We start from the raw sequence: 52,609 nt of genomic DNA on the forward strand, positions 1-52,609 counted from the left end.
ATTACACTTCCGTGTCGTGGGCAGGTAAATGCAGTATGAGTGCGGTAAAACACCTCTGAAAACCTGAAACCTCTCAAAACATTTACAAGAACGTGGTGCAGAATTTAGCTGAGTGGTGCTTGACTTCTGGGTAACTGTCTACGACGAAAAATTCAAGCATAGCTAATATACTGTTGATCAAAAAGCGGGTACGCCTACTTCTGGACCACCCTGTACTTAAAGAAATAACGACGTTTAGTTGCACAACATTGCAGATTACTGCATACACGTGTGTCGGGTGACAAAGAGCTCCTTTTTCAAAGCAAAATAAATGTGCTTATGGATGAAAATGGATCCGATGTATTTGCATCGGAAAAGGGTTTCTTGTAACTTCGAAAGACGTATATGCAGAAATCTGCAATTTTGTACAGTTAAACGTTGTTATTTTCTATTTTATTTTTCAAGCACTATAAGGTATTTATTCTACTTTACTCTGTACTTTATCATTTTATACTTTATGTTTATTAACTTTTGATTTCATAACATTTTAAAACCCTTTTTTCAGGAAGATAAATAAGACAATACCTTTGTGCTGAAAAGTAAAGTTAGAAATAGCAACGTCAAAAAACAAAAATTGCAGATTGCTGCAGATACGTGTTTCTGCGCTACAAGGAGCGCGTCCTTTTGTCGGATGTCTTTTTATCCATAAGCTCATTTTTTTTGCATTGAAAAAAGCGTTCCTTGTAATGCCGAAACACGTGTCTGCAGTAATCTGCAATTTGTGCTTTGTGACATTGTTATTTTTTACTTTACCTTATACAGGTATTTTGCATAGAATGATATATTTTAGCCAAAATGACCAATTATATCAGCAGCACTTGTTTGATGAACGTTTCAATAAGGCATATTCAATTTTTTGATACATATTCCACACGAAACGAATCAAGCTCTTGTAATTTCCTACACCCTTTTGTTTTCCCATCTCCTCTAAGTGTTTCGTCTCACGTAATAAGAATAAATCGGTTCTCTCGCAGGAACGAGACACCATCTAATAACCAGGAAACGAAGAATTTTCGAACTCTAATACCGTGGAATATCGTTTCCGATGACTAGAAACGCATTTGGCATCAATAAAAAATTACAGACGAACACAAAACCGAAACATCCTGTTACCGCCTTGAACCGGCCGCTATTTGTGCCCGTTTTGCTTGCTGATTTCCATGGTCATGGTCCGGTGATCACGGAGTCCAACTGGTTGCAGCGCTCTTTTCGGGTTTCAAGGGGGTAGCACAAACGGGAATATCTCGTCTGGGATCAGTCAGTTTCCTCGGAGTGACCGCGATAGTTGTTCCGAAGTTCTAAGTTCTGAGCAAGATTTTTTCGATTCAAATTTTCGTCATTATGCGCAGGAGCTCCATGTTTCTGGTGAGTTTCAGGTATTGTTTTTTTTGCTATGTGAGTGATAGTTTAGTTTTGTTCAATGTTTCTCTTAAGCTATCTGAGTGATTGTTTAGTTTTGTTTAATGTTTTTCTTAAGCTATCTGAGTGATTGTTTAGTATGTTCAATGTTGCTTTTAGCTACCTGAGTGAGTGTTCAGTATTGTTTAATGTTTTTCGTAAGCTATCTAAATAATTGCTTAGTACTGTTCAAAGTTTTTTTAGCTATCTGAATTGATTGTTTAGTATCGTTCAATGTTTTTTTAAAGCTATCTGCAGGGGCGTGCATAGAAATTTCGGGGCCCATCACAAATGACTTTTCCGCCCCCCCCCGCCATATTGTTTACCCATATATTTCACACATAGTTTTAAAAATATTAGGCCCCCTTCAGTCTCCGGGGCGGACCAAAAGGTGTCTCTCTCCCCCATCCTGTGCACGCCATTGGCTATGTGAGTAATTGTTCAGTATTGTTCAATGTTTTTTTTTTAAGCTTTCTGAGTGATTGTTTAATATTGTTCAATGTTTTTTTAGCTACCTGAGAGATTGTTTAGTATAGTTCTTTTCTTTTTTTTTTTTTTTTAAATCTGACTGAGTGATTGCTTAGTATTGTTCAATGTTTCTTTTAGATATCTGAGCGATTGTTTAGTATTGTTAAATGGTTTTTAAGCTATCAGAGTGATTGTTTAATATCGTTGAATGTTTTTTAACCAATCTGAGTGATTGTTTACTATTATACAATGTTTTTTTTAGCTATCTGAGTCTGAGTGATTGCTTAGCAATGTTCAGACAAGTTTAGTCTGTCTCGGGTGTCAACAAATATGAACAAAAAGACACGGACACATTGTTAAAAAATGCACGTACTATTTCTCTACAAGTGAGATTTAAATTTTAATGGAACTTATAAAAAAGACGAAGTAAAATTATTTTAATAAAACATTGGTAAATGCGAAAATTTTTTTTGTAAAAATTATCAAATTTAAAATTACAAAATTTATATTTTTAAATATTAAAATACTTCCGTTTAAGTTTTTCGTTTTCTTTTCTTTTTTTGCATACCCTTTTCTTTTGCGGGATCAATTTAAATTACAAATATAAGTGTAAAATATATGGCTAGAATAAAAATAATTCCTATAATAAATAATAAATTAAACTTTAACAAGTTTCAAAAATCCATTACGGACTACATACCGTAAACGCGGGTTACTTTGGCCCACATTTTGTAACTTTTCTCATCTTATTCTCACACAAGAATTTTATAGCTATTCATATTTCCAAGCTGTGGACACCTGTTTTACACAGCTAGAGTTCTCTTAATTTAATTTTTAAACACTGATCACTTTGTTTCAAAGTATTACTATTCCTTTTAATTGTTTTAAATTTGGGCCAATGTTACCCTTACGTTTATGTTACTTTGTCCCAAAGTAGTTCTTCCGATTTAAAACCATTGTAGAACTAACTTGAGATAAAGAAAGACGTGTGTTCACAGGAAGAACTGTTTATTTGAAAGAAAAATACATTTTTTTTGTTTTGTTGACAAGTTTGAGTCATACATTTTTGTTTGAACGAAAGTTAAATTTTTTAAAAAATGTGTGTGCCTACCTAGTTATTATCTCAGACATTACCACCTGGGAAACAGTCAACGTTTCACCAGTTTTGGAAGTTGAATAATTTTGGTAAGGTAACACCATTCTTAAAACAAAGGATCCTTTTCGTCACTTCCAAAACTTTTTGTTGCGTTCCATGCTCTGAACATTAGCTCCTTCCTCTCAAGCATGAACAGTTATCCCTGGAAACACGAGTTCATTCCATTCGACAATAACAAAATTTAGTAAACTTTCCAACAAATTTAACATTTAATAAAATTTGTAAAACTTAGATGCAAGTTTGCAACTTCCAGCAATTTTTAGTTCCTCTTCATCTTCCATAATAAATGCAATATGTAACTGAGCCCTGAGGATTTGAGTCTATAATCGCTCTCTTAATCCGTTGCTGAAAATTCCTAGGTTTTTCTAGTGTTTTTCCAGTTAGGAGTTTTACTTTTTGCTTTTCTTCTCTTTTCAAAATCTCTCTGACGGGTTTTCTTCAAGTTTTTATGCTAGGCCGAAGTAGGTCGCAAGTTTTAGGCTAGGAGATATGCGGTTATTGTAAAATTATTTAATAAAAACCTTAACAGAAATGAGAAGTACAACTATGTTACTACAAAAAATATCGAATAGTATTCATAAATACGTACCTAACAAACTCTTAGCTGTTACAGAACTGCTTTTATACATGTAAAAGTCTGAGAAGTTATAAAGACACATGTTAGCACGAGGAACAAAAACCAGCAGTGTTGCTCCTTGTGGAGAACTATCAAACTACTTGGTATACATTACTGAGTCCTTGAAGCTGCTCTCTAACGGATTCTGTCAAAATAAGTTTCAAAATTGCTTCCTGAAGGTTTACAGAGAACGTTGTAGCTTTTTTTTTTTTTAATTTGGTCCAAAGAAGGACCCTAGCCAAAGTAGCCAGCATTTTCGGTACATTCAGATTGCAAAAAAAAAAAAAAGGCCCCTTTTTCCATTGACATTGTGTATTAAAAAACATAGTTTTAAATATAAAACAAGAGTTCACAAAGTGTGGTGCCGCGGCACCCTGGGATGCCGCAGGGAGAGGAGATGGTTTCACTAAGTGTTTATAGTACCAAAACATACATTTACGTACGTAACACATAAACTGCAGTGCCGTGAGAGAATTCTAATTCTTCAAAGGGTGCCGTGGTTCAGAAAGCCCTGCTATAACAGTCAAGTAATATTGTTGCCGTACTTAATAAAGTGCAGATTGCGAAAGGTTGAGATGTCTCCTAAAGTCTTGATGTAAAGATCTGCCAATTCTGGAGCCTGATGGCTGTGGAGGATTTCAATTGGTGGTGCTTCAAGTATGAGGAGGAAGCGAATAATGGCCTGGCAAAAAAAAAAAAAAAAGAACATGATATGGGGTTAATTGTAAATGGGGATAGTGCTTGCTTGCATGTAGGTTCTTTTAAAATCGATTTCCCTTTCTGTGATAAATGCAATACAAATTAGTTAGCTATTTTATGTTTTGCATTCTGAGAGAATTTCTATGTGTTAAAAGATGTTTAAAAAGTGTTTTTCTTTTCGGTATAGTAGTTGCTTGAAGGCATAACATTGCTTTTAAGCCGTCGGAGAGGAATTTTTATGTATATTTTTTATCGCATGAATATAAATATTGAAATTGCTTTTCAGTTTCCTAGTTTGTAAACGAAAAAAACGGTCAACAATGAATGCTACCGACTGGAGTTTAGGGTTAATCCCACTGGAGTTAGGGTTACAATTTCAACTATCAAAATATCACCAAACAGGCAATTACTTCATTCAAATGTAGAAGGAATTTTCACCCGTTATACATTCACGGGCGATTTTCTAGTTAGTAATAATGCGATACATACCATTCATTCATATTAAGTCTCTGGCTAGATTTCAAAAAAAGTAAGCATTAACAAATTCATTTTCGCAAAAGATTTTCAGCTGTTTCCTCCAAAAACACGTTTTGAATCTTAGAAGGGTCATTTACCTCCTCAGTTGAACGGAAGCTGCAAAACTCGCTCGTGAGACGAAAAAAAGTAATTTTCTCAGCTTAACTATCTGACTATTACTGAAGGTTTCTCATTAAAATAGCATCAGAAATAGGTATTTCCTGGTCAAGACCTTCATTACATCAGGTTTCCAACCATCAGATTGCATTGTTGTGTTTTCGTGGCATTGAAATAAACAAGCAATTTCTAAAATTTAATCTTATCTAACCTCTTAGTGTGGTACATGTTCCCGTCTGGCATTTTTTTCTTTTTTCATACTGAATTAAAAAATGTTCAACAGTTTGCTTTTAATGCTCACATGAAGATTTTTTTTTCATGAATTTTCGGAAATAGTTTTCCTGTTATCAAGGCATACGTTGCATAAAACAAGCCATACGCTGTTCAAATTTAAATATGTGTGTTACACAGCACACATCGAAATGGTTATAATTTTTAATTAAATATTTTTATTTGAATTGGAAATCTTCTGATATCTGTTATTCACAATTGATGTCATTCGTATATTTATTTTACTTCATAATCTCAAATGCATTAACATCAATTTGAACTAAACTATTCACCAAAAACGATTAGTTCAGATCCAATTCCTCTGCACCCCATTAGAAAGAATGTTTTCAAAGTTGGAAAACGTTGATAACATATTCATTGATAAAAATCTTTTTGAGGTACATTACTGAGTATTTTCATTAAATAAATAAATAAATAATTTAATTAAATATTACTGCATTTTAAGTTTGAGAAATACAAATCACAGTTTGAAAAAACGTTTTAGCAGTTATCGATGCAATTGGCCACGGCGTCGCTCACTTATTTTTCTTCATGCGAAGATTGATGCACCATGTCAATGCACTGGTCAAATGGTGTGAAATCACTTTTCTGATTTACCGCATATTTACATATTTTATACCACCGAGCATTTCAGCATTTTCCCATACTTTTCTTGTCGGTATTATGATTCTAGTTGAAACTGAAATATAAGTAAACGAAAAATATATGTTATACTTTTTTTGCTGTTGATGAAGTAAAAAACTAGTTGATTGTCTAATAATGTTGTTAAAATACTGTTCATTTGTCATAGAATAACTTTTCATCTTCGAAAGTGCACCATATTTTGGCAGTAAACTATAATATAAAACGATCCGGTAGAGCCTCCGTAGATCTCTGAAGGACGTGGTTTCGATCCCCCCCTCGCCCCCTCCCGGTGCTCTGGGTGTTCTTTCTGGGGTCTTAAAGACAGATCTATTTTATTTATCCGGATCAGAAGATGAGCAACCCCCTGGTCCAGCTCCCCCCCCCAAAGGTATTGATTCATTTGGAGGACATTGTGACCACGACATATACAACTTGTGCCAGTCACCATTAACAAACTTCGGGAAATTTGGCAGGCTGGCCATCGAACCCGGGACGCTTTACCAATCAGCTCACCATTGCGTCTCTGAAGAATCTCGGGTTCCTGCACTTGTTTTGGTAGAAATTTAGCGCTGACTAAAAATATAGATATATGTATTTACGCGTTTTCACCAAATCATTTCTAATCTGGAATTTTATTTTGAATGCGATTCTATATGTTCAACATCAATTCTTTCCCTTACCTTAAGCTTAGTTCGTTTACGTATTTTTTTATAGTAGGTTTTTATACTCTATTTTCTAATTTGGCTTTAATTTTTAGTGATTTATTTGGTCATTCGATCCTTACTCATTTATGAATATTTAATGAATATTTTCACGAAATTGTAGTTGATTTCCAGATGGTTAAATTAGTTGCAATAGATAAAACCTTAATGTCTTCAGAATTTATTCATAAAAAAAAACCTTGTAAAAATGTAGTGACACTTTTTAACTTAGAAATAAATATATAAATAAATAAATGAATAGAATCGGAATAAAAAAGTGAAAAATGGTCTGGCTTTTTAATTCTGTTTCTATGAAACTCATGGAATGTTAACATTGTCTAAATTTCTCCACTTCCTGACATTCTTTTGAGCAGACAAGTTCGAAAAATAAATAAACAAGTGAAATAAAATAAATAAAAAATATCAAATCAAATGACGACCAATTGTCGTTTGCACAGTTTAGTTTCTCAACATCCGCTGACTCGGGTGTTCAGAAGCAGGTCATTTCATTGTCGAACATTTGGACATGGTCCGAAAAGCACGGAAAAAGCTGTAGGAACGCAGGAGAAAAAGAGACGCCAATTCAAAGCAAATTTCATATGTACGATAAAGAGAGAGAGAAAAAAATGCTATGGAAAATAATACAAACACGATGCAGTAGCTAGAAAGGTTTTTGCACTTAAACTTCGCTTCTTTTCTGTGAGATATACTTGATCTGTTTAAGTTCTTAATAACGCTTGACAAAATGAAATTAATATAACCCATATTTAACATTACATCTACGAATATATAATAAAGGCAAAAACAAAATAACGATTTAAATTAATTCGAGTTACGTTCTGTTATGTGTTTTTTTTTTGTGTTTTTTTTTGGAATGTATAACAACTTGATAATTTGAAATGCATAAATTCACGAAGAATGAGGGGGAGGCCGAAATTTGTTCATCAGTTTTGAATTTAAAGACAGATGAGTCCCAACGTAGAATGTATGATGCGAAAGGAGCCTATTTTGTTTTTTAGCGATTAAATTTTTTTATTGCACCGAAATTGCTGTCAACTGATTTTTCTGAATCATAATTTTAAAGAAACGAATATCTTACACTCTTTTCTCGAAAACGCCAATGAGTTAGGAATTGAGGCGGGTACGAAGAGGGCTCTATCAATCAGCGGCGTAGCAAAAGGGAGTGGATTGCCCCCTCCCCTCATGAAGCTACAAAATTATATTTCTGAACACACATGCAAGGGCCTAAAATTACGTTTTCAGTCTTTATTTTGGAAACATTTCATGTGACAACCCCCCTTCCCATGAAACATTTTTCTGCTATGAGTATCAAGCTAGAGAGCGGTATAGGCTTTATATTACTTAGCGAACATATTAATTGAAAACCAAAACAATTGCTCTTTTCCGGCTTTGCTTTCGGAAGGCTTTACTTGAGCTAACGCAGACGAAACTATATCAGCGTGACGAGTTTAAATTCATGAAAATTGAGCTTGAGAAAAATAGTTTCCTGTCTCTGGTAATAAATTATGGTCTACATGTTTCGCATATAGAAATACCGTTTTTCTTTTTCTCATTCTGGCTGTTTTTTCGGTTGGATATTCTTTGTACTTGTGTTTTTCCCATCGTTTTAGAGCATCTTGCAGGAAAGCTGCTTTCGTAAAGAACTATCTGAAAAGTTACACCGTGCTTGTTTATTGAACGGGAGCTGGAAAAAACCCTCATTCAATTTTTTTATGAGGACTGGTCAACGTCTCACAACCAGCGTCGGATTTAGACTTAACGGGGCCCTAAGCTAATTGATGTATGGGGCCCCTTTTGTAGTTTCTCTTGGTGGTGTAAGAGGCATTTTATTAATCCCCCCTTTACTATATTTGTTTCTTTTCTCTGATACATTCAGCAATACTTTTAGTTTTTTAATCGTGTTTTAATGTGTTTTCTCTGATGTTCTCTTTTTATGTTGACCTTAAGAGGGAGAATGGTATCAAGAGACCCAAGACTTCTTTTAAGTAGAAGTTAGAATATCCCCAATTATAGGGGGCTCGGGAGTTTCTCCCCCGGAGAAAATTTTGAAAAATAGATATAAAATTCTACATTTTGAAACCTTATATGATGTAGTTGGAACTTCAAAAATATCAAGACAGAAATAAGCAAACAAAAACTAAAAGTTATATACTCTATCGCAAATTAAGATAATACACAGTAAAAATTGTTTTTTGATTCGACAAATCAATGAAAGCAGTTGACAGAAAGAAAAAGCGCTGGAAGAGAAAAGACAATGCATTGTTATTTGCTCACATTGGCTTTCGGTACAATTAGTTTTTTATCACCCCTACAACACACCGACAAATACAACAATGAATTAAATATAAAATGATCAATAGTAAAAAATGTTTTAAAAGAAATGGTGTACAGCTTTAGAAAATAGGTAACAAGAGAGTAACATACTACCCATTTGAAAAATTCATAATTTATGCACATGATAAGAAATAAAATTGGAGCCTACTTTGCTTAGGATTTTCAAAGACTTATCTAATTATTTTCAAGGACTCTAGAACAGTTAAAATTATTTAACACATTTCATTTGAGGCAGTGAGAAGCAAAGGGATGTAAGTGGCAAAATTTGGAAGAAGTGGTTAAAAATTTGGAGATAACCAGTACACATGGTAGGTGAACCTCTCCTCTGTCTTCGGGCAAGAGATGGTACTAGCCCTGGTAGTTGCTGCTGTACATGTACAGGATGATTTTAAAAAAAAATTCAATGAAAGCCTACCTAGGATGTTATCTTTAAACGCGTTTTACTCAAAACTTGAAAATGTTCACTTACATCCCTTTGCTTCTCACTGTTTCATTTGTACTTTCCAATCTCTGATATTTGAGCACTTGATTGTAAAATGAAATTTATTTTTTCAAGTACTTTCCTTTTGTTTTTGGAACGAATCATGCTAATTTCTGAGATTTGGGGGCCTAACAAAGCGTGGGCCCTAAGCTATAGCTTGCTTTGCTTGTACGTAAATCCAGACCTGGTCACAACCACTATCTCATTTCCTCGTTTCTCAAAGCAGCAGCAATTGCGCGAATTCTGGACCAGCTTTTAAGCATTTGGTTCACAACCACAGGGTTCCTAAGGGTGCACAAGGTTCAGATGTCCTATTCTGCTATTGCAGCATACAAAAAGGTGAAGTAGCTCACTTTCTAACCCCTATAAAATAGTCTAAACGGTGTTTTCTGGTTTTCTCTTGTACCAGGCGCAAGTGCTGGGAGTCACCCTCAGAAGTTCTCTCCAAAAATATCTTTCCCTCATGATTCTCAAAGAAAGAAAAATAACGAAATTAACTTTGACTGGTATAGTATAGCTTATTTAGAGTCATCAGCCATCAAATGTTTCAAAATGCAGAACAGACAAAATAGCTTGGAACTCGATCGAGTCAAATACCGTGGAGTTATAAGATGATTATTGTCTTGGTTTTATAAATATTTACGAATCTGAAACTCTTTTCTTCCCTACCTAGTTGAATTTTTAATAGGGTATAATTTTTTTGCCAAACCTTTATGCACTGTCTTTTTCTTCTTTTCCACTGGGTCATTAATTTGATTATTGTTTCATAATCAAGTTCGTACTCAAAATTCAAGTTTGCAACTCAAACTCTAGAGGTTTTATAAATATCTACAAATCTGAAACTCTTTTTTCCCCACGTAGTTAAACTTCTAACAGGGTGTAATTTTTCTTCCAAAACGTTTTGTGCTGTCATTTTCTTCTTCTTTTTTTGAGTATTAGTCATTGAGGTCGCCTCTACTCCGTCTTGCATCAGAGAAGGCTCCGGAGCACGGTTTTGTTTGCCTTACGGGTTCGAAAGGCTTGTTCCAAACATTTGCACCACGAGGCTGGGAGAGGTGACCACTGCGTCCTTTCATAACCGTTCGCGGTCACAGTTGTTAAATCACCTGCCGTGTAATGGTGAATAACACATTGTTTGAGAAGGAGGTTTAAATGGTATTTCACGATCATACGAAGCGGAAATTAAAAAAACATCAAGCCAGAACGTAAACAATCAGAGAACGAAATGATAGAGTTTAATTGTTTGTCTGCTGTTGTTGACTCTTCTGCACGTAATACATTTAAAGCGATGTATATTAACTGTTGGAGCGCATCGATAATTAATGAGGCGAGTTAATGTAATCGATTAATTTTCGATTCAATGATCAGTGGCAGCCTTTCCCTCTATGCGAGTCTAACTTGGTGTTCATAACGTTTTTAGAAATTTCTTACCATAATTTTTAGGAAAAATTCCCGTTGTATTTATGTGTTTTAATTAATGTTTTCTTCCAGTCTCTCGAGGCTCTGGCAACCCTACCTTCCATGGATAGTGCATTTCTTTTGCACATCATGGACAAGACAACAACAACAACAACAACAATTGTTTGAGCATTAAACCAGATAATACAACATAAAAATAAGAATATAATACAGCATTAGTCTTTAGTCTAATCTTCTTGCAACCCTCGGATTGCACGAGTGAAAATAAGATGCAATAAAAAAAACTATAATGCTCCTCCACTCGTTGAGTAGTGTTTATTTCCTAAAATTTTTAAAGAATGACAATGGAACAACAGGCAACACATAAAAAGGTTAAATTCAGATAACGTATCAAAAATTAGTTTGAATTTTGAGATCTTGAATTCTCATATTATGTTTTTCGCAATTACGAGTTGAGATACAACCCGACTCGTTGGGTTTCTCGTTTCTATTAATGGCTTTTATCGCAACCATAATTTGAGTTCAAGACTTCGAAATTCAAATCAATGCCAAGGGATGGGTGCTGGATGTTATGTGCTGGATGCTGTGGGCTGGATACTGGATGCTGTGGGCTGGATACTGGATGTTGTGTGCTGGATACAGTTTTCGTGTAAAAAGGATTGTGTTAATTCGAGAAGTTCGTTCATAAATAGTTCGATTCCGGGGCACATGAGAGCCTGCATGCACTACAAACATAGAAAAACAAAAATCAAAGGACGCGGACGTCATTCAACGGTCAAGTGAAAACAATAAGCAATTCGTGATTGCTCAAAAAGGCTTTACACATCAAATATATCTCTAAGATTAATAAAATTTACAGCCTGTTAAGTAAGGTTTAAAAATAATTTTTTGCAAACATTTTGGATAAAAAGTACACCACTTATCTTTAATGGTACCTTTGTATAAGGTACCAATAACACATTGAACTGTTTTAAATACAGGGTGTCGGAAAAGTCCGTGGCACATTTTAAAAATTCATTGAAAAGCAACAAATTGTCGTCTGAATATGCGGTTTGAGCCAAAATGGAAAAGGGGGGGGGGGGATGTGCCTCACGAGACGCTCGGCAGAAGTGATAACTTTCATGGGATTAAATTATTATCATTACTTAATGCTATGAAAGTAGCAGTTGGCTTATGATAACTATAATAAGCAACAAAATTTTTGCATTATATGTTATCTAAAAATCTTGCTAAGACTGCATCAAGTACAGTTCCGTGACTTGTAGTGGCTTCTTCTGGCTTATTAATCATTTGTAATGGTAATTTGGATTGCTCTAAATGAAAAATAATTTTATTCTTGGATTACCATTCAGACTACTTTTAAACATAAGTTTTGATGTCGGCGCAAAAACAATAGATTAAATGACGCGTCGTTTCTAAATATTTCGTTTATCAGAAAAAATACACAAACTTACGAAACATTTTAAATTTTACTCTGTGATGAACAAATTAAATGTTTATTTATTATTTTTGTTTTCTCGACCGTCCCCTACCCTCGCGTTGCGGAGTCTGCGGGGATGTACCGTATTACCCCGCATTAGCCGACATATCGGAAAAAAGCGAGGTTGACCAGCGTGCCGGATAATTCAAGGTTTATTTTGAAACCACACAAAAAGTAGATTTTCCCATCTGTTTCAACCGCAAAGCAAACTTTACAAGGAAAAAATAATAATAAATTCCCAAGGTAATCTCTTTTTCAAAAAAGAACCAATAAATTTCAGGTCGTCGAGATGAAAAAAATTCGTGGTAGTTTGATGATGCGTTATCTTACTATAGTTAATAAATATTTGTACAAAATTAAACTGTTTATCAATACTAATAAACTGATCTGCTCTGCCTGGCTAAGCACAAAAATGGAATCTGCAGCTGAGCTCAAAATGAGAAATCTGAAATCACTTTTTAAATTTTTATGCCTCCATGTATTTTATTTAGATGCCACTTTTTCAAGAATTTTATTTTAATATTTCCCATTCACAAATATTCATAAAACAATATATTTAGGTAGTATAGGGGAAAGTGGGGCTGAAAGGGACAGGGGCTGAAAGGGACATTATATATTTCTTAAAACCTGATGTAAATAGAAGTTTTCATTTACTGCTAACAGAGGGAGCCAGATGTTTATAGTTGGTAGACCAAGTCAATTTGTCAACATAACAATTATTTTTATCTGCAAATACTGAAGTTAATTTTCCTCATCAAAAAGTAAGTTATACTTCTATTTATATTTTGTTTCAGAACTAAAGTGTATTTAGTTATAGAAATAATCTTTGTGTGTTAATTAAAAGTACATTAAATACCTAAAAATCTCTGATAAGCGATTTTCACAGGACAGAAAGTTAGGCTTAGCAGCCATGTGGTGTATGTAATGTATGAATTTGGGGCTGAAAGGGACACTATCATCGGGGCTGAAAGGGACATGTCCCTTTCAGCCCCAGAAAAAATTTGCTTATGTTTAAAATTTTCTTTTTTTTTTAATTATTTCAATAATTAATATATTGCATTAAAATTTTAATAATAAATTATGAAAAAATGCTTTGTTAATGTATAATTTAAATAACTTTAAACTGCAGGTATATTTTATTAATTTAATAAAATCAAACTAAGACATACAAATTTTACAACTTTTTTTTTCAGTTGCAAATATGGTACGTAACTACAAAAGGAAGACAGATAGAGTCAGAAAGACTGGATCTGAGATGGAAGCAGCTGTAAATGAAGTTCTAGTTCATGGACAATCAGTTAGATCAGTTTCTAAACAATATGGGATTGCTAAATCATATTTAGCACGAAAAATCAAAATGTATAAAGAGATGGGAGAAGTTAAAGAATTTACTCACAAGCCAAACATTGGCAATAGAAGAGTGTTTACTTCTGAACAAGAAACTGAATTAGCTTCTTATTTAGTTAAAGCTGCAAAAATTAGTCATGGATTAACTGCTGTGCAAACCAGGACACTTGCTTATGAATATGCTTTGCTTATAGAATCGCCGCTGATTCCGGATGTTTGGAAAAGCACAAAGCAAGCTGGCTATGACTGGCTGAAGGGATTTATGAAACGAAGTGGGAATCTCTCTCTCCGTACTCCTGAGCCAACTAGTCTGTCCCGAGCAACAAGTTTCGATGCTTTAAATGTCAGAATATTCTATGAGAAACTTGAAGAAGTAATGAATCGCTACAAATTTACAGCAGACAGGATTTATAATGCTGACGAAACCGGGATTACAACTGTACATAAACCACCCAAAATTATTGCAAAACGTGGTCAAAAGCAGGTTTCACAAATAACATCAGGCGAAAGGGGTCAACTCGTTACTATGTTATGTATTGTAAATGCCATAGGAAATACTTTGCCACCTGTATTTATTTTTCCAAGATCCAATTACAAGGAATTTATGCTTCATGGTGCACCTCCACAGAGCCTTGGATTGGCGTATAAGACTGGATGGATGACATGTGATAACTTTCTTGCAGCTAGCTCTTAAACACCTTGCCAAATATTCTTTCTGTACCCTAGATAATCCAATATTGTTACTAATAGACAATAGTGAAACACATATAAGTGTCGAAATCATAAAGTTTTCCAAGGAAAATGGCATAGTAATTTTGACATTTACTCCTCATTGTAGCCACAGAATGCAGCCACTCGATGTTTCTGTCTTTGGCCCATTTAAAGGTAGATACAATGCTGCTGCCTATAACTGGATGATAACAAACCCTGGCAAAACCATAACCATTTATAATGTGGCCGAACTTGCAGGCATTGCATTTTCTTTGGCCTTCACAAGATCGAACATTCAATCCGGTTTTCATAAAAGTGGCATTTATCCTTTTAATAAAGAAATCTTTACTGAGGAGGATTTTTTGAGTGCCTACGTTACAGACAGACCGAACCCAATAATAGCCCCAGAAACTTCTCCCAGCCAAAATCTTGTATCGCAACCTGGTACATCAAAAGGAGTCGAGAAACCATTATTGGATTTAGCAGTGCTAGTCCCGTCTTCTAATGATACAAAGCATCTCTCTATAGAAGTGATCCGACCTTAACCTAAGGCTGCACCAAGAAAGGCATGTAGAGGTCGAAAAAAGGGTTCGTCCCGAATTTTGACAGACACACCTGAAAAAAAAAGAGTGGAACAAGAACGTTTAGCAAAAGTTGCTAGTAAAGGCAAAAGTAAATGTGCTTCTTACAATATTCAGAAAGACCATCCGAAACGAATAAAACGGAAGCTTCTCACAATCTCATCTAGTGACAGTGATGATGACGACAGCTTTCAAGCATTGGATTCAACAAGTGATTATGATGAATTTATTGTGAACAAAACAAATATCCAGACAAATGACTTTGTATTAGTGAAATTTTTAGGAAAATCCTGTGTGCATCATTATGTAGGAAAGGTTGTTGATAATCCCGACACAGACGAACTGAAAGTAACTTTCCTTAGGAAAAGTCATACATGTTGGAAATTCGGTTTTCCTGACAATGAAGACACTAGCATCGTAGATATGAGTGATGTTGTTTCAAAGTTGCCGCCGCCTTTGAAATTGGGTGGCACAGCAAGGATGAATGCACAATTTCAATTTCCAATCGATATTAGTTCATTTAGTGTTAAATAATTTTCATATTTGTTCATTAGAAATTAGAAATTTGTTCATTAAATAATTTTCATATTTGTTCTTTTATATGACATTGAATATGCTGTTGTTTGGGAAAGTATTTTCACACAAATAAAATTGTGCTGCAACATTAAGTACTGTTATTTGTTGTGTCCCTTTCATCCCCATCATATGTCCCTTTTAACCCCGATGATGGGGCAGAAAGGGACAGCGGATTACAATACCGCAATTCATTGTACTGAACAAATTATTGGCGTTACATCTTTGTTACTATATTCTTATAATAGACAATGAAATGCTTTATAAACTGTTTTAGAAACAATAATTTCAATTGTGAAAGTTTTATAGAAAATAAAAGAAAACCTGAATTTGTCCCCTCCAGCCCCAGCTTCCCCTATGTTACAAAGAATCACCTAGTGACAATAATTTTGATAAACAGTTTAGATACAAATTATACTCATGTGCTTAGCACACCAGCGTAGAACTTATATTATTTTTTAAAAAAAGTTGAATATATATTTGTTATAGTATTAAATTGTTATGATTTTTTTTAACCTACTTTTTTCCGGCATGTCGGAAAGGACCAGGAAAGGGTTGTTGAAAATCTGGTGACCCTCATATTTTGCGGGATGCCGGCAAATGCGGGGGGTAATGCGGTAGTTTGTTCTAGTCATGTACACCTTTTCACAGTTCAAAACTCTAAATGAAGCGAGATATTTTTGGTATAACTAATCGCAAAAATGTTTTTGTTTTGAAAATAAATTTAAAGATTTAATAATGTTTTAAAATGTTAATTGTAAATAAATGTTATCACCATAAACAAACTACAAGGTTAAGCTTAAATCTGAAACGATAAAATTGGTGTATTATTACGACCAGACTAGGATCTATATTTTGACCCCCCCCCCCTGCAAAACTCACCAGGGACCCTAGCCGCACACTTTATTGGATCCCCCCCCCCAAATAACTAACTTTTTAACGAGTGATTGTTTTAAAGTCAGTTTAGATTTTATTCTGTGAGACACAAATGAAATGTTTATTTATTATTTTTTGTTTTCTCGGTCGTCCCCAGCCCCCACGTTGCGGAGTCTGCGGGGATGAAGCTCGTTTAAAATATGTTCACCTTATCACAGTTCAAAACCCTAAATGAAGCGAGATATTTTTAGTATAAGTAATCGCAAAAATGTTTTTGTTTTGAAAATAAATTTAAAGATTAAATGCTGTTTTGAATATATATATTGATTACAATGTTATTGGTATTATATAGCATTGTTAAACTTACCTTTCGTTAGGAGATTGCGTTATGTTGCGATGATTATCCATCTTCTGTTAGTTTCATTACTTTTTCTACTATCACTTACCGCTTAAAACTGACCAAAAGAGTAAAGAAACGGAATTTCCCCGAGATTGCGCGCTTCTGTCGTATGCGGGAACGAAAGGAATGCCAGACGAGAGTTGCGTCGTTACACGTTTTGTCACAAATCGGTTTACCCTCCCATAAGAAGTTGTCACTGACGGAAGCGAAAGTCAAACGGAAGCGGAATACTTCATTTTGTTGTAGGTATCAGGGCCAGATTAAGCCATGGGCACATGGGGTACGGGCCGAGGCGCCATCATTTGAGGGGGGGGGGGGCACCAAAGTGTAGGTAAAGTTTTAATTAGAGTAATTTCATATCACACTATATAGCAAGATGTAAATAATAAAACTGGGAAAAAAATTCCCCCCCCCCTAAAGGTTTAATATCTTTCGCAATGTGTGAGCTGTGAACAATTTACTGCTTGTACATCCTCGCTGATCCGACCTCTTACAAAATGAAGTGTTCTGCTTCCGCTTCCAGTTGATCCGCCAACTCTTTGTGGCACAGCTTTAGTATCGACTACAAAGTTGGCAACCGTGAGGTGTTCACTAGCTTCCATTTGTTGAAAAGTTGACTTCTTGCCTGTATTTTAACCATCGTGTAACTTCTGAAAATCCTATTTCTCTCTTTCACAGTGCTTGCTCCTGGGAGCGATAATGCTCTCAATGGAGTCTGCTCGAGCGTCTCCAGTGGACGCAAGGGTCCGCGCCCAGCTCGAGGCAAAGGTGATATCTTCCATGTCTCTCAAAGATCTGGAGAGACTTGTTGAGAACGATGAGCGAGTGAGGAACGCCCCCAAGAAATCAAAAATCATCCTCATGCCCAAGGGCAGTGATGATCCTGAGGCTGATGCTATTGTTATTCAGAGGTAAAGCAATTTCGTAATTTCCACTGTTTCTATTAGACACTAAAATTTATTGTTAATCATTTATATAGCTTTTTGCACGTCAGCTGTTCTATGGGGCAAGGGCGGATACAGAAGACCATTTTTGGGGGGGGGGAGGTCATTATGAAGAATGAAAACTCCCTCACCCCCTCTATAAACGAACCTACGATTTTGGATGCGAAAAATTTCTGAAACTGCTTGGGGGTCAATAAAAAGCACCACATCCGCCAAGAATCAGGTACCTAACTGGGGATATAAACGATGCAAATTAATTTCATAAGCAATGAAGCGAAGTAGTGTTTCAAGTATTTACTTTCAAAAAAAAAAAAAAAAAATGAGGAATTGAAAAGATACTGTAATCGTTTACATTTCAGGCCCAAAGTGTTTGAAGACTATGTGGACGAATACTGTTCGCGATGATTGGGGGGGGGGGGACGTCGACTATGGGCCCTCCCCTTGTATCTACCACTGCTATGGGGTTACAGTGATTTTGATTAACTTTGAACTATGTGGATTCACCTAGTGTCTGATTACTGAATAATCCAACTAGGCCGTGGCCTACGGACTCCCACTTTTTAGGGCTCTCAGGTGTCTAAAGCTGCTTCCGCCAATGGCTAAAATTGTAAGGTTTGACTGCACATGAACACAGGGGCCCCGAAAAGCGTTTAGCCTAGTGTCCCCTGACATTTTAATCGGATTTTGTGTTCATTTTCATGTTTTTTAGTACATTTGACTTTAAAAAAATCCCAATGCTGCAGTGTGCTGATGGAAAAGCCATAATATCATGTTCATACATTTTATTTTCAAAATAAGCTGCCATCACTGCGCAAGGCTCATTGTACGATTCAATTATTCTGAAGTCATTCTTTTGGAACTACTCAATAATTCCCAATTTAAATATCATTCTACGCTGTAATGTTCTGTGCAATATAATAAAGTAGAATTCTTGTGATATCATGAAAAGTTACATCCAGAGCTAAATGATTCTACGTTCCCGGTTACCAACTTCTATTTTTGGCATCAGCTGAACTTCTCCCTTGTTTGACTTGGGTTGTAAATTATTTCAACAATACCTTTTTCCCTACTAGAAAATTTCTAGACATGAAATATTCATCTGATTTACATAAAATGAAAGCTATAAGTTACTCTTACATAGATACAATCAAATGCACTAAGCAAAAACAGCAGCTCACAAAACTACAACACCCTCCATAAGGGGCAAAAACTTCCTAAACAGAGCAAGAAAACTATTATTGTCAGCACCCAAGTCGTCGTATGATTACGTGGTATGTGGAAGATCTGTTGAGTACTCCTTTGATTATTCTCGACAAAATTAAATCCCAAGTGCATTTTGGATCGAAAAGAACCCAAGTGCCTTCATCTGGTGAAAAACTGGGTATCAAAGTCCTCTGTACCGGTTGAAATCCGAATCTTAATCGCGGCACATGAAAGACTGAATGACATATCGGGGGATCACACAAACGTAGTAACATAATAAAATCCAGAATAGCCAATAAGCTACTAGATTTGGTGAAGAATTTGGAGATATTTTTTGATACTAAAAATGAGACTTCATATTCAGTGTTAGCTGGTAATGCTAGATATTGGCTGTAATTGACTAAGTTTCCAAAAAACCCTGTGTAAAGCTTTTAAAAATGTTTCCTATTTACGTATTCTATGTCAAAGATGTATCTCATAAAGTTTGTTTAATGAAATCCGTTTCTGAGTTCAGGATTTATACAAATATTCCTACAGGTGCTTATCATACCTTTTTTTTGTACTGATCAAAAAATACCCTAAAAGTAACAGTATTATAGAGTTGCGTCAAACGTTCTTTCAATAAAGGTTTTTCAAGGAAAATCCCCCTTTTAGTTCGGGATTTATATATTCTCCAAAAAATATTTCCGAAAATGCTGGTGAAAAGTTTTTTCATTGAACTGTTCAAAAAATGACTTTGAAGAGACTAAACATGTATAAAAAAAAAGTTTTTGTACACATTCAGCACCAACTTGTCTTTCTAGCAAAGCGTTTTCAAGGCGGTAGTGGTCCCTTAATGCATCAAATTTCCTCGAAGATAACTTTTCTTGAACTGTTCAAAATTGAATAAAAAATAGTTCAAACTAAAAGGTGAAATATGGAAATAAACTGTCCAAGCGGAGCTCCAAAATAAAAATATCTAGTTTTCTCGAATCTGATAATTTTCTCAATTAGGGTCAACAGACAAAACAGACGGGAAGCAAGAGGATGTTTAAATGATTTTCTGCTGAACCATTCACGATTTTCGAATTCTCTCCAAGGCACTAGGCTGATACATTCGCAGTTAGTGTGAAACTTGGGTTGCTTAAAAATCATGAAACATCCAGCAGTATCAACAGCTATACAGCTATATTGTGTACGTGAAGAAAGGCGGTCACAGATTTCGTTGCCGTCACAGTTGGTATGAAATTAGCATGGGTAATAAATTTGTAAGTAAAACCCAAAATAGCATGATACTGTCCGACCACGGATTGCATGGAAAGGCAAACATCCAGTTTAGATGCAAAAATGGACGTATTTATTAGTTATTAGGAATATCAGTGTTTGCAGATGTATGCTAGCTTTTAATTTAAGCAGAGTCTCCTTCAAATGAGCGGAACACGAGCATCAAAAATTTTTACTTTTCTCCCTCATTCAGATAGACTCGTCTTACTTGGACGTTTGTAAATTCCACACAATCCGCGGTTGGGCAGTACATATTTCGCCCACTAGTTAAAAAGTCAAGTTAAGCAGCACATCGCACTTGATCTGTACACCTTGCAGTGCTCATGTGAACTTTCAATCCAATGAACTTAATTTTTGTTATGATGAAACTAATTCTTAGTTAACGCGCTGCTTACAGTTGCTCAAAGCGTTGATTTCAAGAAGTCGAGTTATAATTTCTCAAACAAGACATTATCCATGAATTGTTAACAAAAATGTATTGTTTTGCTACAGTTGATTCAATGTTAATATGTTAAGCAAAGAAAAGCACTCTATAAGTTTATCTGAAATGTATTTGTGCATCTAGGAAGCCAAAGAAGTACTTAAAACCAGCTGAACCGGAACTTAGAATAGAAAGCAGTGCTGAATTCGAAGATCGCAGCTTCAGAAGACCATTGATCCAATCAAGGTATGGATTTGATGGAGAGTCTGAAAGCACCAGAAGATCTTCATTTGAACCTGAGTTTTACTTGGGAGGCTTTGAATCATCAGCAACTCAGTTTGAGCCATCCTGGTTTCAAATTCCTGACCTTGAATCAGCTGGATCCGAACCCGTCCAGAAATTCTATGAATCTCTGGTAGCTAGCGTAATGAGTCCTCATGGAAGTGAAACTTTTGCAAGGGATCCATTAGCCATTTTGGAGGCCGTGGCCAGTGAAGATGTTCCCGCTTACAGACCTCGATTTGATTATGACTCCTATTCGAAAGATCCAACTGAAGTAAAGATGAGAGGTATAATTGCAATTTCTTTATTCATTTTTGTAAACAAAAAGTTAATGATTCATAATCGAATTATATTCTTCAGAAAAAGAAGTAAACATTTCACTGCTATTAAAGAAAAATCGTATCAGAATCGAAAAACTTGTTTTTCTTAATTTTAGCAGATTTTTCTCCAAGCAAGGGAATGAATGTTTTGAATTTTGGGAAAGAACCTATAATTTTAAGATTAGGGAATAAATATAAAAAAAAGTAATAAGTATTGCTAAACTCTGCTCAGAATGTTACTTACATTGGATAATCGAAACAAAATTTAAACTTTGTAGTTTGAACTGTGTTTCTTTTTACTAAAATCACACATTTTTAAAACTATGTTTTTGGTAAGCTGTTTTAGAGGGTCTCATTGGTATTAAAGTAATAAAATTGAATTTTGTTCTTAAAATAAGTTTCATAAAATAGCGCATATGAAGCAGTGAGAAGTAAAGGGATGTAAGTGAGCATTTTCAAGTTTTGAGTAAGACGCGTTTAAAGTCTTTTGGTAGTCCTAGGTAGGCTTTCATTGAAATTTTTTTTTCTAAATCATGCTGTATAGTAGCACCTACCGGTGCTTACTATCCTTTTCCTCAAAACAGAGGACAGGTTAACTTACCATTTGTACTGGTTATCTTCAAATTTTAATTTTAGCACTTACATCTTTTTGCTTCTCACTGCCTTATATGTGCAATGAAATCTAATGATGATAATTACATTCTTTTAGGTAAAACTTACTGGAAAGATGCCCCTGAGCGTAGAGAAGAGAAAATTGATGAGAACGGATGCCGAACTGTGGTGAAGAAAATCATGGATCCTGAGGATGAGAAAAAGTCTCATAACGGAAAGCCTAAAGGTGTGATGATAACCAAAGAATGTGAATATCCTAACATCGAAGGACCAGATGCAAAGATTCCCGAAATACGGCCAGTTTTCCGACCAGATACGTCTCGCGTAGATTCATCAGCAAGTTTTGAAAAATATGACACCGAACCAGAAACATACAAGAGCAGCCGCCCAGTTGAGCTCGAGTTTAGGAAACCAGAAGCTAAAGATCCTTTAGCACCTGATTACATAGACCGAATGCTAGAATCACATTTCAAGAGCTTCCCAAGTTTCAGCAATCCTTTGACATCTTTCAGAGGCTATCAAGAAAGATTCAATCTCCGCAAGCCTGAAGCTTTCAAGGACATCAAGCCTAAAGTTGGTATCCAGTCTTATGAATACAGTCACCCTGAATCTGGTTTCGATGAAGATGAACCCAGAGCTCCCGTCGAAGACACTAAACGAGATTCACCAAAGGTGATCGAGCACCATTACCATTACGATTACCCAGAAAGTGTTCCCAGAAAAGCTGATCCAGAAAACTACGCCATAAAAGAAAAAGATGTGAAGAAGGACACTAAGTCTTCAGAGGGTAAGGAACCTAAGATGATGAAGAAGAGTTTCGCCTATTACCGTAAGGATAACCCGAAGGAGGATCCTAATGACCATCAATATGCTGAAGAGTATGCTCAGGGGAACTTCCGAAGCTTCTCCTCTGATTACGACAGTGAAAGGGATGGCCCGAAGAAATCTTAAATCAAATTTTGCTATTCCTGTTCTTTCTGAGTGACTTTGGTAGCTAAACTTTTCTTTGATATGATTTTAAATTGTATCGCATTTTGACAGAAACTTGCGCACGTTTTCTGAAGTAAGAGCTGAACTTTCTAATTTGCTGCAATGTTCTTTTTGATGAAATTATTCTTGAATATTGACAGAAATCGTGTGCGTTGCTACAACAGCATCCTATACGACTTGAATTGAACTGAAGGATTTTTACCAGACCTAAACTAAATTTTAAATGTTTCGATTAAAAAAAATATTACATTTTAACTGCTTCTGAAGTTTTTATAAGTACATGTTCAAAATGCCACATGAAATGTAATAAATCACTCAACTAAATGTATCTTTATTTTTTTGTTTTTGTTTTAGTAATTAAATTTTTGTAAAAAAAATAATATATCACTTTGTAAAAAGTGGATTTTCTTCCCCTATTTTAAATAATAGAAAATGCTTTAAAAATATGGCATAAAATGATATAGTTACGTCAATATCAGTTTGCTTCTTACATGATGTGTTATGATATGTATTTCTGTCTTATGCTTATACAATGTGACCAATCATTACACACACATTATTATTTATATTGACACTTTTTCACTTTTTATATGTTGTGTATGTTATCAAATCATTTGACAAATAAATTTTTTTTCTATAAACATTTTTTACTCAAGGAAATATATTCATTCTTTGTACGGGTAAAACCGTTTTTCAACATTGATGAAAGTTTAACTACACTACAAAAAAAGTTTTCTTGACAAATGTTTTAAACAGCAAGATAATGTAAACAATTATAAAAAATATCTGCTTCTCAGACTGGTTAGAGATCAATTGGAGTTTTTTTTAAAATTTATAATACCCTCCATTTGCAATAGTTATTCAAGTAACCAAACGCATAGTCTAACATTCAAACGTTGACTCATTGAAAAGGGTATTACTCCGTTGAAAATTTATTTTGTGTGCTACGGCATACTTTAACAGGGGTGCCCACCAAGAAGTGGTCATGTCGTAGACTGCGCCATTGAAATTTTTAGGGAAGTTGGTTTGAGGGATATGTTCTCCTTTTCTTTGAGGAGGTGGCTCTTGCTTTAGGGGCGATCTTCGTCTTCGTGATATTTAGGGGGCTGCACCCTTGCTCTTGGGGGGGGGGGGCACCCCTGCCTTAACAGCATTTATGTGACTTAAAAGAACGCATTAGTCTATTCAAGATCATTCAATAAAATTCCAGCACTTATAAAATGCCGACCAATTTACAGTAGCAAGCGAAGTAAAAGTACATAAACGTGGTTATTCTATTTTTCAAAGCTTTGAAACAAAAAGCAGGAATTGGGAATAACATTATCCATACTATAAATAAGAGGACGTAACAAAGTTGTAAAATGCTTTGCTTTTATAATAGAAACTATAATTTTACCAGCAAACAGTGGGCAAGTGTTTTTTCCGGTTGTAAATCAGGAATTCCGCTGGATGGTTTTCGTTTTATAATTGTCATTGTTTCAGACACATCGTGAACCGCATTTAGTTTTCGTGCTTGAGCTGACATATTGAAATAAAACTCGTTATTTTTGTCAAACTGTAGGGAAACAAACTGTTCAGGAAGAGGAAGACATCGTATTCAGAAAACAAAATGGTAATTACAATCAGAACCGACGAACAAAACAAGCGAAGCCAGTGTATAAAATTGAAAAACGTGCTGTGAAATAAACTGGACATAAATATGGTGGCGAATAACAAGTTCGTAGAATGATATAAACAATGATTATTATTTTTAACGATTTTTGCTTGTTGTTACTACAAAAAAGGTTTCTATCTTCTATTCATCCTTCTCTCATTGTTTCATGAATCAGTTTTCGTTTTATAGTTATATTAGTATATGAGGAGCTCGAAGTTAAAGCGAAGCTAAAGTGATTTAATCATGTTCGTAAATTATAATATTGAAGTAATCAAGGTTAAATTTTGTTGCTACTTCACTTGAATCATTAAAAAGATCAAAGGGTAATTTATTTTTTATTGTAGTATGAAGTATAACTTAATGTGGAAAGTAATTTGAAATCTCAAAAACAGTAATTAAGATGGCAATAATTTTTTTGAAACAGAATTAACTGGATTTGAATTACTTTTGATCAAGTAGCTACAATTCTGCCTTGGAAATGTAAATTTTTCTCATTTTTCTCTCTCTCTCCCCCCCTTTTTTTTTTGCATTTTTGTCATTAGCTTTATTGTACAAACTTGCGTATTTGGTTTCCAGTGAAAATAAAGCGCGAAAAAAGCTTAAAATTCCAACATTTGTTAATATGGAAACCAAAAGACGTTTCTTCAAATGTGTCAAAAACATTTTTCTTCTGCAGATACTGCCTTTTGCCTTCCCAGAGCAGAGTGGTAAGCAGCAATAACAGGGACTTGTGGTGAATGATGGGTTCGAAAAGACACAATTCAAAATTATTGATCCACATAATACGATTTTTCTTTTTTGAGATCATGGACTTAACTCCCATTAGTTCTGTGCGTGTCATATGTGTAACGAAGATCATTTTCCCCATGTTCCAAATTATTTTCAATCCACGCAATGCTTAAATTTTATTAAGTACTAGTGGTACCCGCACGGCTTTGCATGTTGTAGAAAATTAAAAGGTCACTTGGTTCGCCTGTATATTTACAAATAATGGATGATGAATTTCTCGCCAATTTGCTATGCTTGCCCATGTTACGGTACCACGTTATGATAATTTGGTAATTTACTCGACCACGTTGTGATGATTTGCTCGGTGAAACGTTCTTAAAATTGGAATAAAAAAAGAACAAAATCGAATTTTCGAAAAAAATTCTTCAAGGTGTACACCCCCACTCTATAAACTAAAATCTGTGAAAAATTTCATGAAAATCGACCGAACGGTCTAGTTGCTACGCGCGTCACAGAGATCCTGACAGAGAAAGATCCAGACATCCAGACAGAGAGACTTTCAGCTTTATTATTAATGAAGATTTTGCATACGTAATGGAATGTAGGGCGAAGTGAAATAAGCGAAGTATTTTACACAGTTCCTGGTGCCACCTAGCTAGCAATATTTTAACTATACCGTTAAACATTTATTTGATTCCAGTGAAAAAATAGATATTGCTAATTAGCAAGGTTTCGAATAACACAAGTCATTTTCAGAACTTGATACTCATATTGTAATATTTTATGGTGTTTGAAAAAGAATTTTCGTTATTATAAAAGGATAAAGTTTAGTAATTAATCTCGTTTACATCAATTTAGAAAGACTTACATTAGGCATGTTTCGATTAAAAATTTTTACTCTAATTTGTCAAGTGCCTGCGTTTCAGTTTATTTCATTTATTTATTTATTCATTTACTAAATCATTTACTTGTTCATTAAATAATTAATTCATTTGCATTCATACATGCATTTTTTTCCTTGATTATTAAAAATAGTTTTTCCAAAAAACTACTTTAAATAATCAAGTAGAAACTATAGTCAAAACTATTTTATTCATCATTTTCTCTAATTTTTTGGGCAAAATGATAATTTTCCACTTTTATTTGAAAATACAAATTTACTGCCAAAAATAAAAAACAAAATTTCAACACAATTTCTGCTGCAAAATACAATGTTCTGCCTTTATAAACTGCAATTTTCAAAACAATTTTCCAATTTGTTCCTTTGGAAAATATATATTATCTGAACTATTTCACTTTGCCCTACATTTCCCTTTTTACCAGCAATATTCCTGCTGAATCAAAGCTTGGTTATAGGGAATGATAAAAAACAGCTTGCTTAAGGTGTGTCTTGTAGAGAAGGGCAATATCTTTCTTTTCCCTGATCCGTTCATCGGAGGATCGTTCACGTTTTCGACCTGTGCACTGAACTCGTTCATTTGAACGATTTCGTTCAAAAATATGCTAGGAGACTCACTCTCGTTCTTTGAAAAATGTTTCATCGGTTTCCTTTATTCTATCAAGGAAAAGCCCCCAAAACTGACTTAGAAAATATACCAATAAAAGTTTAATCAAGACATATAATATTTAGGTTTGGGCGTATAAAGTAATTATAGTTCATCTTGTAAGCTATTTCTCGATAATATAGTCGTAAGACATGTTATTCCAAAAATCGCTCGTTCGATTCCTGCATGGTACAAAATTAAATTATAAAATTTCAGTTAATAAAAAATATTAAATAACGTTGACCTGACGTCAAAAAATTTGCAAAATTGATATCAAAAAATTACTTTAAAAAAACGGCAGAATGCCATCCTGTAAAACATAAAAGAGAAAATAAAGCAGAAATTGATTTTGAACGTGTAAAAAGAAAATAATATCAAAAGATATATAGAAAAAAATTAAATTAAGAATATAAATGAGATAGAGAACTATATAAAATAAAAAAATGAGATCGTTCTAAAGAAAGACCGTTCACTGCAAATAATCAAACACTTTTTTAGCACTTTTTGCACACGTACACTTGTCCCATTTTTGGGAACACTTTTTTCAGTTAGTTTTTGAAACACTTTTAGAAACATTGTTCGGAACATGTATTTCCTTTTTAGCGCACTTTTTAGATACTTCATGGATAGTGTAAAAGAATGGTTTTTGGACACTTGCACTAAACATTTTGTGGCACACGTTTTGGTATAGTTTTTAGGATATGTTTCGGAACAATTACAGATCACTAATATCCCCCCGGAATGCGTGCTACACAAGTATAAAAGAAGCTGATAAAAAGAAAAAATACGCTCTAAATTCACTTTGTTGAGACTGCACGCTTGATGATGAGTTTAGGCTTTGTCTGAATATGATTATTAATCTGCATTATTTCGAGGAAAATTTCAAATCTAATGGCATCTCAAAATCAATGGAATAGTATACAACAAAATGACAAACGAGCAAAAAAGGTAGCAGGAAATTGTAGTACAAAATCCTATTTGCTACAGAAATGACATCTGAATTTGAAATATAAATTTCTATCATTACGTTTTCAAAGCCAATCAATAATGTAAAAAAAAAAAAAAAATAATAATAATAATAAAAAAAAAAAAAAAAAAAAAAAAAAAAAACACACACACACACACACACACACACACACACACACAAATGGTTACATAAATTAATTTAAAAAAATTCCCCAAGAGCAAAAACTTTTATATTACTGTCTATAAATCTTATTTGTTTACGTTCCTACTACTTAGCTACTCAGTGCAGTCTACTACTCGGTTTATGATCAATGATCATTTAAGTAAGCATTGTTCTTTTAAACCATTAAAATGCAATGAAATAATTATTTAATAATTAATCATTTCTGTGAAACTTCACTGCAAAGATGGAATTACCAATCAATGAGTATTTGGTTTGTCTTCCTTGTGCAAAGTACAGGAAGAAAATAATTAAATTAAAAAAAAAAACACTCATTTGAATTAGGCCTAAAATTTACATTTTACTCATTCCCAGATGTATGTTTAGTGTTTTCGACCCGTCTGCAAGTGCATATGAACGTACTGCCAATCAAAATGCCCATTTTTGATAATTACTGAATTCATTATCACGAGTTTCTCGTGACGTCAGTATTTATACGTATGTATCAGAGGTGAATTCGTCAATGTTCCAGCACCAGAAACGCCTGTGAGAAATAATTGAATAACGATTCCTAGCCAGTTTTGTAAGAAAGCGGAATATAATTTTCTTGAAAAGTAATGGCGCTTCGGTAAGTTCATGCACCAATTCACCGCTGGTTTTAATATATCTCGCATAACTGAAAAACTGTACGCCGTAATAAATATTTCTGGAATAAAATTTTGTGAAAATCTGATTGTTGATTAAAAGTTATTCAACTTAACTTGCTTTCTTTTAATGGCATATTCAACTTGATTGTGTTCAATTCGATGGAATGCTATCTACCAGTAGCGTAGTGAGAAATTTCAACTGGATGAGGCAATACAAATATTTGGCTGCACTATTGGTAGATTCAATCGTATTCGATTCGATTGAACTCTGTTTGAGATGAATGTGCCACTTCAATTTAAAGTTTCAGTTGTATTTGCATTTTTTCAATAATGCGGTTAACTTTAAATAAAAACTCGAGTTTACAGAAATTCCTGGTAAAACTAGCTTAATTATACCTGTACTTTGAAATACAGAGTGTTTTTAAAAAAGTTAAATTGTCTCAAGGAAGAAATAAATTCCCTATTGCAGCGAAAAATTAAAACAGTATTTAATTTACATTTTAAACCGCCGCACTTAGAAACTCTGAACTCCTATTTTACAGTTTATTAAACATATCTTATCATAAAACAAAGTTTTTTTTAAAAGTTAACCTATTTGACATAAATACACATTTTAAAATTGACATCACATTGCTGGAAATAGTATTGCAGAATCCTCATCGTCTGTATGCAAAAGTTTAATTAATTGAGTGTTGGTCAACTTAGACTTATTTTGTTTCGGTCGAACGTCTCATTTAATTTAGTGCGGAGGGTTCATTGTTTCAAGACTTTTCAAAATACGAAAAAAAAAAAAAAAATGAATTTTGGCATCAAATGCCTGGAAATTTAAATACAAACGTCATCAGGAAAAAGTCTTACATAACTTGAGCTTGAACATATGTATGGTCATTTCTTTTCTATAAAAGGAAATGTTGAACCGCATCTGCAGAAATCATTTAGTTTTATTAATTAACAGTAGTTAAACTCAATATTTTTTAAACTTATTTATCCGACACATACAGTGGCTCCCAAAAGTGTTCGTACACCTACGAGTTTCAATGAAATAGGCCCCTATCTATTGGTTAGAATTAATATTTTGGAACAGGTATTTAATTATAAGATCTATGATCAATTTTCAAAAAAACTACATGAAAAGTTTTTAAAAAATATTATATTGAAACTTAATTTTTTAAAAATCAAAAACCAGAAAGTGCCTGAAATTTTATCTCACAAAAGTCTTCGTACATTTAAAAAAATGTCTATATATTATTGAATAATCTAACCTTTTATTACGTTATTATTTAGTAGAATATCATACAGAATCAACAACCTCTTTTAAATGTCTGGGAGTAGATTTCATTCTTTTTTCCTTCTTTTTTTGCGTAATTTCTGAGTAGGTGTTCAACCAAACCACACTTCGAGTCTTACTGTTTCTAGCTCTATTTTAGTTTCAAAGCCGTATTTTCGTAATCTAATCCCCAGATATATCTAAATATGTTATATTTTCAAATCTGGAGATTGAAAGGGTATTTTCTAAACTGTAGGATAATTTTTGAGGCACTAGACACAAACGTTGAAAACCGTATGCTTCTTATCGTTATCTTGATAAAAAAAACAAAGTTTTTTTTTCCCAATAACCAAATTTTTGACTGAGAGTTTAAAATTGGTTTTCAAAATATTTAATTGAACAGCATAATTCATTATTTCATCAAAAAATTCCAAACTACCAAGTCCTGATGTTGATATGCACCCTTACACAAGAACACCTTCACAGTCCTGATTGACTGGTCCAACTAAGTTCTTAAGATTAAGTTCCGAATTTTTTTTTCTATTTACAATTGTACAACAATTTAACCAAAAATGTTGAATTCATTTGTATCTGTAAGTAAAACGTAATTCCAAAACGTTTTGAGCTTATTTATCATTGATTTGGCGACGAAAAGCGTAAGCTTTCTGTTTTTTGCACGGCCATGAAAATTTCAGACATCAATGTTTACTAATACTTTCTGCGTAGCTTCGCAGAATTTGGCACTCGTGATGAAATACGTTACAATATCGTAGCACAAAGTTCTTTCAGATAAGTTTATGAGTGAGGAGATTGAAAAAATGTAACAAAATTTGCAGTAAAAATAACAGCATTTTTTAAAAATAATGTACACATACAGTACATAGTAAAACCAACTAACCTTTATCTAGCCATCCTCGTTGCCGCAAAGAAAGCAATGATTTCACAAGTTCGCCCAAATGTGACCAAATATGCTTTCAAATGTGTTGCTGAACCATCTGTTGTCTGGACTCGTGTGTTGGCACACGAGGTTCAGTGTCCAGAACACATTCGAAACATTTTCCTTCTGACGGAGCATATTTCAGAACACGTCATAATGCTCATTCACATATTGGAATCACTTTTTTCAGAAACAAAGTGTTCCAAATTGTGCAGGTTTATTTGCAGTGTTCATTTTTTAGGAGATCGTACAGCACCGTTCATTTTAAGAAGTATGCCTTTTAAAAATGTTCGTTCTTGAACGACACATCCCTAGCGTCTTGTGTTGACCTCCGTTTCAATCTTGCCCGTCGCACTACTCTCGAGCTGTCGCAAATTTTCCTACCAAGATAACCGTAAGATCGGTGTTTCGACAAATCACAAATTTCTGCTTGCATATCTAAATTCTGCGTTTAATAACAGGATGCAATAAAAATAAAAGAGATAAAACCTACAGAGCATGAGAATCGCAACCACTTCAGACGAATAAGATATCACTGCGCTTTTCAAATTTAAGTTGAGAATTTTATGATTTCAATTTATAACTATGCTAACAGAATTGTTAATGACCTCTCTTTTAGATAAAACATCAAAACCAACTGAGTCAACTAATTTTATTTCCCTCCTTTGTAATAAAAGTCACAGATTAATGAACTGAATATACTAAAACGACTTATCCATTCCTACTATGGCCAGCTATGGTAAAATGTTGGACACTCCCGACTATTTGAATATGGAAGATTTATTTTCGGTCAACTCTCATTAAATAAATACGAAAGAAAAAACACAGGGTAATACAAAGAAAACTACGAATACTATACTGTACTGGTTAATTTGTAACAATTTATAAAATGTAGGTTGAAAATAATTCTCTAACCTGAAATCTGTTTATTGCAATTTTCCGTTATTGAAAAGAAAATGAAGAAAACAATCAAGCAAATCCAATAGCTAAATTTCAGGGTTTGATGAGCAATCCTTCATTTGCAAAGTAGTGACGAGAAATTCCGTAAGGTGAGGTGTCCAGCTTAAAAAGAGTCAACCGTGATACTTACAAATGTAAATAGCTGATGTCATTATTTAATTTAAATCTCACACAGACAATCATGCATACACAAAATTAATTAGATAATAAAGAACATTTTTGACACAAAAGAGTATGATTTTAATTTTCATTGTAAGATTTTATCTTCAACGGAGGGGTCCGAACACGAGGATCGTCCCTTTTCATGCCCCAGCGTTTCTTATATTGAGTTCCGCGGAACCCCAGGGGTCATGGAGTTCAATCAAGGGATCCACGTTTTCTTCCGAATTAAAAACGCTTATTCAAAAAAATCGACAAAGAGAAGATCTGAGAGAACATTTAATCAATACTTTCCAAATAAATAGCAGAGGAAACATCAAAACGAATTGTGTATTAAAAACTCAATTGCAGTCGAACTGACTTATAAAGAGCCCTGATTTAACGAAAACCCGGATTTCGCGACGGAATCAGGAAGATTTGATCTGGTACAATGTTAAGTCAATGGGAGCATAACTCACTTTTAAGGAGCAAACTCCGCTTAATACGAGCAATATTTTTGTGATTCATAACATTTCCATTGACTTTCAGAGCAGTTTATCTTTTTTTGGAAAAATTCCCTTTTCTTTCCGAAGTCAACAGAGAGTTAAAGATGAGCATACATCCTGAGAACAAGTGATGACTAAAAATTGTTTGTGGAGTAGAGTAGCATTTGAATAATAAATATTTGTTGACGTCAATATGTTATCGCTTCCAAGGTATACTTCGAGGATATTGTAGCTTAAATCCAAGCAAATGCAGATGATAAAAAAAATAATGAAAGTGACAACGATAATTACAAATTTGAAGGATTTGAAACTGAACCAACTTCAACGTCAATGACTTTTGATGTGTTTCGTTGAAATTTTTTCGAAGTCATAGGTGCTAGAGTCGATTTTCAGTTCAAAGCAAATTAACCAGAAATAATAATAATAATAAAAAAGTGTGTATGAAATTTCATGATTTTTTCAAACTCGTTTTTTTTACGAGCACTCGGTTACAACGAGCGAATATCGCAGTCGCTTCGTGTTCGTTAAAGGCGGGTTCGACTGTATTATCAATGTCAGGTCTGCGACTATGTTAGTACAAGAACATGAAATTTTCATTGGAAATTTCATCACTTTGTTCTTTAAAAAATGGGTTACTTTTTGCTCACAATAAGTATTATTTGGAATATTTTTCGTTTTTATTGCAAGTAAAGAGTCATTTAACACTGCATTCAAACTATACTAAAGAAGATTAACCAGGGGTTCCGTGAAAAAGCTGGATCTTAAAAAGGGTTCCGCTTATCAAAGAAATCAAGAAAAGCTGTCATACGTCGTAGGTCATTTGCATTTGTTTTAGATTTGAAACAAAATATCCTTTCCGGCTATTCACGCGACAACAAAGTTGGAAAAAAGGTTCGTTAAAATTAAGGATCTTATGCAATAATGATTGTTCCGTTAATACTTACCAATGTCAGGTCTTTCGCATGATGGATTAGATCTTACGTATTCATAAGTTACGTATTCCAAGTGCTTCAGACAAAAGAATGATGAAAAACAAATGGAGGTCGTGTTAATGTCCTGCCTAAAATTGGGTTTCAGGAGTGGCAGAAACTATGACATTGAGCGAAACAAGCCGGAAAGTTTCCCAATGAAAGTTTCGGGATTGTTCTCAAATTGACAATAGGTATATGAATATTTACCTTCAAATGTACCACACGCAGGGGTGCTCACGGGTGGGGGGGGGGGGGGGGGTATTATGGCACACGTTGGCGCCGTCAAAATGGGGGGGGGGGGTAATTTTAATTAATTTATTTATTTAAATTTATTTATTGATTTATTTTTAATTTAAATTATTTATATATTTTTTATTTTATTCTGTTTCTATTTTATTTCAATAATTTATTTAGTTTGTGTGTGTGTGTGTATGTATGTCATTGGTGGATAACAGAACTTTTCTAATAAAATAATAATAATAATAATAATAATAATAATAATTGAAAATAAATAGATAAATAAAAATAAAAGTAATTTTTAAAAAAATAAATAAAATGAAAAAAAAAGAGAGAGCCAAAAACTAAATTATGGCGCAAGTTACGCCATCAAAATGGGGAGGGGGAATTTTTTAATTTTTATTTGTTTATTTATTTAAATTTATTTATTGACTTATTTTTAATTTAAATTATTTATTTTATTTTATTTTATTCTGTTTATATTTATTTCATTTATTTATTTAGCTTGTGTGTGTGTGTGTGTATGTATGCATGTCATTGGTGGAGAACAGAACTTTTCTAATAAAATAATAACAATTGAAAATAAATAAATAAATAAACAAATAAAAATTGTAAAAAAAAGTAAATGAAATGGAAAAAGAAGAGACAAAAACTAAAAAATAAAAAGGGAAAGAGAATTGAGAAAAATGGGGGAGGGGGGATTTTGCGCCATCGAACTTTGGGGGGCACCCCTGTCCACACGAGTCGTTTAATACCTTTTAGGGCCATTCCACGAAAGAATGGTAATTTTGTCCTGCACATGACGCCTCATGTACAGTGGATCCCAAAAGTGTCCGTACACTTACGATTTTCAATGAAATACGACCCTATCCATTGGCTAAAATAAATATTTTGGAACAAGTGTTTAATTATAAGATCTATGATCTATTTTAAACAAAGCTACATGAAAAAATTTAACTTAATTTTTAAGAAATCTATAATCAAAAAGTGCCGGAAACTTTATCTCACAAAAGTCTTCGTAAAAAATGTCTGGACATTATTGAATAATCTAACTTTTTATTTGGTAGAATATCATTCAACATCCACAACAGGTTTTGAACGTCTGGCAATAGATTTCATTGTTTTTTCTTTCTTTTTTTGTGCAATTTCTGAGTAAGTGTTCAACCGTACTTCGAGTCTTATACTGTTTCTTGTTCGCTTTTCGTTTTAATGGTGCATTTTCGTAATCTAGTCTCTAGATTTCTCTAAGTATGTTACATTAAGTTTAAATCTGGGCGATTAAGGAGATATTTCGAAGCATTAGAACAATTTTTGAGGCACCAGTTGCAAACGTTGAAAACCGTGTGCTTTTTATCGAAATTTTAATAAAAAAAAATATTTCCGATAACCAAATTCTGGGCTAATAGTTTCAAATTGTTTTTTAAAATATTAAAGTGAGCAACACGACTCATTATTTCATCAAAAATTTTCAAACTACCAAGTCCTGATGCTGATATGCACCCTCACACAAGAGCACCTTCACCGTCCTGATTAACTGATCCTACTAAGTTCTTATAAGATTAAATTACTCATTTTTTCTTCCATTTGCAATTATACAACAATTTAACTAAATATGTTGAATTTGTTTTCATCTGTAAGTAAGACATTATTCCAAAACGTTTTGAGCTTATTTATCATTGATTTTGCGACAACAAGATTTTTTTTTGCACGAACAAGAAAATTTCTGCGGGAAGAGGTCCCATTTAATCCAGCTAATCAGAGAACTTGGCGAACAATTTTCAGTGAAAATTAAACGCAAAATTTTTCATTAAAGTCTGCAGAAACTTTTACAGCACTATTTTTCATCATTTTTTTTAACTGTAAATCTCCGATCACATTTGTTAACTTTGCTGGTTGACCTTTTCCTACTTGGTTTTCGATCCGATTCTTTTCTTTAAAGCATTTTATCAAGCCCTTTACTATCGAATATGGTATAAATAACCTAGTTTAAAGACATTTCAAACAAATTTATACTGCTACTGTGAGGGGAAAAAAATCAAATTTCGAATAGTTTTTGTTGTTTTTTTACGAATACCATCCATTTTAAAATAATAAGCTGAATATTAGGAAATAAAAAAAATAATAATAAAGCCAAATAACACCAGAGTATCAACACAATGCAAAAAAAAAAAAAAAAAAAAACCCGCCATGTGTTAATTTTAATCATGAATTTATTTCGAAAATATTTTAGTGTACTGTACGATGACTTTTGTGACGTATTATTTCTCTGTCTCTTCGTTTTTTGGATGTATTTAAAAAATAAAATCAGGCAATATTTTGAAAAAAATACTGGGCTTTATGTAGAATGGGATAGGAATCATGTGAAAAAAAAATGCACTTCATGTTCGAATTCAGTTTTGCTTAATTTTGGTTTTACTACAAAATTTCAAGATGTATGAACACTTTTGGGAGCCACTATATTTCATTAAAAATAATAATTTAAAAGGGAAATGATCGAAATCTTATTGCTTAATAAATTACAAACGAATGTATGGTTCCTTAAGCAAACGATTTCGTCATTATTTTTAAAATAATTACTTTTTAGTTAACCGTCACGTCCAGGACAAAGTGACTACTTTTCCGTGGAAAGATCGAATACATATATTTTTTAAAGTTTTAAACTATTGTTTCTTAACAAATGAGATAGGTTTATTTTACATTGGAACCTTTGCTCTCAAAAATTACAATTTATTTTAGCATTGATATATTAATAAAGCAAAAATATTAACTAATTCACAAGCAAGTTAAAAGAGGTTAACTTTGGATGTCCCCGCGCATGCAAATAAATTTTAAACAACAAAATTGTTTAATAAAAATGTAACTGTCTCAGGAATATCTTTGTATATAGTTGCACCGCCGTATCCCAGATCCTTAGCTTCTCGCTAAATCTTGATTCATAACATTTACATTTTGATTCAAAACATTCCATTACTGTATTTCAATTAGAAGTAATTTAAATTTAGATATGGTTGCAAGTTTATGGAGCACGTTTTTGAAATTGGGTTGTTTCCTTCAGTCAAAAGTATTACTCACTAAAATTGAGAGAATAAGCAAAAAAAAAAAAAAAAAAAAAAAAAAAAAAAAAAAAAAAAAAAAAAAAAAAAAAAAAAAAATTGGAGCGAGAAATTTTTTTCCTTAACAGTTATTTTTTATTTCATTTTTTGAAATGTCCGATTTTGGAAATAATGCGTGGTCTTTATGACGTTACAATCGATATACTTTGTCGCGCTACTAAATTGCTGTGCTAAATGTTTACGCTTTGCTGTCAACCGCGTTCCCAGGTTATGATAATTTGCGCTGTGCGCTAATGGCATTTCATCATTTGTGATGTCACGTGCAGTAGTGTAAAAAATGATTTTCCATCTGCGCACCGATTAAAATAATTGTTAAAAAATATTAAACTTTGTCCACTGATTTAAAAAATTGTTAAATCCTATGTTTTTAAGCATATACTCTTTCAAAAAAAAAAAAAAATACTTTTAAAATTTCGGAAGTAATCCCATTGCATTACAACATGAATTAAAATGTAAACCAATCAGCCAGCTACATTATTCGGTTCCTTAGCGAGATTGGTGATAACCATTTTTGCGAAGCGATTACGTTATCACAACTCCGCTCAACTTTTTTCCATAGACTGAGTCTCTCTATGTAATTTCTTTCTCTATGTTATCTAGAAAGTGGCCCGTCAAGGTATGATGGGTGAAAATTGCTTCTACATTTGAACGAAGCCATTGCCTGTTTGGTGATATTTTGATAGTTGAAAATGTAACCCTAACTCCAGTGGATGCACCCAAAACCCCAGTATGTAGCGTTCATTATTGCTGATCATTTTGTCGTTTCTTCATTCCGCTGAAATGACACAGTCTTACCAGTAAAATAGTTAAGTTACCGGATCGAGTTCAGACTTGTCACGATAAAGCCTTTCCCTGCATGTTAAACATTAACAAAACATATTATCAAATTATCATGCCGTGAATTTCATTGTTGAATCTCGTGCGTTACTCAATCATCGGCTATTATATATATATATATATATATATATATATATATATATATATATATATATATATATATATATATATATATATATATATATATAAATATATATATATATATATATATATATATATATATATATATATATATATATGAGGATGGGCAACTTCTTCGTCCCTACTACGTGCGGGTTGATCCACTTATCGAGGAAAACGACAGCTCGGAGCTCGGAGGAAGAGGACAAATTGGTAGCGGAAATTCAGGATAAAGCAGATATCGAGATTTCTGAAAATTCTACCTTCACATCTAATTACTACAACTTGCGACACTATCGTCAACCTTCTAAAAATTTGGACAGCATGCATGTCTCTTAAGAAGTTTGTGTTTAAGCTTCTATTTTTAATTTATTTGTGACAGTATGAAAATACGTTTAAAACAAACTTAAGTTCAGTGTGTTTCTAAAATCATCAAGTCCCATAACGTCACCAAAAAGTCTAAAATTACGCCTTAAAGCTTTCGTTTTTTTTTAAGATTTTCCAAAAGAGTTCACCAAACCCCCACTCCCTTCCCAATTGTCAGTAAAGATAGTCTACAATTGCTTTTTTCAGAGTTCAATGTCATATTCCGAAGGAAACCCCGAACTGACCCCATTCTTTTAACGGCCCCAAAGTCAGCTTAAAGTTGCGTTTTCAAATCTTCAATTTTGGAAAACTTCTGTAAGAATATCTGCCCTCGATCACCTAGCTCTAACGTCCACAAGGTTGACTTCAATTTTGAAAATATTTCGGTACACAGGATTATGTTCAGTTTCGAAAATTCTTTTGGGAAATGTCTTTGAAATCCCCTCTCGAATCGCTTCTGTTGATTAAAACTCTCTTTTTAAGAGTTAAATTTCGAAAATCTTCCAGGGGAGGTACCCCGGTCCCTCCACTTCCATCTATATGGACGTCACCAAGCCGAGACTAAAATTTCGTTTTGAGGTCTTGTAACTTTTCCGTCAAAGCACCAAATTGCGCTGCGCATGAAGAATTTCTCTGTTAAACTTGTCTTACTGTTTTTAAATTTACTCTCCTGTTTTATTTCTCTTTTCCATAAAAAATGAAATGTGATACAGAAACTTGAAGTAAGACGGGTAATTGTGGCAGTTTCCGGTCATTGCCCCGCCTCGGCAGAACCGAAAACCAAACAGTACTCAAACTAAATGCAATAATAGGCCCTACTAGAATTCTTCAGTTGGGACTAAGACCGGCTCTGCTTGAGTCAAATTTAAATGAAGTGTTATAGTGAAGAATATCATTTAAGTTGAAAAATCATATGATTAACATTCTTTCTCATTCGTTCCGTCTCCCTCGAAAAAAAAAAAAAAGGTGACTATGAGTGTTTTTCACGAAAGGTTTTATGCCCTCCTAGCTTTTTTTGAAAGTTGGTCCCGCCAGGGCCCGACTAACTAAACGTGAGGCCCAAGGCCCACAATAATTTGGAGGCCCCCTGAAGGCTATTATTTTTTAAATGTGTGTATTTTTTTGCATATTTGTAATGCTATGCATAATTCTTTCAGTAATTTGGGGCCCCTTAGGAAGAGGGACCCCAAGCCCAGGCCTAGTAGGCCTGTGCGGTAATCAGGCCCTGGGTCCCGCTGTCAGTGAAAAATCACGATTTGATGATCTCGAAAGTAAAAATAAAGCACGTTTTATTGGTAACTCGTCAAAGATAATGTTCACACTAGTAACATGTATAACATCACAACAAAATGAATTTTATTTCTACACAAACACAACAGACAAACGCTGGAAGATTAGCTCACAAAACATAGCAAAATGACAACAAAATTTCGGCTGATTCACGCATTAAAATCAAACGTGTATTATACATAACTTTTATGAATAACAAAATAGATTCTTCATCCACCCTTAAAAAGATACGGGAATACACATTTTCAAAAATAAAATTACAAAATACATTTTTGTTATTTACAAATGAAACTGTACACATGTACTCACAACGATAGTTGAAAGTAGAAGGAAATTTGAAAAAGATTTGTTCGTTTCTTGTTTGAATATATTTTTTTTTCTTAAATTTCAATCGATGCCAATTGGTCGAAAGTGTTTCACCATCTTTTCATGGGCGACCAATCACCAAATCCCTCATCGAAGATATCTTCGTCGAATCCTCGGGAATCAACCTCGGGGAATTTCCTTTTCTTTTTCGGATTGAGGGCCGGGGGCGCCAGCATGCGCAGGACGCGGGACGTAGCGCCAAGGCTCTCCGCTAAACTGATGAGGCGCGCCTTCTCTTGATCCAGTAGATCTCCGGCTACCGTACTCCCGGAGGATAGGGAATGGGGTTGCAGCTCGCCAAGAGATGGCGCCACTAAACACAAACTTGTCGTTAGGAAGGTCCAGAGGGAAAATTTGAGGGTCATCCTGCAAACAATAAACGGAAAATATTATTGAAAAGAACAGTACGATGATTCAACTACAAAAAAAAAAAAAAAAAAGAGCATCCGAGCATCTAGCACACTACATCTAGCAAGGCCGTATCCAGAGACGGAGGGGGGGGGGGGGGGGGTCCACCCCTTTTTAAAAAGTGTTTTGTACCGTAAAACAGAAGAAAGGTTTTTTTTTAATTTCTAATGTCAGAACAGGAAAATAACTTTTTTTTATTCTTAATTTTGAAACTATTAAACGAGTGAAAATTTAAAGAAATACAGAAAAAGCAATTCTAGTTGTCATTAGCTGCAAAGCATACTTGAAATTTAGACCCTTAAAAAAATTTAGGACTTCTTGCTCTCTTTCCCAATTCTATTCAGGGTCGTCCAGGGCCAAGGCAGACAGGCCCCTTGTTAGATTGGTACACTTGCCCTCCTATAGGGGCGTGCGCAGAAATTTTGGGGCCCATCACAAATGGCTTATTTGGGTTCCCTCGATATTGCTTACTCCTTTTTCACCCCTAGTTTTAAAAATATTAGGCTCCCCTCAGGTTCGAGCCTGTGCCAAAAGGTGTCCCTTCTCCCTCCTGTGCACGCCCCTACCTCCCCCCAAAATCTCTTATAAAACTTCCACTGCACCAATTTCGAGCCGGGGATTCCCTGGAAGGGCCGATCCCCTAGTTTTCGATTACACTAGCATCTAGTTGCCAAGATGTGCCAAATTTAGCTCCTTGATACATCATGAGAAAAAAAATGCAAAAATCACGATTCTCGCGTTTTGTAGCGTATTTTTCATGATAAATTTTTGTGACTGATGTGTTCCATATCTTGCCCTTTATTTAATATCAAATTCAGTATTTTGCAAGTTCTTTAGTTATTGCTTGCTTTTTTTTATCTTTCTTCTACTGCATACTAATAATATCTTAAGCATGTGAAAAAAATTTTTACACTTACTCACTCTATTTCATTTTCTGCACTACTTGTGATTGAAAAAAAAAATTGTTTGTTTTGAGAAATATTTCGTTATATACATTTATTTTTAACTTAAAACGGGTGTGTCTTACAAAGTTATAATCGTTTTGTAATACTGTGCAATCAACTTCTGTGCAAATAAAGTGCATTAAATAATTTCAACTGTTCTAGAGTCTTTGAAAATTATTTAAGATTTTGAAATTCCTTGAAAAGTTTTTCAATGTTGTCCAAGAAAATAAAGTATGAAATAGTAATATACTGGTCCAAATGGCCAGTATATTACTATTTCGTTCTTATTTTCTGAATCTCTACACCATTTCTTTCAAACCATTTTGTACATTTTTTTTTACTGTAGGGTATTTGATGAAAAGGGGGAGGGAAGGTTGGGGAAGTGATCAAAAGCAAACTACACTAAAAGCCGATGTGAGCAAATGACGATGTGCTTCTCTTTTCTCCTCTCTCGTTTTTCCTCTCTGTCGATTAATGTCAGCGATTAGTCGAACAAGCAATTTTTATTTTGATTGATCTTGATTTGCAAAAGAATGCATAACTTTTAAAAGACTTAGTTTGCCTACTTTTCTTCATATTTTTGTAACCTCAACTACCTCATATAAGGCCTCAAAAAAAATATTTTTATATCTATTTTTCAAAAAATTTCCCGGGGGAGAAAACTCCAGACCCCCCTGAAATTATGGACGTTCTACATACGACTTAAAAGGACACTCTCTTGCTATTCTTACCACTAGATGGTGAATAAAAAAATAATAAGAAAAGTAAAATGAAAATAACAACAGTTCAACAGTGGAATCATTAAAAATCGAGACAAAAAACAATTTCTATGTAAAATATTTGAGTGCGTGTAGGTGTGTCTATATGTATATATGTGTGTGTGAATGTTAGGGGCAATGTCCAAATGCGGGCCCCTCCAAAAAAAAAAAAGTTCTGGATACGGCCCTGACATCTACAATCCAGGCCCTGATATTCATTTCAATGTTTACGTCTTGAACAGGGGTGCCCACCCCCCTAAGAGCAAGGGCGCACCCCCACCACCTAAATATCTCAAAGACCCCCTAACCCCAAAAGCAAGAATTCCCCCCAAAAAAGAGAAAAATGCCCCCAAAACAACTCTCCTAAAAATTTCAATGGAGCAGTATGCGCCATGCCCCCCCCCCCCCCCTAGGTGGACCTCTCCTGTCTTGAATTCAAATGATGTTTGTTTTAGAAGGACACAAGTTTATTGTTTCTATAAATGGCTCCTCTTGCAATCATAATTGCAAAAAACCTACATTGAATTCAAGACGTCAAAATTCAAACTAATTCCAGGGGTTCTAAAGAGGATTGTATAAAGTCCAGACGTCAGAGAGGGTTGGGGGGTTAAATAAAGAGATTGGGGCTGGGGAGCGGAGACATGGACACCACCACCAAGGAAAATGGGAGGACCGTGGACCGCCAGAGGACATGGGTATCTCTGCCCTGGAAGAGTGACGTGTTCGCGATTCCTGTAGACCAGAGGAGTTTGCATCATAACCAGAAGCATAGAAAAAGAAAATGAAAGGAACATCAACTGTGGTGAAGAATGAACAATAAGCAATTCGTGATTGTTCAATAATAATAGGTCCAAAAAAAAAAAAAAAAAAAAAAAAAAAAAAAAAAAAAAACACCCGAAAGGCTTGGATTTGTTTCTGACATATTCAAATTGTATTTATTGAGATAGGACCGGAACCTACACCGCTTCTTTGAAGTTTTTCTATCCCGTTAGAACGAAAAAATATCAAAATATGGTAAATTTGCTGCCCTCCCAGAACAGTATGGCGTAGCCAGGATTCTGTTTTCTGTTTCAGAAGGGGCACAGGTTCTTATCTGAAGAGACTTATGACACTGATTATTTTCCATTAAATCGGAAAGTAAGTATACATCATTAGATGAAGCTAATTATTGATAACTGCTAATTATTAATTAATAATTAGTAATTATAAAATTCCAATACATTCCTATTTTTGACTTTCAGTATATTAAAACAGATATATCCATTCAAAATGTATCATGTATGCATGAGTAAAATGCTTTCTTAATTAGAAGACAGAAATACTGACATGTTTTTACCTACAACACTTCACTTACATTAATTCAGAAAAAGTTTTTTAAGTTTTAAAATTTAAAATGCTCCTTTCTTTCAAATATTTTTTAGTCATCAATGAATCTAAAACCTATGTTTTCACTGATGAAAATAAACAAAGATTTTTAGAATAATTTTCAATTTTTGCGCTTTGATTCTGATTTTTCGCGGATATTTTGATAATTCGAAAGTTGGCACAGTCGTCAAAATTTTGCGCGAGTAACTTTGTTTCAGTAACTCTGTAGTTTAAATGTAACCTTATGCAAATAGATAGTTCTCTGCTCTTTATTTACATATGCAAAAGGAAAAACATCCCTCGCGTTGGCAATGGTGCCGAAAAGTTAACCTCAGTAAATGAAGATCGTCAATTTCGAAATGATCGAAATCTTCCTGTTTTTTGGTGAGTAGCAGAATTTTGAAGTAGCGGTTACATGCGCAGTTATAAATTAGATACAAGAATTCATTAAGGTAAATATAGAAGAAAGTTTTATCTGAGATAAAAGGAAAAGTCAAACTTAAATTAGCAAAAAATAAAATAAAATTTTCGTCTCATGAATAAATTTTTAAATGAATGTCCTTTTACACACTTTCAGCAAGGGTGCCCCCCTAAGAGCAAGGGCTCACCCTTTAAATATCGTGCCCACCCAAGAGCAACTCCCCCTTAATGAAAAAGCATATCCTCAAAACACCCCACTAAAAATTTCATTGGCTCAGTCTGCACCATGACCCCCCCCCCCCCCCAGGTGACACCCCTGCTTTTTCAGAAACAATAAATGTCCCACTCCCACCTGCCGTGAGGCTTCAGCTAATGTCTTTTACTTTAATAGCAACTCATTTGGCCAGTTTCTCCCATTCGCACAAAATGAATTTTCTCCCAAAGGCTAGGCTCCACATCTGTTAATAAGGTTATAAATGAAATTAAATAAACACACAGTTCTAAATACGAGCACTTCTAAATGCATTTTCATAACGGATCTGTACTTTCACCACAGAGAGTAATGGCGATTAAAACCAACCGCTCCGCGTTATAAATTTTTAATTTGAGTGACTCTGGTGCCCACCACGGTTCTGTGAAATACATCCTGGAGGTTGCATTGCGATAGCGGGAGAAAGTATTATTACGGATTCCACAGTGAATAATAACTTTAAGCATTATGCCTGCAAAAAGACTTTTGGTGTCCCAGTGTGGGCAATACATAAAAGAGGGAATGACAATTACTTGAATCATCCTTGCTTGAGATCTATAATACTGTGACATAAAATAAATGGAAATATTTTGTAGAGAATATGAGCATTTTAGTATTTAGACCATAAAAAATTCATCGCTTTTATTAATTTGAAACTTAAATGCAAATTATGGTGACGAGTAGTTTTCAGTTAACACTTTGCTCAGGTTTTAACAAGTGAAATCAATTATTGGAATAACTTTTTCTGGCAGGAAATTACATTGTGTAGTTTTAAACTAGTATTACTTTTCAAAAGTTTGTTGCTGCAGCTACTGCAAAATGCTTTGGAACACCTAAATGGAAAATTGATACTTGTTATTTTATATATGCTGGGAAATACCAATCAAAAACTACTTTCAAACAATTTTTTTAAACCGCTAAGTAACTGATATAAACATTATGTTTTGACAGAATGCAAGTGTCTCGGAACCATTGGGTGTTTTCAACGGAACCATGGGTTCCACGAAACACAATTTGATAAACCCTGTAATATAGCACACCCATCTGCAAAGTGTGTGTAAAATCTCTCCCCTTACTCGCCGAAGCTCGCTAAATTGGGCGACTTTTCTTAAAATTTCCGCAACGGGGAATCGATAACGGGGACATCATGGCAAATAATGTATGGATCCAGAAAAATGTTTTATTATGCTCTTTAAAATGCAACTAATTTATTATTATTTTTCGTTTATAAACTATCGTATGGACCGCACAACTATAATGTAAATTTTTTTTCGAAAGCCTCCCACTAGGTAGTATGTCTTAGGGAAATTTGTTGGGCATAAGCGTTTCTGAAATTGGAATTTGGACTAATGGAATAGAATGTTCGCATTCTCCAATTGATAACCGTATGCACTCCAACCATACAAAAATAGAACGTCTGTCTGTAAGTAGGAACGATACCGCCTGTAAATGTAAAACGTTTGGCAAAAAAAAAAAAAACCCTTAGCTGTAATTTCCAAACATTCACATTTACTCTTTCGTAAGAAAAAAAAAGTCTTATAGAAAAAAAAAACTCTGTGGACTAAAAAAAATAAAAAAAAAAAAAAAAAAAAAAAAAAAAAAAAAAAAAAACACACACACAATAAGAAATCGATCATTTAATTATTTTTTTAAATTAGAAATTAATGTAGATAGATAGACAAAATTTTCAGAACGCAACTTAATAGATGTTGATCGTTTGAACAGTTCTTTGCATTGAATAACCACAAACTGTTTTAAGTATGAAAGAGCTATTTTGTAATTCTTAAATTTAAGCAAAAAAGTGCAATTTTATAAGTTTCTCATTTTTAGTCCACTAAACTTATTCAATTACTATTTCGTAATTTATGATCAAATATAAGTGCATTTATATAGTGAACACTGAATCACAAACAATAAGTAATATGATTTATACTCATTAACCTAATTAGGTTGTTAATAGTTCTGACAGATGTCAAAGTAGCTGTAAGGAGCTGTCCATAAATATTGTCACACTTTATTTAAACTCTTTGACCCCCCCCCTCTTTTGCCACAAAGTGTCACACTTCAACATACCTTCTTCATCTCTCCTTTGTCACATGTCACGCTATTTTTCTCAACCATATTCTTTCAAAATGCGTGATACCACACTTCTTGTTACCCCTTCTCTCCCCCCCTTGTCTCAAACTCACAATTTCACGAAGTCCTCCCCCCCCCCAAAAAAAAAACATGACATCATTTGTTTTACAGTTAAATAGTGAAAGCACTTTACAAAATGTCATTCTGAAAATATGCGAAAATGAACTAAACCAAAACGATCATGGAACTAGTCTGGAATGAAACCTTATTTAATAAATGTGTTCTTTTATTTTCCTAAGAAATCCTTTTTGACTTTCTCGGGATTAATCTGCTCCATTTAAAAAACTAACAAATGTTCTTTTCGTTAATTACAACTCTTTAAGTTTACAGTTTACACTGCAGTGAATACCAATGTGAATAACAATGATTGTTTTACCACTGAATTGACAGTGGTAAAACAATCATTGTTCCGGATAAGGACACCATTCAATTTAAATAGTCGTGTTGTGTTAGCTGAGTTAAAATCCACTTTAAAAGCGATTTTTTAATAGCTTACCTCTACATAATTCAAAACAAAAGCGAACAGAACGCGGAGCTCTGCGCCATAATTTCAAAATTTGAGAAGGGTTATTCCTCCTTGCAACTGGAGGAGCGTCATGGAGACACTCATCAGAGCCGATTTAATGAACGTCATATTATAAATTATCATTTTCATAACTGTCATAATCTTGGAGAAATCTTACGTTAGTCAGTCGTTTGATATAAAACTAAGAAAATCAGTAATCTCTTAAGCATAGTTGTTGAAATATCATAAGGAAATCGACAAAAAATGGGCAAAATCTATATTAATAATATAAGGCTGAAGAATTTGCTTGTTTGAACTCGCTAATCTCAGGAACTACTGGTTTGAAATGAAATATTCCTCTTGTGTTCAATAGTCCATTTATTGAGGAAGGCTATAGGCTATAATATTACATCACGCTATAGGACTAATAGGAGCGGAGCAGCAATAAATTGAAATTAAATCAATAATAATCATGATGCATTTTTGTTGAATTATTAGCTCAAACTTCTGTTGCGCGAATAGCTCAGTCCGCTGGCTTTCAATTATCTTTTTATTGATTTTTTGTTTTTCGATTTTCTTATTTAACGGAAAACATCAAAGTGGATAACGGTGTAATTTTCTGTTTTTTTTTTTTTTAAATATATATATCTAAATATATAAAACTCAAAGGTGACTGACTGACATAGTGATCTATCAACGCACAGCCCAAACCACTGGACGGATCGGGCTGAAATTTGGCATGCAGGTAGATGTTATGACGTAGTCATCCGCTAAGAAGGGATTTTGATAAATTCTACCCTCAAGGGGTTAGAATAGGGGATGAAAGTTTGTTTACCGAAACACCCATGCAAAAACAGAGTCGAAGGGCAAATTGAAAATCGCTTTGCTTGAATTGATTACTCAAGTTTTATTTATTAGCGAATTGAAAATGAAAAACAGATAAAATTTTAACTCCTTAAAAGTTTCAGGCATATTTTGGATTGCATTTGCTTTGTTTCGGTTTAGTAGTTTTGGTTATAGACTCTGCTTTGTATTCGGCATTTGTTTTGTTTTCGTTTGGTTTAAGTATAGGTTTTGACCATTCAACATTATTAAAATGGCTAAAGTTTGGTTTAAGTATAAGTTTTGACGGTTTGACTTTTTTAAAATGGCTAAAGAAAATCTGAACGTTAATGGAGAAGTTGAAGAATGTACTGTCATCCCTATTGCTGGTGACGGTGCATGTTTGTTTCGTGCTCTCTCTTATTTAATGTACGGAACACAAGATAGAGCGATGGAGGTGCGTTCAGAAATTTTCAGATAATAACTGGCTGCTCCAGTTAATGACTGGAGCAAGTTTTCAATTATGACCCACGACAGGAATGGTGATAACTGCTTAACACCTGACGAATATTTTGCTGATATGATGAAAAATGCTACTTATGGCGGACTTTGTGATTGAACAGCAGCAGGATTAATATTCCCATTTAAGTTTGAATGCTTAGTTACTACGATTTAAGAATTACTGTCTAAAGTTTATCCAAACATTATTCATATTCACTGGTTATGTGAGCGTGCCATACTTACTCCAAAGAACGATCAAGCAGCAATTATCAACGATATCCTGCTCATGTCGTTTGAGGGCGAAGAAAAGGTCTATACTTCGATTGATACTGTGGTTAATACAGATGACGCTACTAATTACCCTGTAGATTTTTTAAATTCATTGAAACCTCTAGGTTTGCCTTATCATAAGTTTATTCTGCGTGTGGGCACTCCAATAATGCTGTTGCGAAATTTAAAAACACCAAAACTTTGTAACGGTAAGATACTGCAAGTGAAAGCGTTACATCACAATATAGTGGAAGCCACTATATTAACTGGGTGTGCAAAAGGGGAAACTGTATTTATACCACGAATCCCATTAATACCGAATGATATCCCATTCAAATTTAAACGATTACAGTTTCCCCTAAAAGTCTGCTTTGCCATGACAACAAACAAGTTTCAATGGCAAACTCTCAAATTTGCGGGTATTGACTTGAGAGAACATTGCTTCGCTCATGGACAGTTTTATCTTGCTTGCTCACGAGTAAGTTTACCCAGTAGCTTGATATTTTGGTAGAATTACGGTAACCGGGTCGCGTTGGCGTATTTTTTCAAAAGCTGCCAAATTTGGCACCTACGACTCAATGTAAACAAAGTACTACAATGTAAACAAAAGAAATCATCAAATGAGAATTGACCCTAAGACAAGGGGCGGAGCTTCGGATTGCTCAAACTATTACCTAGGTAACTACAACTGTTTATTAACAATTTTTTTTTGAGCAATCACGATTGCTTATTGCTTTCATTTGACTGTCTTTGGCGTTGTGGTTCCTTTTTCAGTTTGGACCAGGCCTGCAGCACCACCGTCCACCGGCGGCGGCGCGGTTGGTCCTGAGCACTGTCCCCCGAAATCCACTTTTGCTGGGCGGTGGCGTCCATGTCCCACACACACGAACGCCTACACACACACACACACACACACACACACACACACACACACACACGAACGCCTACACACACACACACACACGAACGCCTACACAGACACACACACGAACGCCTACACACACACACGAACACCTACACGCACACGCACGTACACAACACTCACTCACACACATGCATACATACACTTACGCACCCACGCACCCACACACATGCGCCTACACAAACACACACGCTCGTGATTGCGAAAAACATAATTTGAATTCAAGATGCCAAAAAATTCAAATTAATTTTTTTTTTTTTTGTGATTGCGTAAAGAAAAAAAAAAGCATTAAAAATTCTTTTTTTCCTTTTTAAAATATTGCAAAATATGGAAAGAAAACAAATGATTAAGCCTTTTTTTTTATACATAGAACTACTTATATTATTTTTCTTACTTTGAAAGAAAGTTTGCAGAAAAGACAAATGAGAGGTAACTTTTTTCAAGATGTTAACTTAAACGTGGGAAGATACAAGTGCAGTATCTACAAAGATGAATATTTGAGACATAAAAAGAAACGTGTTTTGGATTCGATACTAACAATAGCGAAATGATGGAATTTGACCTTTTTGTTTTTTTCAATAGAAAGTAAGTAAGCAGCTTGTACAAGAAAGCTAAAGTACAACCCATGACGAAAATGCGAAAAAAAATTTTAAATAAAAATTTGCCGATACTGCTCTTTACGTTCCCATTGCAGTAATATTGAACTCCTTTTTTTTCTATAGGAAAAGAAATAAAATATGATGCATGTGAACGAAAAGTTTCATGACGTATATGGTGTTACACTTTCTATCAACATGTTTTAATTTCCTAAGGAGCATTAAAATGAGACATAAATTTTTACCGAAATTTAACAACCGTAAAAATTGGATAGAACACGACATTAGTCCGAAATAATCTCAGAAAAAGCCATTAAAAATACTTATTGTTTAATTAAGACTTAAAACGATCTACTAAAGAAGTTTAATCATATCAAAATATCAATTCAGAGAACGTTATCCTAACTAAAATTATAATTCTAACTTACGGAATAAGTGATTACGATAATTAATAAATTTTAAATTTAAGATATAACAATAAAACATGAAGGAAATAACTTACTGCGAACACATTCCAAAAACGTATCCAAAAGGTATGAATAACTACTTTTTAAATCTATAACTTAAAAAAGTTAAAAGTGACAAACATTTCGCGATGTAAAATTTTGTAAAATGTTTCGAAGATCTAAAAATTGAAAAAATACAATATGTTGCCCATTTTCAGAAAAAAACCACCTTTGAGAAAATTTAAAATATTATTCCATGGAATTTTAAAAAAAAAAGAAAGAAAGATGTATTGGACAAATAAATTACAATTTTGTAAAGGTGAATTCTGAAATGGCTGATTGGCCAAACGAACAGCAAATCAGCTTTGGTGTAGGATTACCAAAATTGCTCCGTCGCCAAGGTAAGGTAGCGGGTTGCCAGAATGAAATATTTATCGCCGCGACCCGGTTACCGTAATTCTACCGATATTTTTAGCGCCTATTGACAGATTAGTTAAGAATATTATGTACAAAGAAGTTTTGTAGGCCCTAATTTTTTACACTCGCTAAACAAAAGTAAAGCCGCAAAAACTATACGTAATTATCTAACGCGAGCGAAGGCCGCGGGCAAAAGCTAGTGTCATATATATATATCATAGCGTGATGTACTTAAAATAGTTTTTTAATACATTGTTGTCCTATTAACGTGGGTGAAACCGCTGGCCCCAGCTAAAAATAAATATAGGGAAGTATAAATTGTTTCCCAATATTATTGCTCATCCAGGCACCGCCGGGTATATTTGCTAGCGTAATACAATCATTACAGTTACACGGGTGTGACAGTTTTACGAATAAAGCCTTTTTTCATGCGTTTTTCTTCTTTCTTTTACTTTTACGGGGGAGGGGAATAAAAAAAAAAAAAAAAAAAAAAAACTCAATATTTAAAAAATTCGTAAATCTCCTTTAATCCCGTTCATTAACCTTTAGTTTCTTTTTTTTTTCACATTTCTCAGTATTCATAGTGTTAGCAGTTAATTAATATTAACTGTCATCAAAAGAAAGTAAAATTACGTATTCCTTATCTTTTTCTTATCATGTTTGCAACTAGAAATGAGCATAACCAATAATTACCTCAGTAATCAATAACTGTCCTATCTATGAGGGCCAACAATTGATATAACTCTCTGTAATTAGTTTTGATATCTACAAAAAAAAAAAAAAAAAAAAAAAAAAGTCTCATTTTACAAACGAAACAGCTGATCACATTTAAGCATATGTTGTCATACTAACGCAAAGTCTTCTAGAATTTCTGGAAATATTTCATATTTCATCAAAATTACATTTTCTAAAACAAAAATTAGGCGATCATTATTTACACCAGATATACAGGGTGTTCCGTTTTAACCTGCAAAGACCTCTATTTTCGCAACCGTTAGTCCTAGATGCATTTGCAAAAATGTCCAAACTGAGATGCAGAGTTAAGATATTGAGAGTTTGAGGAAAAAATAGAAATGAGTCAAAAAATACAAAATTTAACTTTTTGCACGGGCCCTAGGTCCCCTAACTTATGTTTAGGGAAATAATCTCCATTGAAAAACACTTCCAACGCAGAAAGTTTGAAATTAGTACGACCAATATTCACAGAGATATGAAACGCAGCGTTTTGTGACTTACGCCATTTCATTCTCGCCGTCAATAACACCTTTTGGGGGAAAATATAGCGGTTAATAAGGGTTTAAAATTATATGTGTGCATAGGGGGGGGGGGGGGGGGGGGGGTTCAAATTTTTCGAGGTTTTGTATTGTGTTTTTGAGTATCATGGTATGACATTTGAATTTATTTTTGAATAGCAATGTAAGTTACAAAGTTTTTTTACTTCGACAACATGTTATTCTTCTGAAAGGGAGATAGTTACAGTCTCAACTTTTGTATGGTCCCATTTTTATTTTTGCTTTAAACTTTCCATACCTAAACTCTGCAACTGCTTTTGAACATTTTTGCATTTGGAAGTGTGCATCTAGGACTAACGGTTGTGAAAATGGAGGTTTTTACAGGTTAAAGCGGAACTCCCTGTGTAACAATCAGGAACCAAACCGGGTCACCCTGTGGTGTTGACAATACTAGACGTTGCTTAGCTGCGTCATTTAGGAGCGAAAATAATAGGATGATATTGGTTATAAATAATGCATTACATTAGAAAATGTTTGCCAAATTAAAGATATAATGTCCAGAACTAATAACTGACACATTATATGTTGACCTTTTTAATTTCTTCCCATTGTCCAATATTATGAAGAAGGTAATTTATTGCGCAAAATGTCCAAGACTGTCGTTGTTGCTCGCTTGTTTGTTTGCTCGATTTCTCCGGCTATCACGTCAGCTCTACCTGTTCAGTTGGAAGATATTAAAACAAATTTCCAATCGTTAAATTGTTTGTTTTGATCAACTGTTTGCACATTATCGCAAGATATGTTTTTAAAACTTTCAGTTTGAAATAAATTTTGCTTTACGGAGTGTTCCGTAAATGATGTCAAACTTTCTTTTAACATTTTTGACACCCTCCCCCTCTCGTCACAAGGTGTCACACTTCAGTTTT

The 52,609-nt window shown here is 34.1% G+C and overlaps 1 protein-coding gene across 1 annotated transcript; it reads left to right on the forward strand.

Moving 5' to 3' along the window:
- The first annotated feature begins 1,285 nt into the window (after window positions 1-1,285).
- On the forward strand, window positions 1,286-23,493 carry LOC129217187 (uncharacterized). Its single transcript, XM_054851450.1, has 4 exons — window positions 1,286-1,404; window positions 17,527-17,759; window positions 20,824-21,248; window positions 21,991-23,493. Exons 1-4 carry the CDS (start codon window positions 1,381-1,383, stop codon window positions 22,842-22,844), a joined length of 1,536 nt encoding a protein of 511 aa, XP_054707425.1. The 5' UTR covers window positions 1,286-1,380; the 3' UTR covers window positions 22,845-23,493.
- The last annotated feature ends 29,116 nt before the right edge of the window (window positions 23,494-52,609 follow it).

The sequence above is a fragment of the Uloborus diversus genome, chromosome 2, assembly GCF_026930045.1.
Source record: "Uloborus diversus isolate 005 chromosome 2, Udiv.v.3.1, whole genome shotgun sequence".
Lineage (NCBI taxonomy): Eukaryota > Metazoa > Arthropoda > Arachnida > Araneae > Uloboridae > Uloborus > Uloborus diversus.

Bases quoted from the DNA above. Each gene is read 5' to 3' on its own strand.
- LOC129217187 (XM_054851450.1), top strand. From the start codon at position 1,381: ATGCGCAGGAGCTCCATGTTTCTG. The intron at 17,760-20,823 runs GTAAAGCAATTT...TTGTGCATCTAG, and splicing joins GATGCTATTGTTATTCAGAG to GAAGCCAAAGAAGTACTTAA. The intron at 21,249-21,990 runs GTATAATTGCAA...ACATTCTTTTAG, and splicing joins AACTGAAGTAAAGATGAGAG to GTAAAACTTACTGGAAAGAT.